Source organism: Amblyomma mixtum, chromosome 9 (assembly GCF_055824585.1).
Source record: "Amblyomma mixtum isolate Tamu chromosome 9, ASM5582458v1, whole genome shotgun sequence".
Taxonomy (NCBI): Eukaryota; Metazoa; Arthropoda; class Arachnida; order Ixodida; family Ixodidae; genus Amblyomma; species Amblyomma mixtum.
In genome coordinates, this window is record NC_143020.1 from 16,130,409 (window position 1) to 16,202,497 (window position 72,089).

The 72,089-nt window shown below is 47.5% G+C and overlaps 1 protein-coding gene and 1 pseudogene across 1 annotated transcript; one reads left to right on the top strand and one right to left on the bottom strand.

The window, feature by feature from the left end:
- The first annotated feature begins 29,636 nt into the window (after positions 1-29,636).
- LOC149328387 (uncharacterized) lies at positions 29,637-32,243 on the top strand. Its single transcript, XM_089558983.1, has 3 exons — positions 29,637-29,726; positions 30,651-31,220; positions 31,353-32,243. Exons 1-3 carry the CDS (start codon positions 29,637-29,639, stop codon positions 32,241-32,243), a joined length of 1,551 nt encoding a protein of 516 aa, XP_089415109.1.
- A 1,187-nt stretch (positions 32,244-33,430) lies between these two features.
- LOC149328388 (uncharacterized) lies at positions 33,431-35,268 on the bottom strand (annotated as a pseudogene).
- Between the last annotated feature and the right edge of the window lie 36,821 nt (positions 35,269-72,089).

A 72,089-nucleotide genomic window follows, 5' to 3' on the forward strand; every position in this document is an offset into this window, starting at 1 on the left:
TGTTAAATTCCAGCTGCATTAGTTCTTTGAAAAGCGAATTTATTAAACTAAGCACAGATATGGACCTGTAACTGTTCGAATCACTGGGGTCACCTGTCGTCTAGACAAGAAAAACTTTCGCAATCTTCAAATTTGTTGGATACTTGCAGCTAATTATCGCGTGGTTAAATATGTCGCATAAGGGGACTCAAAGAGCGTCAAAGCATTCTCTCTTAATACCTACGTTACTATTTCGTTATAACCGGAAACTTTGTTTTCTCGCAGACCTTTAATTACTGACCTCAATTCTTTTTTGGTTATCTCTTGAAAAGCAATGCTATTATTCGTTACTGTAGGTGGACATAACTGAGGTGTTTTTGGAGGGAATCCATGTGATGTGCACACCAGACTGTCGAGGGATTTTTGGAACGCGGCGTGTCGGCAGTGGTGCGTCGGGCAGCGGAGCGCCGTGCGTGCCAGCCCCGCAGTACGCGTGTGCGCGTGCGAATGGTGTGCGCGAGGCAGGCGCGAGGAGCGGAGAGCTGACATGTCAGCAAACCGAGGTGCAGAGGAAGACACCGCGCCACAAGTCCGGTCATTCAAGCGTGGAGGTGGCAGCCGTCAGACTTCGGGTCTGCGCTGCCCTGGACTTCCCTTGAAACAACGACGCAGGCCTACTGCGTCCATGTCGAGGTCGGAAGAGGCAGCAGAAGGATTGAGGGTCCTTGCTGCCAAGGCTTCCTTGGATAGGCTGCACAAGCCTACGGTGTTTTGGAACGCCGTTGACAGGACCTGGCTACGGTTTTCCTGCTGCAGCTGCCCCATTCTTGGGGGCGGCTGACAGGAGTTCGTCAGCGTCTCCCGTGTCCATCTCCGTTCCTCACCTCCTAGTGCTCTACCACCGCTTCCCTGAACGCAACGCCAGCGACGCACTGCTAGTCGACAACCCGCGTCTGTGCTGCCTGCAAGGCATTCCCGCTCCACCTGCGACGCTTTGTAACCGGTGAACTCTCTCCTTTTTATCTGTAGTGTTTTACGCGTGTCTAGTGTGTGTTTTTCTTGGTGTTTTCGGTCTCTTTATTGGCTCCTTTCCTTTGAAGTATAAACACAGCTTCGTTTTGTTTTGTTTCATTCGTTTGTTTTCTTCTTCGAACCTGCACGCGAAAGCGTCCCCCTTCAGCCGTCGAGGACGGGTCACCCCAATTCGCGACAATCCATTGATAGAGTTCCTTCCGCAATCTGCGAAATCATTATTGAAAATATGAGCGATCTCCTGTGTGATTATGCCAGGAAAGATGCGTTTTTTCTCTCTTAATCAAACAACATCACCTGAAAGTCTGAGGAAAGTTCACTCATTCCCGACGGAGAGTGCCTAACCTTGATCATGTTGAGTTTTGCCCCCTCAACTCTGCTTGAGGGGGCATCCGAACGGGGCATCGCTCCGAAAAGAAGCGATCTGAGTTTTCTGGAAGCCACTCTACGCCCAACCAGTGATGCGTGCCTCGGCGAGAGGCGGAGACGGCTCTCCACCTCACACTCGTGTGTTAGTGCAGTTCGTTGCACCGTATTTCGATGTATTGCACCCTCTCTATTGTGTTACTTTGCATGTGTGGCATTGTGTTGTGGAATCACTTTGCGTGTGCTATTAACAGGGATTTTAAATTACTCAGTATCGTCTCCTTCCTGTATAAATATCGCCTTTGATTCTGACCGACTTTTTGGCTTGCAATCGGTGAAAGTTGGGCACCAGGCGACCACCCGTCTTCTTACTAGGTCGCTCGTTTTTGCATTGCTAGCCGCGCCTAGTCGAGGGCATCTCCTTAGAGAGAGCAGTTGCCCCCACACGATCTAAGGGTGTCTGGAAGGGCATGCCACAAATCACGCATTGGTTACAGCTGGCAAAATCCATACTCCTTTTCAAGCGTTTTGGTAGGAGTCCTTCATGGTCTAAAATGCACTTGGATGAGAGCAAAACGCGAGCAATTTTTCAAATTATTTCCAAAAAAAGCCAGATAAATTTCTTTCTAACATTCAGAAATGATGCTTCAGGGCATGCCTAATTGCGTGCTTAAAAGTATGCTGCATTATATATTTTGTATTACCAGACTTACAGAATACCAAAAATGACCTTGGCGGGATAGCTGCTAAGAAAGAGGAGCGGATTAGGAGGGTAGGGTACCAACTTGAAACGACGAAGTGGTGAGGGTCTGTAAATCGATTTTGAGATGGCAAGTTTTCAATAATATTGGCGGCTACATAGACTTGTTGTTTAATTATCTCCTCCTAAGCTTCGCGCTCAGTTGCTAAAACTGCCGCGCTCGTCTTCTGTAAATCCAACGCTCGCTTCCTTTGAGGGTGCAGATCCGGACAGAGATGGCAAGCTGAAATCCTCGGCCCTTATCGAGCGGCCGAGGCTTGGTCTAAAAAACGACGAGTAAATGCACTCAGTTACCCAGATGTGTCGGGGAGTGGCGCGGAGTGCCTTAAAAACAGCAACTCTTGCTGTTTCCCTCCTGCAACTTGAAGGGACGAGTAGCGAAGCCATTGGCTCTGAGAGTATGAGCATTGCTTTCATGCGATTCCCCTGTCGCAGCCAGCTTCCCGTGAGAGCAGCCGTCCACGGCTCACCAGCGTCTCTTGCTTTCGTTTGCTGCTATGTCTAAGGAGTATAGTCAAAAGCGCATGTGCGGCCCAGATTATTTATTTATTTATTTATTTATTTATTTATTTATTTATTTATTTACCCTCAGGGCCGTTAGGCGTTACAGAGGGGAGTGGGAATAATATGCAAGTGCAAAAAAGAAAACAGCAGCTAGAAAAATTGAATTAGTTACAGCACACTTTGGTATAAAATCAATAACAGAATTAATTTGAGGAGACACAAAAAACTAATTTCGTATCAGAGGAAATTTCGCACCATCCATAATCTGGAAACAGTTTTTTTGAAAAGACGTGTGCCTGAAGAGTGTTATCCAGTAGGTAAAGTCTACTTTGTATGCTAACACTTTTCTTCGCTTTAAGGAGTTGACCACGGAATCACCGCAGTCATCTGGACCGCAGGAAACTGTTGTTCGTCAAATATTTAGGGGAATCCCCTAAGGTGGAGTGGAGTATATTGCTACTGTGCCGGGCTGTGTTGTGCGGTGCTATATTTCTGCTGATAAACCCAAATTGATTACCTTAAACCAGAGAATTTTAGCGCCTCACTCCTCTACCCTGTCTGCTCAGAAGGGCTGTGAAAGCTGTACGTTTTCCGGGTAAAGATTTTGACAAGGTCCACTGGAAAACGAAGTGAATATAGAGTAAATGTTGCGCTAAAGCTTCTGTAGAGATTTTGATTTCTTAGTGTGGTTTATTAACACCACATCAGCTTCAAAATTTAGTCCTTAGTGAAGTGACAGTTCTTGCTGCCTCACTTATTGAAAAAAAAAAACGGCATGAAGCTGCAAATACAAGTGGATATTCAAGTGAAAACTATTATATTGATGCTTGGGCCTCTTTAAAGTGAAAGTGAAGTTTGTCCCTACCCACTGGCCACATATCGTAGTTCTAGGTTGAAACCTCACCCTTCTAATTCTTTAATCTAGTGATGGCAGAAAACTCGCTGACAGGGTCACATTCGCTAATCTATCAGTCAAGAATAACAAAAATAATGCAACATATTTTATGTATACGATTGGGCATGTGCAGAGGCATCATTTTTGACAGAAATAAACTGGAGGTGTCCCTTCTTAAAAAAAAAAGAATTTCTAATTGTGGCAATGCACATGTTTTCCTCGAAATCGAGTGCGTTTTCAAATATGAAGGAGTCCTACCGGGCACTTCAAAATTAGTGTGGATGCTGCCAAGAGAATAAATAATCGTATCTCAAAGTTTAAGAATTATAAATTGAAATTTCTGGACATATACATCGCTATATTTTAAACATGCTTAAAAATGTGCCGTGTTTAGCATTTTTTTTACTCAACACATATAATAGAAGACAAAATCACAAACATCGCCTCATTATGTTGCGCTTGGAGTTTCGTCAGAAAAACATTTGGACAGCTCGGTGCAAACAATCTCTTTTTATAGCACTCCAAAGTTTAGGTTTCGTGAACTGCGGAAAACCGGCCCATCCGCAATGTTCGTTTTCCGATTATTTTCCGTAAATGGGTTATTCTTTTTCAGAGAGCAAGTTCAAAGGCGTTCTTGCAGGTGCACTTCAATTATATATATATATATATATATATATATATATATATATGTGGTTTGGTTTATGGTTTATGGGGCTTTAACGTCCCAAAGCAACTGAGGCTATGAGAGACGCCGTAGTGGAGGGCTCCGGAAATTTCGACCACCTGGGGTTCTTTAACGTGCACTGACATCGCACACTACACGGGCCTCGAATTTCTCCTCCAAAGAAATTCAGCCGCCGCGGCCAGGATCGACCCCGCGTCTTTCGGGCCAGCAGCCGAGCACCATAGCCACTGAGCCACCGCGGCGGCGCATATATATATGTGTGTGTGTGTGTGTGTGTGTGTGTGTGTGTGTGTGTGTGTGTGTGTGTGTGTGTGTGTGTGTGTGTAAAAACGTAGACCAACGTTTCAAACGTTGATCTACGTTTTTACTACCACATACCGTGCCGAGATTTCTTCTTTTTTTGCTGGATATATATATATATATATATATTGTAGCGGATGAAATATGGGTTTTATACAGGTGGAGGCTGGACGGAACACAGCTGGCCGCAAACAGCTCAGAGCCCAGATCAGTCCGCGCGCGCCTCCCTGTTCTTCCTACAGCTCCTCAGTAAGCCGCTACGCGGCGTAACAATTTCCCCGGGGGCAGACGATTCTCGTCCTCGAGAAAGTCAGGTAGATCGACGCTGGCAGCACTTCAAGCGGGCCACATGAACGACTTGTGTCTTGCGGGAACGGCGTTTATCCGTCCTCACCTTGGCGATGACGTAATTCACGTCATTCAATCGGTCAAACACGACGAAGGGGCCATCGTACTTATACAGAAACCTCTGATACAATCTTCGCCTGCGGGTTGGCGTCCAAAGCCAGACAAAGTCTCCAGGAGAGTAAGTGGCTGCACGATGATGTAAGTCGTAGTATTCTTTTGAGCGTCGTTGAGAGGCTAGGGTACGTAAACGGGCTATACGACGGGCTTCTTCGGCACGGCAGAGTATCTGGACCACGGACGCGTTGTCGTTGAGCGAAAACGGGAAGATGGTATCGAGGAAAACGCAGGGAGTTTGGGCATATATCAAATAGAAGAGAGAATACCCGGTGACCTCATGATTGGCCGTGTTATAAACGTACGTCAGATATGGGAACACGGCGTTGCAGTTGCGGCGGTCAGACGAAACGTACACGGACAACATAGTTGTCAGGGTGCGGTTGGTGCGTTCGGTAAGACCGTTGGTCTGCGGGTGGTACGGTGTAGAGTGCCGGTAGTCTGATCCACAGAGCTCGAGCATTTCTTCCACGACATCAGCAGTAAATTGCCGTCCACGATCACTTATTATAACACGGGGTGCGCCGTGGCCGAAGAATAACAGAGTGGAGAAGAAACGACGAAACATCATCAGCCTTGGCGGTAGCGAGAGCACGGGTTTCGGCGTATCGGGTAAGATAGTCCACGCAGACAATCACCCAACGGCGTCCCTCTAAAGACATTGGGAAAGGACGAAGCAGGTCAATTCCAATCTTTTCAAAAGGGGAAGAGGGTGGTTTGACAGGCTGCCAAGGACCGGCCGTCGTGGTGGTCCGTGCCTTAAGGCGTTGCCATTGTTCATATCTCGCAACGTACCGCTTGGTGGTCTCATAAACTTGCGGCCAATAAAAACGCTGCCGAATTCGATGGAGGGTACGAGAGAAGCCTAGATGACCAGATGTGATGTCATCGTGCATAGCGTGCAAGACTTGTGACTTAGGACCTTTCGGGACGACCAAAAGCAGGGCAGCACCATCGACAGAGTAGTTCTTCTTGAACAAAATTCCATCTTTGATAATAAATAGGGTTGAATCCACTCCTCCTTCTGCTGCTTCTATAAGGGGCTGCAGTGAAAGGTGTCTACGTTGCTCGCGGTTAAAGGTCGCCATACTGGGGAACGTCGGCTCGCACGAGGCTAAACACTCCTCGAAACCGTCTCCATCATTGACTGAGGTTGGCAACGGGTGGCGTGACAAGCAGTCTGCATCACTATGGCGACGCCCACTTTTGCAGCAAACAGCAAAGTTATATTCTTGTAGGCGCAATGCCCAGCGCGCCAGATGACCAGATGCATCGCGAAGTCCGATGAGGCAGCAGAGAGAACGATGGCCCGTAACAATGGTGAAGTGGCGTCCATACAGATACGGTCGGAACTTGTGCACAGCGAATACAACGGCGAGGCACTCTAATTCGGTGACAGTGTAGTAGCGCCCACATTTTGTTAAGGTGCAACTGGCATAGGCAATAACGTATTCAGCCCCAGCGTGCAGCTGGACAAGCACCGCCCCAGGACCGACGCCGCTGGCGTTAGTGTGGATCTCCGTCCGAGCAGAAGGGTCGAAGTGCCGCAAGAGGGGTGCTGACGTGAGAGAACATTTTAGCTGATGAAAGGAGGAGTCGCACTCGGGGGTCCACACAAACTGCGAATCTTTATGCAGAAGAGAAGTGAGCGGGTGGGCAATCTGCGCAAAGTCAGCAATGAAGAGACGAAAATATGAAGAGAGTCCGAGGAAGCTCCGAAGGCTTTTCAGGGTGCGTGGAGGCTCGAAATCTCGTACTGCAGCGACCTTCTGCGGATCCGGCCTGATACCATCCTGGTTGACAAGGAAGCCAAGAACTAGAGTTTGCCGGTCCCCAAAATGGCACTTCTGCTACTTAGTCCCGGCGATCCGATGCATTCGAAAACATTATGGAGTATTTCATTGTGCTTTTGGAAGGTCTTGCCGAAAATGATGACATCATCCAGGTAACTCATGCAGATTTCCCATTTTAAGCCACGAAGGATCGTGTCTATAAATCGCTCGAACGTTGCGGGGACGTTGCATAATCCAAATGGCATTACATTAAATTCGTACAAACCATCTGGGGTTACGAAGGCTGTCTTCTCACATAACCAGATCGCAAATCAACAGAGGAGAAATATGACGCCGAATAGAGACAATCCACTTCGTCGTCAATGCGAGGTAAGTTCTATACGTCTTTCTTTGTTACCGCATTTAGACGACGGTAGTCAACGCAGAATCGCCAAGAAATGTCTTTTTTTCGCACTATGATCACAGGGGTGGCCCACGGACTGGAAGATTCGCGGATGACTCCTTTCTGCAGCATTTCGTCGACCTGTTCTTGAGTGATCTTGCGCTCTGCCGGGGAGACTTTGTAAGGTTTCTGGCGAATAGAGGGTGCGTTTCCTGTGTTAATTTTATGCTGTATTCGAGAGGCTGTGAAATCACTACCCGATCCCTTAGAGGCAAAGTCGAACACTTGAGCTTGACGCACCAAGAGTTCTTGCCGCGTATGGCGTTCACTAGTCGGGAGTGATTTGTTGACCATGCACTCAAGCTCAGCAGAAAAGTCAGACTTCCGGGGCGCCGCTCTGCTGACATCAGAAATAGTTTTGTAGCGCCCGGCGACGCTATAACGCGCTGGCGCTGAGATCGGCGTTCCCGCGCTAGAGGAAAATAAAGATGGACAGCGCGTGCTGGGCGCGCACGCTCGGCACGGGCAGTCCGGAACTAAAAGCTGCCACGCTGGTCGTCTCTCTCTGGTGCTCCGCTGCGACCCCGCAAATCCTCAACAGTGGTGACCTGGCGAACCGTGCCTTCTATCTCTGCGGCGTTCCAGCATGGCGTACTGGCAGCACCCAAGTTTCGACCCGCCGCTCCCGGCGTTCCGGTCTGCAGGCGTCGGCGGGTGGTTCGCCCAACTGGAGGCTGCGATGTACCTGAATGGCATCACCATCCAGCCGTTCAAACACGCAGTCCTTTGCGACATCCTCCCGGCCGACCTCCTGCGTCGGCTCACCTACTCTGCTTTCGGCGGCCGGCCATACGATGAGCTGCGTGCGGCCGTCTTGGCGGACTTCGGCGCCTACTACGTTCCGCCGCCGCTCTACGACGCAGCGGACCCGTTTTCGCCGCCGCCAGCCTCTGGCCCTGCACCGTCCTCGCTCGCGTCCACGCAGCCTTCATCAGAATCCGGCCCGACTCAGCAGCCCCTCGCCGCATCGCCGCCAATCCAGTCCAGCGTCTCCGGCCCGGCTTTAGCACTGACCGCACCAGACGCTGCCGCATCGCTTCCGACAGCACATCCTGCTACTCCGGACAGGCTATCAGCACTGTGCGACGACTCCACGGCCCCAAGTCCGCAGTCATTCCCTCAGCAGCTCGGTGAGGTGCCTGGCCCACCGCGGTTTGCCACGTCAGCGAACTCGGCGACTGATGCGCCTCGCGCCACCCTGTTCAGCGCCCCGGTCATACCACCTCCAATAAGGACAATACAGCGTCTTCGGCACAGCCCGGTGGGCAACGTCTCTCATCTCCAATAGTGCTGCCGTCAGTCGAGCTCTTCCTCGACGAGTGCCCCATTCCGCCAACTTCTGTAACCTACTGCGTAGCATCGCTGCCAGCCCAAAGCTCACCTGCCGCCTCCTCGCTCATTCCGGCAAAGCCGTCAGTCACTGACCTGAGCGATCGTGCTAAAGGCGAAGTGAGATTGCCGCCGCCGCAGCATATGCCACGCACCAGCCCCACTACCCCGGCGGCCGCATCGCCTGCCCAAGAGGCCCCACCCGAAGCTCTTAGTACTCTCATCCACTTCTCGAAGTCTGACCCTGGCAGCTCGACACTGCCGCAGCAAGCGTCTTTCGTGCCTGACTTGAGCCACCTTCGGCAACGAATGGTCGAGCTTCACCCACCGAGTAGTTTGGTTTGGTTTATGAGGTTTAACGTCCCAAAGCGACTAAGGCTATGAGAGACGCCGTAGTGGAGGGCTCCGGAAATTCCGACCACCTGGGGTTCTTTAACGTGCACTGACATCGCACAGTACACGGGCCTCTAGAATTTCTCCTCCAAAGAAATTCCAGCCGCCGCGGCCGGGATCGAACCCGCGTCTTTCGGGTCAGCAGCCGAGCACCATAACCGCTGAGCCACCGCGTCGGCCCACCGAGTAGTGTGGCAACTCTCCATCCAAAAGCTGTCTCTCTTTCTGTCAGCCAGCCGTCTGACGTAGCAATCTCAGCTATACGGCTGCAGCTACCCACAGCCGACCATGCCCACCCGCGAATCAGCACTGGCCAGTCGCTCCGGACTGTCACTCCCGCTTTGCCCAAGCACCTGGAATTGAGCACAGCAACTTCCTCCCGCATCGTCCCCGCTGTCACCGTTGTGTCGACGGTCACACCACAGCTGCTGTCAGTCCATGGAGCCGTTTCATCCGCTCCTGTGCTTCTGATCGTGTACTCGGCGCGTCAGATTCCCATCGGCATCAGCTGCAACGCTCCGACACTGATGACACTTGTGCCAGCGGGCAGCACTACAGTCGGTGACGGCCCAATCATGGCCTCCCCTGCCCCCATGTCCATTGTCAGCTCGGCACCCTGCATCATTCGCCCATTGCGCAGCAGCCAGGCTCGTCCACCTGAGCCCGCGCACTCCACCCGAGAGCTCTTCCCGGCCCCTGACATGAACTTACTGGAACCTCATACTCTCCTTTCTTTTACCGAGCGCACATCTCGACGTTCCGTCTAGGCGGGGGGCCCTGTAGCGCCCGGCGACGCTATAACGCGCTGGCGCTGAGATCGGCGTTCCCGCGCTAGAGGAAAATAAAGATGGACAGCGCGTGCTGGGCGCGCACGCCCGGCACGGGCAGTCCGGAACTAGAAGCTGCCACGCTGGTCGTCTCTCTCTGGTGCTCCGCTGCGACCCCGCAAATCCTCAACAGTTTCAATGGCGTGGGTCACAAGGTTCTGAAATCTTGCGAGTGCTAAACCAGAAGGAAGACGAACAGGCTCCTCTGACACATTCACAGTCCAGATGTGTGCGCCGCCATCCACGGCCTCGACGACAGAGCATGGCACAAAATATTTTTTTTTCGCCCCGTTCGAGACATTTGGCTCGACGACTAATGAGTTCGTGCCCACGAAATGTTGGGATCATTTCACAGGCACAAATTTTGCCGTCATCGCCGGCAGCAGCACATCATCCTGCAGGGAGAGAACTCCTTGATGAAGCTGGGACATGTTATCCACTAATACGGGGATAATGTTTGGCTTCAAAGAAATTTCACTGGCACTGAATTCTAGTTTTGCAGCACACTCGCGCACAAAGTCAACACCTAAGATCACGTCATGCGTGGCACATATCAGCACAACGAATTCTGTTCGGTAGCACTCGTCACCAAGCACAACTGAAGCATAGCACAGGCCAACCGGAACTAGTTTCGCCCCCACTCCACAAAGCGTGCAAATTCTGTCCCACACAAACATAATTTTCTGTAGAAGGTGGTTTTTAAATGAAAAGCTCATAACGGACACAGCGGCACCAGTGTCAACTAAAGCATCCGTTTCAACATTGTCTACAGTCACTGACACTTTGTACTTGAGCATGATTATAAGCAGAGGTATCCGCGATGTTGACTGTCCGGCGACCTTACCTCCATCGGTCGCACAGCCTAGTTTTCGAGCGGTGGAGAAACAAAGAGGCGACGTGGCGATGGTGAACGGCCTTGCCGCTGCGGCGGCGGAGGGATGCTGCGATCGGAGACAGGGGAGTCATTGCGTGCACCGCGTTGGGGAGAAGGAGACCGATAGAAGGTAGCGGGTGGCTCCTCCCACTGGGCGTCATTCCTGAAGCGTGGTGCGCGTTGCACAGGGGTCGAGAAAATTGGCGACGCGGGCAAAAGCGGGAGATGTGTCCGCTGAACCCGCAGCCGTAACATATCCGTGGCTGGCGGCTTTGGTAGCTCACAGCAGGAGCTCTTAAAGGCCGAGGAGAGGCGACGGACGCACGACGAGACGCACCACGAGGTACTTCATCAGGACAGGATGGAAGCTGCTGGAAGTACGGGTGCGACGTCGATTGTTGGCTCTGCTCAATACCGGAGTTGTAAAATGGGTCGTTGTCATATGGTGCAGTCGATGGCGTACGCTGCTCCCATGATGGCATGGGCCTCGAAGCCTGTTGGTAAAGTTCATCAAAATTTGTACGTCGCCGCTGAGCAGCCAACTCCTCACGTACAATCCTCCTGACTATAGAAGCGACGCCTTCTGGCTTGGGGATGTCGATGCTGACGACGGTTGTCACATTGGAGAGGCGGCCGAATTTGGGTGCTATCCGGCGTGCTTTAAGCGCCTCAAATGCAAGGCATTGCTTTATGACATCCGCAACTGTAGCAAGGGTGTCTCGGGAAATCAGGAAGTTGTGCACGTCCTCAGCAATCCCCTTCAGAAGGTGCCCTACCTTAACTTCTTCTAGCATTTTCCGGTTGACCATATGACAAAGTTTCAATACTTCCTTGATGTATTTCGTGCATGTTTCACCGGGTAGTTGAGGTCTTTGGGAAATTAGATGCTCAGCGCATTCCTTCCTCGCAAGATTATCCCCGAAGGTATTGTGATTTCTTCGACAAACCGGCTTCAGGTCTTAAGATTTTCCTCGTGGTTGTTGAACCAAGTCAGAGCCGTCCCAGCAAGGAAGAAGACAACGTTGTACAGGCGGGTGGTAGCGTCCCAACGGTTGTATTTGCTGCACCTTTCGTAAAGACGGAGCCATTCTTCAGCGCGTCCTCTTCGGTCTCGCTTGGAATGTGCGCCGATCTCGGAGATGGGTCAAGGTCGTCTCCTCTTCAGCTCGCAGTCACTGGGTCTGCGTCGCTTGCGTGGTAGCCATTGAAACGAACTCCTCAGGCGATATGGGTGGCAAACCTGCTACACGGCGGCTGCGACGGGGTACTGGTGAATCCAGGACGTGTTTAGCCAGCCCCTCCACCAAATGTAGCGGATGAAATGGGTTTTATACAGGTGAAGGCTGAACGGAACACAGCTGGCCTTCAACAGCTCAGAGCCCAGAGCAGTCTACGCGCGCCTCCGTCTTCTTCCTCCAAGTCCTCAGTAAGCCGCTACGCGGCGTAACAATATATTGTGGTGGAGTGCTCTGGGTACATCGCCCTGGAATATATCGCACACCCCTCCTAACACCGAGGACCCCAGACCTCTCCCTATCGACACGCCAGTGCATCGGGTCAGTCGCGGCAATCTAGGACTGCCCCCTGAGCATGGGCTGTTGGAGACTACCTCGGCACCTGGCCGGCTGCCTCCTGAGCTCAGGCCATTTGACACTACCTCGGCGCCTGCCCCTCAACCAGTCATGCAAGGCGCCGCGTACTACACCCTCCAATACCCACGGCTACCAAAATCCTTTCACGGGACTCAGCTGGAGTACGTGGAAGATTGGCTCCTCCAGTTTGAACGTGTCGCCGCATTTAACCAGTGCGATGACGCCGCCAAACTGAGGAACGTTTTCTTCAGCTTGGAGGACGGTGCTCGGACGTGGTACGAAAACCGTGAAGACGCTCTTTTGTCATGGCATGAGTGACGTCAATTGCTCGCCACGTATGTCAGCGCTGATCGTCGGGAGCGAGCTGATCGCGCCCTGCAGTCCCGCATGCAGATGCCCAATGAAACGGTTACCATGTACGTCGAAGACATGACGAGTCTCTTCCGGCGGGCTCACCCAGCCATGTCGGAAGCCAAAAAAGCGGCGCCACCTAATGCGTGGTGTGAAAGAACAGCTTTTCGCCGGCCTCGTGCGCAGCCCCCCAAGCACTGTTGCCGAGTTTCTAGCAGAGGCTGTCACGATGGAGCAGGTTCTCCGGCAGCGTTCCACCGCGTACGACCGGCCAGTCCTTGCTGCTTCTGTTACGGAGCCTCTCCCGGCGTTCAACACCAATACCGACTTCCTCCGTGACATGATCCGCACTGTCGTCCGTGAGGAGCTGCAGAAGATCTGTGGTACGTCGCAGACCACGGCCAGCTCCTTTATGGGCGTTATCCGCGACGAGGTGCAGCAGGCTGTCAGGCCAAAGTTACTACACGGCGAACCACAGCCAGTACAGCCAGATTACTACCGCCCGACGTACGCTGAAGCTCTGCGACGCCCTGCCCCGAATCCAGCGGAATTTACACAGCCTATCCAGACGGACTACTGCTGCCCGACGTAGGCTGACGCTTTACGACGCCCTGCCCCAAATGCAACGGCGTTTGTTCAAGCCCACCACGACGTCCCGCTACCCTCCGTGCAGCCAGTGCAGCACATGCCGAGTGATCGACGATCCCTGCGCAGAGCGGACGTCTGGCGTGGCCCAGACCGACGACGTTTGTGTTTCCATTGTGCGGAGCCCGGTCACCTGTTCCGGCGGTGCCCATATCGTGAACTTGTCCTGCAGGGTTTTTCCCCCGATGCGCCAAGACCCCGATAATGCCGCCAGGTGTCCCCGGGCGACGCCGAAAGGACGAAGAAGTGAGGAACTCGCGTGCTCTCGGAGCTGGGACTCTGCTTCTCTGTTTGCGGCCTGCGCCTAGTCTGTGTGATTAAGGACCCATCTGTGACAATATATATATATATATATATATATATATATATAGATATATATATATATATATATATATATATATATATATATATATTTCTTAAGCTAATTATCTGGGCCTGACACGCGTGCTTGATATATCGTGCAGAGCACTAGGTGGAGATTTTAACTCATAACGCGAGGCGCTGCCACTTAAACCCCTGTGCGAGAGAGGCAGAGTATATGGCCGAATAGTGTAAGCCACCGGAAAACCGGGCTTCTCGTTCAGCACAACCGCTGCTTCAAATCAATCAATGGCTATAGTATGATGCCTTTTTTACCTCGATGATATTCGTTAGGAAGCTGTGTTTGAGATGCTTCAGATACATTCTGATTTATGTTCCTCTTTATGTTCGACCTCATTTCTGCTTCAGCTTCTTCGCGGGTTCCTGGCACATGGACTATGAAAAGAGCGCAAGGAACAGTTGCGGATTAATTCCAATGCCCTGTGTTTCATTAAAGCACGCTGAAATCGCTCAGCACGAGGGAGTTTCAAGTTTTAATGCGATAGCATTAAAGGTCCCATTCGCCCGAAAATCTGGTAACGGTTTTGTGAGCGACAAATCACGCGCATGGCTCTGGCAGGTGCTGCCCAGAGAGCAACCAGGGGGGCAGGTGGGCCAACTATGTCACGTGACCTTGCGGCGTCATCAAAACTTGCTCACCGGATAGTGAGCAAATTGTTCACTGTGGCATGTGGAAGTTTAATTATTTGTCGCTCGGCAAGAACAATATGAGTCGCTCAAGAGCCACCGCTGTGAGTACCTACCATCGTAGGTATGGCAGTGGCGCATCGCTTGACCACAGTACCACTATGCCAGGAGTGGTGTGAAGACTTCCAGGAATCTATGAATGTAGAGAACGGCTTCCTGCATATATGGAATTAATCCATTAGGCTATCGGGTCGCACTCTTAAGGCGGAGCTTGTGTTCCCTCCGACTCTTTGCATTTCGCATCCGTCGCAATTCCAGTGTTTTCTTGCTCAGCAGACGAACGCCGCACCTTCTTAGCTGCCATATTAAATCACCGATAAAACTACTGGCCAGCTATATTCTCGTCAGCTATATTCGGGTTAATTGGAGAGACATGGGTGAGGCCTTTGCACTGCAGTGGGTGTAGTCATGCTGATGATGATGATGATGGTATTCTCGTTGCTGCATGCCTAGAAGAACAATTTGAAATGTCAAGCCAGCTTTCCAAACGCTTTTCTTATGATATTCAACTCCCCCGCAAACCTTCACGTTGTCGCAGTTGGTTTCGAATTTTGTAAAGCGTTCGAGCGGATTCCTCATCTCCGGCTTCATCGGAGCCCACGACCGCCGAATTTCGTGTTCGGGGCTCTACCATCTCAGCTACAGCGACGGCTGTCCTATGTACTGCTTTCGGGGGTGTTTTCCTGTAGTGTAAGCGACCCTTGAGAGTGTTCACCACCATCACCCTCGTCCCAGCGGCGGAAATTTGGATGTCATGGGTTCAGATCCCACCGGCGGCACGTGGTTGTTTTTCTTCGGCTTTTATTATTCTCCAGTTGATAACAACTACAAAAATTAAAAAGAAAAGACATTGCTTATGCTCTTTAGTTTCGAGTGCTGTTGGCTTCCGTCATTTGTCATAACGAAGACTTCGTTCCTTTCCTAATGTTTTCTGAATATTTCTTCTTAACTAGTTTTTGAAAGAAGCATGAATAAGGCTTTAGGTTTCCATTACACTGAACAAATGTCAAGCCCCGGCAAGCGAGGCGCTGCAAGTTCGAAACTGTGGTCTGTCTGCCTGGGTCAGAGCTTGGGAACGAGGTGAACGCAGTGGCTCACCCTGGCCACACTCGGTAAGTTGGCCATGGCGGTTCTGTGATCGGGTCCAAAAGCTCGTCCTAAGGCCACGTGCACTCTTTTCCATCTGAGATTGTGAGAATAGTTCTAAATCTTTTTGAGAAACGCTTGCTATAGTAATGGCTGACTGGAAATTTTAGCATTTTTACTTTTAAAGCCTATATCAAGCCTACATATGCAGAGGTACAGTCTTTGTCAAAAATATATAGGGTTGTTCATTTTCGGGTATTATATTTTTTTCAATCTCCAGGGGTAAAAATCGGGATATTTGTGGAAAAACTCCGAAATTTGGGTCTTATCGGGTTAAATTAGCACACTAATAATTTATTCAATTTGCTGTAACCGGTGGGTAACAATTAGGGCTATATTTTGGGTTGCTTCCAAGAAATTATTGCAAAATTTGGCATTTCATTGGCAATTAATTTTTACTCGCAGTGAGAGGCAGCGGTCAGTTTTGAGAAAAAAAAAACATTTTATTCAAGAGGGCTTGTCATCGACGTTCTACACGTCCTTATTAACATACATAGCCATCTGCATGCGCAACATCTGTTTCCATCCGAGACCTGTCAGGTCTGTGCAGGTACCTTAGCTGAGAGAACGTTCGCTCAATGTCACAGCTCCCATTCGCTAGGCACAACAATGACAACGCTGCATTTGCTAGCCTTGGGTAACGCACTGTTGCGTCGTTCCAATAGTCCATCGCTTCAACACATTCATTTCTGGGGCTTTCTTCCAGCAGGTACTGGTTAAACTCCTCGCGAAGCGAGTCTGCATCGTCCATCACGGAAATAAAAAGAGGTCGGTATTCATCAAACGACTGACTCAGCAGCCGCTTCTAGAACGGATCGAGTACGGCTCCCAGTTGCCACAATGTCAACTGGTTTTCTTCTTTGTCTGAGCCGTTCCGTTTCAAAGTGCAGTCACATCTTGTGGATACTTTGGTGCAAAACTCTTCACAACAAGTTTTTACTAACATGGCACTGCTTTTAGGCAGCATAGACAAAACACATTTCGCCCGATCACTCTTACCGATCATCGTGGAAAGCTGGTTGACAGTCTGCTGTAGCTTGACGTTTACGAGGTGATCGAAGCTTGGCATGAGGAGTTTTCCGCTTTCAAGCGTTTTCTGGACATCTAAAACAGGCTCGAGTGCATCTCTCATTGACTGCCTTTGCATAAAGAATCTCTTTTTCAGAAAGTATCTCTCGAATAGCTTCCGCTTTGGGGCTATCGTGCGAGCTTTCAACAAGTTCTGTTAATGAGCTCCACATTTCTATGACGACAACAAGCATTTGTAGAAGCCTTGCCATCTATTCGGAACTACAGAAGGAGGCTTCTTTGCATCAGCGCCAAGCAGGCTATTAGAGGCACGTATCTCGATGTACTTTTGGTGCAGCTTCTTAGTGTGCTTAAATAATGCTCCAAACTTGATCACTGCGGATCGCACACCAGGCACGCAAGGTGACGAAATCGCATGGTCAACGCTCACATGAATGAAATGGGTCAAGTCCTTTACATGCAAGATGTGGATCGCTTCTGCTTCACAGATCTCACGTACCATTTTTCGCATGTACTCTGCGGAATCTGTGGCTACGGCTGCAACATCATTCCACGTCTTGCCCACAGCAAGGCGAGCCTTGCCGACTACCCGGGCCACTGTATAGCTGTTCGAAGCATTAACTCTGTCGACGTCGACTAAACAAACCTGCTTCTTTTTTGCTTTTTGACTATAATAGCACAGCCCAGTGTTAATGGTAGGCACTCCGGTTATGTCAGGGGATTCGTCGACGATAACACTGACTTTAACGGCTTTCATATCATCACGGATTTTCGCCACGTCCTTGTCAAAAGCCTCTTTCAGGTATTTAATCCGAAGTCGCTGTCTAGTCGGCATAGGTTTAGTGGCCTTGCAGTATTTGAGTACGAAATCCCCCAGAAGTCAGTACACCTGATGCATGCTGATTCCACTGTACGCCAGGGCACGAACGAAGTCTTGAATCACGCCATCCGCTTCATTTTCATTCGCACGCTGCCTACAGGAAACATCGAAGAGCGTTGGCTGAGATGTTCCCGCCTTTCAGCTTCTTGGACCGCCATCTTCAACTTCTTATGACGGGATGACGCGCGATGCTCGCGAATTCGGTCGTAGGGCTTCTCCGCTGGATCGGTGATCATCTCGGTGTTGCAGTACTTGCACACCAGCGCGCGGCTGCCTTCGGAGTCTTTTGTTGTAGTCTGTAAATCCTTGTGTTCTTTGCGCCAGTCATCAAATGTATTTCGTTTTCTTCCCATCTTGAACGCTAGTTAGCAGTGCAGCGAATGTACGACGTGTAAATATCGCCGCTGCGCGTGCTCAAGCTGCAGGCGGCTGTGTTCGGGGGCTCCGAAGTTTAGATGGCGCCACGGGGCCTGCAGTCAACGACTGTCTGTCTGTCGCATAGAGTTAATGTAACCAACTCTGTCGGCCGCCTTGGCCGCGTCTCGCCTGCGCGCCAACTGGAGGCACAGCAATTCCGTAGGCACAATTGTTCCAGAAATCGCGAAAAACCGGGTTTTACCCGATAATTTAGGAACACGTTCGGGGTGCAAAAATCGGGTAGAATCAGGTTTTACCCGAAAACGAGCAACCCTAAAAATGTACAGCCCAAGGGGTAGGCCTCTAAACCTCGTACCGGGGTTCTGTAGCATTAATGCTTGTCCAAAGGCTCACAAAACGGCGAACGAGTGCTCGTCTCCCCTTCTTGAAATTTGGAACGCTGGCGGTGCGCAACGAGCCACATAGGACGGCCCAGATAAATATTCTTGGGCTGTATAGTTTTGCCAAAGACTGTCAAAGTATATAACGTAAAAGTGCCCGCAACAACACTGAACGGGATACCCGCCGCATAGCCTGTCACGACATCTAGAACAAGGACATCCCTAGGTCAACGCTCGGAAGTCCAAGTGGGGATAGGCATATGCGGCTATGATTAGGATACCACATGGATGTGTGTTTCCATTGTGTTACCACTAATACCGAATCTTTGGAAGCTCTACTGAGCGATTTCTCTTATCATACTATTTGCTCTTCACAAGCGTAAAAGCTCTACTGACTATACAATGCGCTCGTTTTGCACTTTTGCTCATGTTTACCGCCCCAGGCCGACTCCTCTCTGCAAAACGGCCATACCCTCGACCAGCTTTACCGTGCTCGCTCCACTAGATAGAACAAGTTTTTTTTTATTTTCCTGTGCCGCATGACGCGCCATCTTTTAGAGAGAAATCTTCCTCTTGCGTTTAAGCCTTGTCTTTTTTACGGTAGAGGGCGACACTTTGGCGCTGAATGTAATCTAGAGCATGCAGATCTAGTGCCACTGGAAGATGTTTCTCTTATTCTCGCTTAAAGTAGAGTTACTGCATAGATACCCAGAGTTCCACATTTGTTTTGTTGTTTTTTTACGCCAAACGCGTCTTTTTTCTGGCCAAACGTCAGCATATGGTTGAAAAAGCATCCAAGCATAGCCGAGATGCAATCTCCCACGCATCGCTCAGCTCCGGACTGGCATTGATACTCCATTGGAAAACCTCCTCTTCGCGTGCTTTGCGGCTGTTGATTTTGTGCTAGCGCTCATGCTCGTCGAGAGCAATCAATTCTTATGAAAAATACGTACATTTATGGCAAAAGTTCACCTGCTAAAACAAAACGCTTCTAACTTCTCGGATTTCGGAAAGATGGCGCCACCTATCCAAGTGACAAGTACTTTCTTGGTGCTCATTCAAATATATCTTTGTGCAGCCGACGCAGTAAAAGCAAGCTTTGACGTTCATTGCGACTTGTATTTTCAGTAGATTAAGATAAGTTAGGAAGGCTAAAACAGCCGGATTCAGCCTGTACTCGCTCCAACCATTGCACCAAGTCCGCTTCCTAAATGCAAGAGTTCCGTCTTTATTCGTACACCGTGGTAATATTCCCTCATCATTTGTACGCTTGTAGAGCGTTATAGTGGAACTACGCCCAACTTTGGGAACTTATCCAGTAGTGCTAGCTTATGTACTCGTTGGAAACATTTTTACAGCACTGCTATGCTCCGCTTCCGCCACCGGATTTGGAACCTTCATGGTTGCCCCTGACTGACGTTACAAGCTCTCAAATCGCATCTATGGTTCCCTCTGCATTCGCCTTATCAACGTCGCTATTATAAGTAATTATTAACTTTCTTTGTAGTTCGCATTCCTGTTATTCTGAGATAGCGTGAATGGCCATTAAAGCAAATGGGAAACTATAATTTTTACTTTCTACGATAAAGATTAACACAGCGCTACGAAACGACTACAAGATAGAAGAAACACGAAATACAAGACGGGCGCTGAACAACTCTTTATTGTGTCATATAAACCAACACAATTTATACAATTTTCCTGGACGACGTGACACACTATCAGCCAGTGGACATTGCGAAGGAGCACCTCACATGCTTGGCGATCATTACAAAGTCGAAATGAACTCATAACAAGTGCATGTACTAACAGATATGCAATAGTACTATTTTAATAATTTTAAACCAACCACATGTAAAAGGTGTGCATGAACCAGCTACAGGCTTTAGACGACTTAAGCTCTGAAAAGAGAGAAAAGACTACGGCAAACGAACTAACCTTCAATTGCCGCTGTAAATCACTTAACAGGGAGAAGGCGCAAATGCATGAGAATCGCGCATTAACATCGGCGGTGCCAGGGGAAGTATCGAATAGATGAAACGCTACGATGACAGAGGTTAAAAGGCGAAGAAAAAGGGTGTAAAATCACAGTACGAAAGAAATGAAAACTTTCTAGGCAATAGGCGCGGTAAATAGGCTAAACGAAAACGAAAACATTAACGCCAACAAATGACACGGCAAAAAGTGAAAATCGTATAAAAGAGATACAAAGGAAAACGAACATAAACAAACCACCACCTGCCAAACAATTAAGACGTTAAAAACAACTAAAAGCTTTTAAAAGACAGCATCCACGTAACGCAGAAAGACCCAACTGAAAAAACGACCTCGGCCCTATGTTGGGCCAAAGTCGGTAGCCGGCCTGGCCGACCTTGGCCCTAGCTTGGCAAACTAGGTTGTGCCGAGGCCGGGATTGGTTGTTGGCCTCACACCGGCCGACCTTTGGCTGCCAACATAGGGCTGAGGCCATAAGCCGACCTTGCCGTCGCCAGCCAGTGCTCTGCTTGACTGTGAATCAATGACAAATCGTGGTTACCGTATCTATATATGACGTTTGAAAACTAAATTTTGGCCATGAGGAATCCGACCTGTATGCATAGGCATCTTGAGGAGACACAAACAATGAAGACGAACTTGCAGCAATTATTACAGCAGTTCCACTTGCTGTAAACGCACGCGTACTGTGCAATCTTACAAAATACTGAAAAACACATTTCAGCCATATATCTTTTATTATTGTATTCGCAATCACTTTCAACAGGAATGCTACCGGATGACTGGAAGGTGGGGAGGGTCATTCCGGTCCACAAATCAGGAGTAAAGGACTCTCCACTGAATTATCGCCCCATCTCCTCAACCAGTGTGCCTTGCAAAATCATGGAACATATATATGTCATATATCAATTCCCATGTCGTAAACCTCCTAGATTCTAACAATTTTCTTCATCCGGCTCAGCACGGGTTTCGTAGGGGACTTTCCTGCGAGACCCAATTGGCAATCTTCACTTTCGACCTGCATGCTAACCTCGACCGTAACATACAGACCAATGCATTATTTTTAGATTTCGCGAAGGCTTTTGACAAGGTACCACACCAATGCCTATTACTGAAACTAGCCTTTCTAAATTTGCACCCTAATATTCTAGACTGAATTAAAGAATTCCTAGCTAATCGTTCTCAGCTTGTTTCTATTAACAATCACAACTCAGGCACTCTCCCCCATAACATCCGGTGTTCCGCAGGGATCTGTGCTCGGCCAGCTTTTATTCCTAATATGTATTAACGATCTGGCGCCACAAGTATCGTGTAAAATTTGCATATTCCCCGATGACTGTGTAATTTATTGTACCGTTACTAACATTTCTGAACAAGTGGCTCTTCAAAATGACCTCAACCGCATCCATGAATGGTGTTACCTCTGACTAATAACACTAAACGCTAAAAAATGCAAACTCGTCTCATTTCAGCGTCAACGCAACCCCCTTATTTTTTCCTATACAGTTGCCAACTCATCTATAGAAAGCGTCCAATCATTCAAGTACCTCGGTGTAACACTCTGTACCGATCTTTCTTGGCGAATACACGTTACCACAATCATATCATCTGCCAATAGATCTCTAGGATTCATAAACCATTATCTTCGTCATGCACCGCAGCACGTGAAACTTCTAGCTTACAAAACCCTTATTAGACCTAAACTCGACTACGCCAGTCCCATCTGGAATCCACACCAAATATACCTAACAAATGCCGCCGCGGTGGCTCAGCGGCTATGGTGCTCGGCTGCTGACCCAAAAGACGCGGGTTCGATCCCAGCCGCGGCGGCTAGAATTTCTTTGGAGGAGAAATTCTAGAGGCCCGTGTACTGTGCGATGTCAGTGCACGTTAAAGAACCCCAGGTGGTCGAAATTTCCGGAGCCCTTCACTACGGCGTCTCTCATAGCCTTAGTCGCTTTGGGACGTTAAACCCATAAACCAAACCTAAACCAAACCTAACAAATGCACTCGAATCAGTTAAAAACCGCGCCATTCGTTTCGTTCATTCTGCTTATTCATATACAATCAGCGTTTCATCTCTAAAGAATAATTCCGGTCTCGAAAGCCTTGAAGCTCGCCGTCGCGTCTCCTGCATGTGTTTTGCTCCACAAGTTTTTCCATAGCACTCTGAATCAAACACCTTACATTTCTCATCCGACCCGCATATTTCACCGCACCGCACATCCGTTTCAGATCGCCCGGCTTCTATCGCGTACTGCAACTTTTTCAGGTCTTTTTTCCCCGCACCATTGTTGACTGGAATGCCCTCCCCGCCGATATTCCCCCGTCACGTGCCCACCTTTATTCTTATCCGCTGTAACCATTTGTATCATACTACAATGATTGTTGAATATGATCGTCGCATATTTATGATGGTATAATATAATAACCCACGCCTTATGCAATACCCCCTGAATGGGGTCTTTAAAGTGAAGTGAAGTGAAGTCTTATTCTTCTGTGCCCACTGCCTCCCTTGCTCGAGTCGGCTGGCGCCGCTGGCTGCGGCCACCTTCCCGATCCTGCGCGCCAATCAGCCAGCGCTTTATAACAGCGCTGCTATTCTTCAGGGTAGTGTGCTCTCAGGCAGGCTACGATAAAAGAAGAGAGCAAAAACAAATGCCACCACTTCAGAAAGGCTCAAACCAGCTCAGCAGTGATATTCCAACCAAATAATCCAGTGCTTTGTAGTCCAGACTCGGATATAACAGTACAGCCTATATTCCATAACCGTTGCAATATTCACTTTGAACCCAAAATAACATGCGGCAATGAGGGCAAAATGCAATAAACTAGAATTTCTGTCCTTTGTATATAGCATCCATTATGATATATTTGTGGGCAGTCTTCAATGTCTTCACAACAGTATCATAAATGTTTTAGCTAAAATCAGAGCCTTATATACTGAAAAATTTCGCATTGTATGTACCATTGTAAATAGCACTAAACAATTGCAAGCAGTTTTAGAAATTCATTATTTTTACAATTGCATGAAACCTGATGCAGTATATAGTAGCAATTGTTTTAACAAGTTGCCTTAATGAGGCAATCTAAGCCAATAATAAAACAGCTACCCTGCCGCCAACATGCATATTTACCCTTAAATGACAAAGTAGACTAAATAGAATAGAATCTCGAAGCACTTAAATTTTTTTTTCCTGGGAAAACATTGAGGGGTTTAATGTCCCAGAAGCAACACATGGACTATGAGGGACACCTTAGTGGAGGGCTCCAGGAATTTCCACCACCTGGGACAAATGTATTGCACTGAAGAATATATGGCTGATAAAATGGCCAGCATGTTTAGCACAGCATGACAATTCTTCACCAGTGTGGTGAAGAATTTCCGGCTCTATTACTTGGAACCGAATGCCACATGTCCAATGCACGCAATAAGCCTCTCTGAAGGCCAAAATGAACGCACTCACCACTGCCGAGTTGTTCCAGTGGCATGCTTCGTCGAGTGGACACTAGAACGTACTGTGTCTTCGGAAGATCAGTGAAGTGCGGCCTAAGAATGTCAAGCAGTGAATTAACTACCCCTCTCCTGATATGATACTTCACAGCCCAAGCCCTCAACTGGTTCCTTATCCCCTTTGGACACTCGGCATTGTCGGGAGTATCAACCAAGTCATGTTCATCAGTAACCACAGGACCAGCGTTTTGGCCGTGCAAGTCCCTTACATCTGACTCAGCTTGATGTCCACTTGAACACTGTGCCTCAGCTGCCACGACAGAGGATTCAAAAGTATTCACTGCTGCATATGCTTGCCCTAAGCTGTCCCCGAGCGGTGCAAATCTTATGTCTCAGAGCATGCTGCCGCCTCTGCGTCTTCTGCGACTTGCTGCAAACACCGCACGCTGCCCGCCTTCGCCAGATAAAGCTCTCGGCGACGTTTCGCCCTCAAGAACCGCTCCATGATGAGGTCTTACCTTCCGACGTTTAGATCAGGTGGTGTGGTCATGGTGAAAAGCCAAGACACGGCACTGCAGCAACAACCAATGCTTCAAATCCAAACAAAGCACTATGCCAGCTACGCCGCTGCTACGAGAGCATGAGACTGAAAAGCGCGGGAAGAGCATCGCGTCGCAGAGTCAGTCGTTGTGACTGACACCGCGCTTTCGTAGATGTTCTGTAAAAAAATATGTTCGCGAGGAACAAACAATAAAATAAATGTGTTATTTTTTTCATTTGTTTTAAATTATGCAAGTTAAAATTCACATTGCTTCACTACGTCTAGATAAAACACAATTGCTTGCCAGTTTCAATAAAACAACGAAACCGAAACTTTTGAGTTTCGGTTTCGTTTGATGTCAGAATTACGGGACTTTCCTTTTATCTCACGATGAAACTGCACTCGTCCGACAATTATTTAAATGCTCAGCATTAAAATGAAATTGATGCCGCAGCATTGCACCTTCATATTGCTTACACATTACATTTCACCGATTGATAAATTAGGCTCAACATGCATGCAGTCATGCGCGCAGTGTATTCGTAAAAAAAATATTGGGATAATATGAAAAGTACGCCGATTGAGCGTTTCGTCCGCAATTTCCACGCGCCTACTGCGCGTGCGTCTCGCATATACGTCACCGGCCAAGCCAGTGGGTAGCCAACCATGGCCCTCCGATGGTCCCCGTGTGGTTGCCCGAGCGTTGGGTGCCGACTAATTCCCTATCATTTGCCGGTAGTTGGCTGAACGTTTTTGGCCAACTATTAACCAGCCCAATTGGCAGCCAACCACGGCCCGACTAGGGGCCGCCATTGGTTGGCCGAGGATACCGGCTGCCGAGCACTGTCCAATTGCTTACCGATGGTCGGCCGTCAGCCAATTTCACTTGGGGAGCTAATAAGTGCCTAAAAGAAAAGTCTTGACATCTAAAATATGTTTCATCTGAGCAGTTTTTTAGACTTGGACGTTTACTAACCCTCTATTAGCTTTTCTAGCGCTACGCTTGTATATGATTTGAAAAGATCTGATGTAAAACTTTTCATGATCTTTTTTAGACGTTTCTTGTTTATTTAGAAATGGGTGCCTTGATTATTTTGCACATTTTAAGACTGATTTAGTGCTCCCTTTAAGCCCTCTCAAGCATTAGAAATGTTAGAGTTCATTTTTCTGAAATAACCCACCCAAAAGAGAACTAAAAGCTGATTTGCAATTATCAGAACAATGAGCCCACATTACAAGGATATATAGTTGTAGTAATGAGCCTTAAATGCGTGTGAGAAATTAGGAATGGGGACACACATTTCAGTCACTGCGTTACTCACTATTGCATCCAGTGCACACACCCACCCCAAAAAACGCAAACGACAAAGAAATTAATGCTAGTAGCCACGGAGAGGGTAGGCTCATTGGTTGAGCTGACATTAAAACGGTAAGTAGTTGGATGGCGGGAAATTGTCGAGCAGCAACCAATTGTTACGACAAACATTGGCTCGGCCCCGTGCCTTCTTCACAATGGATGCGTTTTTGAGCAAGTTGCTGTAATGTGGATGGCAGTGAAGAGCTCAATAGGTGTTCCAAAAATCGCTTTTCTTGTAACGAGGATGGCAACTAGACGGTTGTCACCCACACTTCGCGCACTTCTAAGCGTGAAGCTCCCAGACACCCTTAGAGCGTGGGGGGGGGGGGGGGGGTAGCGGCCTTGGACTCAAAGGAGATGGCCTCGACTCAGCGTGGCAAGCTCAGCGGAGTCCAGCCACCAAGTGACATGAGGTTTTTGATCGTTTGGTGCCCAGCTTTCGCCGGTCGCAAGCCAGAGAATGGGTCGGGGCCAAAGGTCTACAAAACAAAACAATGTTTATACAGCGATGAGACGATACAGAGGATTTCACAATCACTAGTACAACCACATACAAAGTGATTGACCAAACAATGCACTTCGTGCAAAGTTAAACTCGAGAGAGAATACAATACAAAGGCAATATTGCACCTAAAGTGCACTTAATACAAGAGAGAGGAAAACAAAAAAAATACAATTTGTTCACCGGGCATTGCGACAGTCCGACGACCAGAGTTCCACGACGATGCCGTCCCGCAGACTGGCGAACGTTGCCTCGTTGGTCCGATGCTGGCCGAGTGGTGTTTTCCCGGAAGTCCGACGGGCGCGCTTCGATGAAGCTTAAACGGCAGTCCGGACTAATTTGACGGCGGTCAACGTCCTTCTTTTATAGGCTCGCTCTCACGTCTTTTCTTCTACGCGCCAAAGTAGGCGCGCACAAACACGCAGCATCTCCTGTGTAGTTACCCTCCCTTTCTCTCGCCGGCCGCGCGTCCTCATTGGTCAAAGTCAGGAGACGTTTCGCGAAGCTTCGGGCTAGTTCTGGCGTGGCGTCGCCGCCGACGGGCGAGGGGGACGTGTCTTAGTGCACGCAAGGCTACGCCCTTTTCCCCCGGTCAGCAGTAGAAGCGACTCGGATATTCGAGAGAAATCTTCGGCATGGATGACTCATTCCTTCGGCGCACGCCATGTCGGTGAGCGCTGGTGGAGGGGAGAGAGAGCCACGCGCTGAGCGGGGGTTTTCCTTCTCCCCCGTTCGGCTCACGTCCGCGAGACGCCGTGCACGCGGCGCTGTATTTGTTTCTTTGTTTCCAGAAATGAGCCGTATTTTGTGACAACGGTAAGCTAGGGAAGTCAAATCCAGCTATGTTCGGGAGCCTGTAGAAGTATAAAGTATTAGGTGAACCAAAAGCATAATGAGTTAGGTGCACGTCGAATGGCCAACGAGCAGTCGGAAGCAAGTAAGACCAGGCAATGGCAAAGAGTGACAGCATAGGCAAGAAAATGAGCTAACTAAAAACATAGATGCATTGGATGTTGTGAGCGACTTTTGAGCAGAGTGCTACGGCTCACCATAAGCTCAGGAAGTCATTCGCTGTGGACGTCTTTAGCAGAAGTAAAAATCAAACTGCCTGCATGGACACAGAAATCCAAGCAGTCAGTAGCAAGCTCTAGCTCGATCAGACACAATGTACAGCCCAGGAAAACAAATTGGACCTATTGGATCTTTCTTCCTGTTCGACGCGTGGACGAAGGCACAATTTTGAGACAACAAAAATGGCGATATACTCAGGATCAGAGCCTTGTCGAAGCCGGTTGTTGTGACTTCAGTCCGCGGCACGCATAACCGCTGAATAAGTGCGCTGAATATGACGGCCTTCATAGCCGCGACGTCGGAGGCATGCGCGTTGACGGAGAGTTCATTTCTTTATGGCTAGTGTTACCGCAGGAACAGTCGCCGTGTCTCCGCACATTTGCCAAATCCGATACGCTGCGATGGAGCAGCCGGAGAGAGAGGCCTGACCCTTTTCCCAGGGGACAGCGTTAGGAGCCTTTCAATGGCGCCTTTACAAGCGACGGACGGATCGTATATCGTACCAAACACGCAGCCGCATATTGCTACGCCCGCCAAATGAACAGCGCACAAGAAGACGACAACAGTTGCCAGTAACGCTGTTCGCACGAAGTGCATGCTTACTGAGGGTAGTTATTCCTCTCCTGTATGCTTCTCGTGAAATAGTGTGTATCTTGTCACGATCTTGTCACCTCGAGACCACACCCCATGACATAACGCAAACGTTTTCTCCATCGACACCAGCGCCACCACTCTCTCTGCCGGTAAACGCCATTAAGGAGTCCACCATCACTTTGGCGGTAGTGACAACGCCTCTGCTGAAACACAAGCGAACTCCTAAGCGATCATTCAATACCATCACCAAAGTAATAGCATCACAGTGGGTGCGAATCACCAGAGCGCCCGCGTTTACTTTGCCACCAATATGCTCCCGGGATATATTCGCGCCTACCTAAGCACCTGCCATTACCAGCACTGACACTTGCAGGTCTTTCTAGAATGCGTCCCCGGACACCAGGAACTAGAAGAGAATGAATGGTCATATACCCCCTAGTTCGCGACACGTCTCCGAGCAACTCTCCGCTTCGGCTGAGCGATTGCAACCCCAAAGATAAACGGGCTATGCACTTCAGATGCCGAAGAAACAGACTGAAAGAACTGCAGCTCACCAGTCGCCTCCGTGCTCCTCCTTCTCGGCTCTTCACTTGCCGTGAATGGGCTGACTACCTGAAAACGCTAATTCTCTTATGTAGACATGTAGAGCCAGGGCACACAGAAGTTCACTGGCCAGCCTCGCTGTCAACTGTGTGGCAGCTACCGTGACAATGAACCATCGAAGCACTTCTCAGTCCCCACTCTACCTCCAAAGCTAATTCCTACCTCCCCCCTCCGCGCCTTTTACCGTATTATTAGAAGACCATGGGCCGCTTCGCTACACTCAGCACTGCAGCCGCTGACGTTGCCCGTATCACCCGCCTATCGGGTAACAAACACCCTTTCCCAGCTTCCGGCCTTGACTCATGGACTTGAGACGCGAACGGGATTTGGGCCGTGCGAGAAACATTTTCTTTCTCTGCCATGCCTGCTTTTCCACGACTGTATCACACGCATCAGAGAGTGAGTCGCATTATTATAGCTATCAAACAACGGTTATATTCTTGCCATAAAAGCACTACCTTCACCTTGAGAGTTTTTCGTCTCCTCTACATGATTCTTACCAGCAACCAATGAAAGGGGAGAATGTACAATTTGAAGGTTTTGAAAGTTTATGAAAACGAATATAATCAATTCGAAGCGGAAAAATGGTAGCACAATAGGAGACCCCGAAGTGTAAATGTCCGGTGACCTACCATGAGAAATACATGTAGAGGCACAGAAGTTATGCAGATGAGCTGTAGAAACAATTAAGCAAAAAGTAAATTTATTAGCAGAATTCGGGGCAGTCAGTAAGTTGTACAATATTTAATGATTGCAGCTTCGAAAAGGGTAGTCCTGGTATCGCTCAAACGCCCTTGTCAAATGGCAGGCGAGTTGAACTGTGACCTAATATTGTCGTTTTTGCACATTCCAGACCGACTTTCACTCGCACTTCTTTAAGCCCTGACTGAGGACTCTTTGAAGCATCTTGTCAAACTTTAGGCTGGGTTCGCCGATTTCATCACAGTTAGGTAGTGAAGTATAACCGGCATTGAAAGTGGCTTTGGCTTTAAAACATGCGTTTCAAGCGCTAAATAGGGGGGTTTAACGTGACGTCATCCGCTAGGAGTGCTAGTGGCTAGCGGGCCGTCCGCCATGACCGTGGTCGTTGCTGCCGTGTTGTTACAGACACCGCAATAGTTTGTGACTGTGACCAGCGATGCTGCTACTGTTTTGCACGTCTCGCCGTAAATAACGTGTGTGCAACAATGCGACTCAGTGTTTACGCCCGTGATCTGCGCGGAGCAGAGAAGAACCGATACCTTGAAAAGGTTCGGCTGTGCGGAAACGCCGATCCGTACGACTACGGAGACTCCGACGTGGTGCAGGACGTGGGACTGCTACCGCGTGTAGAATTCACGGACATAAAGGACTATCTTGTGCACGGAACAAGTTTTGTGACGAGAGATGAATTCAAAGCGTACAAATCTATGGAAGCCCACAATTTCCTCACGAGCGGCTGGGTTCAAGAGCCGTGCGTGAGAGTGCTTGCCGACGGCCGACGCGTCGTTGTTGTAAAGGTGAGTGACCTGCAGCGAGACTGCTCACGTAGCTAGCTTAAATATTGCCATTCTGATCTACTCGTAAGCGACGGGCTACAGCTTGGTCCAGCGGAATCGCTGCGCATTAGTGTTGCGGCGAAAAACTGCTCTACACGGGACACACGGGGATGGACGACGCTGGTGGGGAAGCGCCGTTCCCACCCGCCATCGTTTCGTTCAAAAGCGCAGTTTTTTGCCGATAGATTATGCACCAACCAGCCCCACTTTACACTTTGTTAAAGTGTCAGTACTGCTTCACCAAAGCTCGATTCCGCGTCGTGTGCATTAGTAGCACAGTATACGCAGCACTGATGGGAACGGCAAAGCGTTCTCGTTCAGTTTACCATTCGTTCTGCTAGCAAGTGACAGCTGTTTTTCGACCGTTTTACAGCTGCTGAAATACTGCAGCACAAGTGCTTTATTGTTACGTGCTCGACCAGCGTCGGTAAAGCTTGTCCAGCTAGCCTACTGCAGCTACAAAATGCGTTGCTGCAGTCGGGCGCATTTTGTAACTGGGCTGTTATTTCATGTGCCGTTTCGTCATGTTGCGTGAACGAAAAATTGAGTGAACTGGTTGTAGTACGTGCAGGAATGTTGGTAGCGCTACAGACGAGGACCACAAAACACCCCACAAGCGCTTGTGGCGTCTGCTTTCCTTTCCCTGACCAGTCTGTTGAGCGCCCCACACCTCAGTGTGTTTATGCTGCGACTTGCACAGCTCTCGTTGTACACGCAAAACTAATACTTATGCTGGTGTGCAGTGTGCTATGCAACCAGAAATTTTACATGATGTGGCGGTACAATTTTCGAGAATCATGCTGCAAACGCGTTTTTTTTTTTTGCCGCTGCAAAGTCGGCCACAGATGGTCAGTCAGTGATCACTGTTTGTTGTTTGTTATTCAGGTGCGCCATTTCCAATCATTTAATGAAAAGATGCTGGAACCATGGCTTCTAGTGAAAGAAGACGGCGAAGTGCTGGCAGGGTACTGCACTTGCAAAGCAGGCCTAGGGGAAGCTTGCTCACACATTGGAGCAGTTCTTTTTTTCATTGAGGCTGCAGTAAGGAGAAGAGAATCAACAGTCTGTACAGACAGGGAAAATGCATGGCTGCCTCCTAAAGTTCGGTTCCTAGAAGGAAAGCGTGCTGCAGAAGTTGATTTTGCTTCTGCACAAGTCAAGCAGCGGCGGCTTGATGGAGGAGGCACAAGCCGCTTAGAGAAGCGCCAGAGAAAACCTACTGAGGAAACGACAGAAGAAGAGTGGAGCACATTTTTAGCTGCATGCTGTGAAAGTGGCACCAGGTCAGCCCTTCTTTCTCTACAAGAAAATTATGCTACTGATTTTGTGCCGGTTGCAGCTAAGTTCCCAATGGTGATGCTTACAAACCTGTACAAAGATGACACTCCTCAAAGTTGGGCAGCAATATTGGACCACTGCCAAAAGGTGATGAAGAACCTGGCAATTGAACCGAAGGTACATTCACCATATTGTGGTACTGTTTTTGAATTACTGTGTGCTGCACAAAACCAGAAATAAACTTTTCTATACTTCTCGTGCCTTTATGTGTGGGTAGACACTAATTTAACAAACTTTTCTTGGCTGTAGGTTGCTGCCTTGGTGGAGGAGGAGACAAGGGCCCAGGCGAAATCCTCCAAGTGGTTCACTTTCCGGACTGGGCGCATTACAGCCTCAAATGCTAAAGCAGTGTGCCGCACTTCATTGACTAATCCTTCACTCTCATTGCTGAATAAGATTTGCCATCCTGAAGATGTGCAGTTTTGGTCGCCTCATACAGCATGGGGTGAAGAGCATGAATCTAAAGCCAGAGACGCATACCTTGCAGTCTCCACTAACGTTCATGTAGACTTCAGGTGTGCAGCATCAGGGCTTCTAATATCTGCAGACCAACCATTTCTAGCAGCGACACCCGATGGTCTAGTCAGCTGCGCTTGCTGTGGTGAGGGCGTGCTTGAGATTAAGTGTCCATACAATGGCCGCGATAGCACTGTGAGGGCACTAGCAGCATCCAAGACAGCTTGCATCTTTTTAGATGGAGAGAACATCAAGCTTCACACTGACCATGCTTACTACTATCAGATACAATTGCAAATGTTTGTTTCCAAAAGAAAGTACTGCGATTTTGTATTGTGTACAACAAAAGACTTTGTAACAGTGAGGATTTATAATGATGTACAATTTTGCACGAAGATGGCAGAGCGCTGCAAACACTACTTTGAGCTTGTTTTGCTCCCTGAGCTTTGTTTTCACCACTGTAGTGGCAAAGCCAGCTGCAGCGAAGTAGCTGAAACAGAAGGATCTGATACGCCTGACGAATTGTACTGCCACTGCCGCAAGGCCGAGTCGGGTGATATGATAATGTGCGACAATGGAACATGTCAGTATAAGTGGTTCCACTTCAAGTGTGTCGGCATAAAGACGGCACCGAAAGGCAAATGGTACTGTCCGGCATGTTGCAAGGTACTCGCAAAAGGGTGAAATTTCATTTCATTTTCATTTCCTTACAGAACCCCATCTGAGAGTATTACATAACGGATGGGGTTAACATAAGTGCATAAACATATTTTCATGATGACAAGTGCGATGTGACTTCGACTAGGAAGGTGGATGGGCAGGTGATGGCTGCAATTTTGTGGGGAAGGTCGTTCCAGTGACTTGCTGCGTGGAGGAAAAATGACTTCGAAAATGTAGTCGTGCGGGATGGAGGTGCACAGATGTATGGTTCCTGATTGAGATGAAAGTAATAAAATATGTGAAACAGGCACAGGCTAGAAACGTGGAGACGGATGGAAAGGTTTGGTAATTGGGACTGCTCGTTGAGAGATGAGACGCTGAGAGCTCATGAGTATCAGCGATGAATGAAATGAATAGCTCTGTTTTGTATGGCTTCTAAAGATTCGATGAGGTATGCTTGCTGTGGGTTCCAAATGGCGGGTGCGTGCTCAAGTTTCGACCGGATTAATGATTTGTGAGCAACCAACTTTGTAAGCAACTAGCTGGAACGCCTGCTGTGATTGGTATACGGTTAGGTTGGTATATACCTGATGTATATACCCCATAAACCATGTACTGTAAATATGAAATAAACTTGATTTCATTTCATAAAGGACTGTGAGCGATGTGTAAGCAGTTCGTTTATCCATGAAATAATGTCTGGGTGCAAGTTAGATCGGGAATCTGTATGAGTAGGCACTTATGAGGAACTTTATCGAATGCTTTAGCGAAGTCTAAGAAGATTGCACCAGTTTGTTTGTTAGGATCGAGATTAGAATGAAGATCATGAAGGAATATAGCAGGCTGCATCTCGTCTGAATGACCCTTTCAAAATGTTCGGATGGGAGAAAAAATTGGCGACTGACTGAGAAAATTACAAGCACAAAAATTTAGAACAAATGTCTTTGGTGTTCTTAAGAAACTTTGCAGTAATTTCATCCGCTCCAGCTGATGATGAATTTTTTAATTTATCGATTATGCACGAAATGCCTCTTGGAAGCAAACTTGCGGTTGGTATCACAAGCTCGGTAGCAGAAGGTAGTTTTGGAATATGTCCCCAACTCGCCCATTTGGCTTGGCCGTGTTGAACACAAATAAAGTCGTCATTTCAAACACAAAAGATCTCAAACTTTACTCAGCATAAGATGGAAGCATTACGTACACTAAAACAAAGGCCTTTAGAAACATTTCAACCAAATGGTACTACAGAGCTCCCCAAGTTGGTGAGGGCTGCACACACAAAAACTATCTTGTCGAGCACAGTAGGGCCATCATGCTCTGCTGCCAACACTTCAGTTGGTAGCGTGTATTTCAAAATGCGGTACCTGTTGCGCATCAAACCAATTACCCGCTCTACATGTATCCTCACGTTGGCCAGCTTACGTGTCTTTTCTATTTCATGAGCCGACAGTTGTGGCTTGCCCTTTGTGAATGCTGGGACGACGAGCTTAGCACAATGTAAGCCCACAGACTGAGATGGTGAAGCCCCTATCTGCTAAAACTGCGTCACCTGGCAAGAGATTGTTCAACACACCGCACTTTTCAGCGATTACTTTGTCACTGATCCGTCCACACCAGCCACGTGAAATAAATGTGATTGCACCCTGGGGTGCGATGCCAATAAGGTACTTGATTGTGTTGTGGTGTTTATAGGTTGACCATGTGTGCGCTCGTGGCAGCATTGACGTTGGTCGCTCTAAAAACAGCTCGAAACAGTCAATTATCACGCCTACTTGGTTGCCGAAGGATCTCCGGAAGGCCATTGGCATTGTCATGTGCAACACATGACGTTCTGGCCGTCTAACAGCACGTAACAGCCGCACAGAAGCCACATCAAGCCACTTGTTCACAGCCCTCGATACAGTTGCCTTCGACACGTGAAACCTGCAAATTTCAAGACTGGTTTTAGCAACAATGAGGTATCAAAAAGAAAAACAAATGTGCAATTTGGTTTTAGCAACAATTATGTGTCAAAAAGAAAAACAAATGCAGTACAGCGGGTACCTGTAGGCCAAATCTTGGAGAGGCGTATTCAGACGGAGGCGAACAAGGAATACAATCATTTCCTGGAACTTGGTCAATGAGTTTCGGGTCGTGTGTGACAAGCCTGATTCCAGCAAGCGAAAAAGTGCAATCAGCAGGGCAAAGTTTGGCAGCCCTGTATAGAACTGCACCATTTCTTGGCTATCTTTGATGCACTGCTCTGTGAGCATATGTGCATCTAGGCTTCTTTTCACCTCCCCAAGCTCGGAAAGGAGATGTCTGTTCTCATCTTCAAGTAGCTCAATTTGAGTCATTGTTAAATCTGTGGTTTGTGCAAAATCTGCCTTGTCTGAAAAGATGCACGGAAGAAAAACATGGCTTATCATTCTTCATGCAAAATTTTGTGGCACACTAGTCGTGATATTTTATAGCATGAACATTATCACTTTTATGACAATTCACCATGAAGTGTGCATGTTTATTTGGTTTAATGTGCTAAAGATGACTTGCAGGGAAAACGATTGTAAGGAGTGCATGCAAGTGGAGCTAAACAGAAGATGCTCAGATTTTTACTGAACTTTTTAGCCAAAGCAGCTTTTTGCAGTTGTATTAGCAAGCTGAACCCATGAAAGACGTGCAGCTGTATGCCATCATATCAAGTTCCTCAAGCACATGGAACCACACATCATTCTAGTCTCTGAAATTTGGAGGAAAAGTACCTGCTTACAGTTGCATTAGCAAGCTAGACCTATGCAAGATGTGCAGTCATGAGATCACATCAAGTTTCTCAAGCACATGCAAGCATGGTTTGCTGTATCCTAGTCTTCAACAGCACCTCTGAATACATACCAACAGTACAGCACTCTTCTGTAGAAGCTTCTACCTCGCTACATGTCTCTTCCCCTTTGGAAGTAGGAGCTTCATCCTGAGCCTCTTCTTCAGCAGGAGATGCATCTCGAGTCGGTGGTGCATCAGGATCATTAGTGTCGGACACTCTCACCCGTGGCTTTTTGAATGTGTCTTGCATTTTCTGTGACCGCCTCAACTTTCTTTTGTACCTGTGAAGAAAGTTCTTTTTCGTTCAAGTCTAGGGTGGCATAAAAAATCAGGTAAAATATGCCTGAAACTGCAGACTGTAAGCAACAAGCGGGTCTTTCGCCCGACTATATATTTTCATACACTGCTTAGACACAAGGACCTGATCATCGTTCACTGCTCGATTTCATTAAATCAGCGAACCTTTACTCATTTATTTCGGCATCCTCATCTATCATTACATATCGTTGTATGCCCTGAGGCAACCAACATCGCATTAAAAAAAAAACAAAAAAACAAGCAAGCATACTTACCGGGACGCCAAAACGTCGCTGTTCGCTTCTCTTCCGTGCCCTAGATGCAGAGATGGTGCCCAGTCTGGGTCTGCTTCTGCCATCATGTAAGCAGGGCGTCCTGCAAAAAGTAACCGATAATTTTGTGACCACAACTTCGCTTCCGCTCAAAGACGGCTTTAATGCGTAGCCCGTGCACCTGTCGCACTGTGTGTTGAGTGTTAACGCCATCGCAAGTGTTGCACAAAACACGGCTGCCTGGATCGGACGCGCGGCGCGCATTCGAGTCGTACGTCCGATCCAGGCGGCCGTGGTTGTACAAGGTCGCGCGTTTTCCCGTTATGCCAATGTTTTCAAAGCAAGAGTGACGGCGCTGCTCAATGCCTGACGTTACCGCATAAAATTATCCTTTTTCTGTTTTGAAAGCGTTGGAAGTACTCACCTGAAATAAAGTGTTTGCCGCATACTCTGTAGTGGGTTGCCGCGGGGTCCAAGCCTTTGCGATTGATGCGCCGAAGCCATTCCGCTCTCCGTCTTGCTGTAAGCTCTTCAGTCTTTTTGCACTGGTTATAAACTACTTTGGAAATGCAAAAAAAACCGTGCTGAGCAGCGTTCTGCTCCCCGGGCCTTTTTTTTTGAGTGATTACTACACCCGAACACAACACAGTTCACCATCGCTGTCGCACTACAGCCGCTCTGGACAACGCGGCGCTAAGCACTAAACTTCCGCAGCACAGACAACTCCACGAGCGACGATTCACGCGGACACATTTAACACCGTGCAGTAACCTTGCTGATCGCTTTGGACAGTGCCTTTTCCCCACGGCGAACTTCAGAAGGCACGCGGGCGTTACGGACGTGCGATCAACAATGACCTCAAAATGGCCCGCTAGCCTGCACAACGCTAGCGCCGCCTGGGAGCGCAGCTTCAGTGAAACCCCCCTATAGCGTAGAAAGGTTTCCAAGAGCGGGAGAGAACTCTGGTGAGAACAAGCGTAATCGCTCTGAAAAAGAGCCGTTTTCTGTCCTGCGCCAACCATATACGTACCAAAGTAAACAGTTGGCTTTTGTGCTGAATGCGCCAGGTCTGTCTTACACTTCAGACCTAGGGTTAAGACGGCGTAAAAACATTGGATTACTGCATTTTTCATCAGCGCATGTAAGACGAAACGATGGGTGCGTGGTCTTGGGCACCTTTTGCAGCACGTGATTAAGCCCGCTGTATAGCCTGATCTCTTTTAAACGCTTGGACTGAAGCTAAGCTGGATTTGAAAAACAACTCTAAATCTAGAGAACAATGACTTGAATGAAAAAAAAAAGAAAATATAATCGCTGAGTGGACTGCACGGCAAACTCAGTGGTTCATCACTCATTTCTTGCTAGCATAAATCGACTTCATTCTCGCATTCTCGAGTATGTGCGGAGACTATTTTGTCTCGGCTCTCTGTGTGGCATTTATTTTTAGAAATGACGAAATAGATCATTCATCAAGACAAAGGCGGTAAAAATGACGTACCATCGGCCTTCTGGATTCCACTTTTCGAAACAAAAAAAAAAACCGCACTGGATTCGGAACGGCATTTCCATTTCCTTTGTATTGTTTAGTAACTGCATTTCTCGTCATTTATATAGGGCTAGTCAAAATTTTCTCTCACGCTCGACTACATCAGCCTGATAGTTCCTGCCCGGTTTTCTGAGTGAGTTAGCGAGAGAAAAGAAGCAAACGGTAAGCTTATGCCAAACACCAGAATAAATAAATTGGAAAATGATGATAAAGTGATATTTGCCTGCGTGGAGGCGAGCTGTTCCTGACTGCTATTGATTGTCTGGCTTGACCAGCTGACTGCTACAGTAAGTGAAATAGCGAGTACATTTGCATAAGGTAACTATCGATCGAATCACTGGTGAAAATGGGCATTTTGTTATCTCTACCGCTTTGTTAGGAGCGAACTTGCACTCTTGCGGCTTTTTTTTTTTTCCTTATTCTTCGCATTCACTTTTCACGCAGGCACCAGGCCAGTCTTTCGATCTTGCCGACATTGCCAGCGCATGTCTTGGATCGTTTTCCGGTCCTCTCGGCGGAATTCAGTTTGTTTTCTTTGGAAACAGCCTTAATGGAGTTCCCATATTCTCAGAATGATATTACGTTTTTCCCGCGAACCAAAAAAAGATGTTCGTGGCAAGACAGACTGTGACCTAGCATATCAAAAAATTTTAAGGCAGTGAGACGCCTCAATATGAATATGATTTCCTCCCTGTTATTTAATTCTCCTATTCTAATTATCACTTATTCTTGCCTTGTTCCTTTAATTACTTTGGACTGACGGCGCAGTGTACATCATAACAGCTGAGTTCAAGACACTGATTTCCAAGCAAAGAAGACACAAATCAACTAGTAGAAAGTGTACCTTCGAGGTTCAGGTATATTATGATATATTAAATTTAACGTCCAAAAGCGGCCATTATGAGGGATGCTGCAGCGAGTGAAACATTCCTGCCTTGACGATTTTATAATGGTGCGTTGTCAGGCTGTGATCAGTAAAGGTTGCCCTTATTGACTAAATCCCAGAAGGCAGAGAATAACGCAAATTCATTACTTATTTATTTATTAGTACCTCACACACCCACTAGGAGCATTACATGAGGGGTGGGCTAGCATATAATTTGGAACAAGGAAAGGGTTGCCTTAAGCATGGTACTGGTTCAAAGAAAGTGAATAAAGGATGGTATTCAAAAGCGGAGAAATCAAGGAGCATGATGGAGTGCTGTGTAGGTCGAATGACGAATCCAATTGAGATTAAACACCTTTTCATGCTAAAATCATTCGTTTGTACTTCTGGCGTTTAGAGACCATTTTAAAACAAGATTCCCGTTGAGATATAGTTGACGCTCTCTATATCATCGAACGACGTGAAACTATAATCCGCGCTCATGTACGCATTGTTTCGAGAATTAACAACTGAGGTGCATAAAAAATGCGAGCAGTTTCCACATTAGAACGAACAGGGATGTACCAAACAAAAAAAAATCCAGAAATTGGGACAGAGAACCGCTGTTAGAAATATTTCGTTGCTCAAGCACGATGCCTGTACAAGGAATGAAGTAATTGTGCAATGAAGACTGATGTGCAAGTATATTAACTCGTTTTTGTAGGGGCGCTTTAATTGTACATAAAGTTACACGGCGCGTCTGGTTATGTAAGCCCTTTCGTGGTTTAATTTTTACAAGTCATGAAATTAAATGTCATTATAGGTGCTTTTAGTAAGGAACGGCTGACCTAAACAGGAATAAGTGCGCCTATTGTAATCCACAAATATATAATCAAGATTGTCTTGTTTGGACTCCGCATTAGGTGCACATATTGAATGATTGAAAAAAGTTTATTCTCTTTAGTAAGCCGGGGCGGGGCCTCTGCTGCATACATGTGTGAATTTTTTCAAACTATTTTGCATGCAACTTTCCAAAATAGACAAAGCCAGGGATACGTAATAGTTTCTTCCACAATCTCGCCCTACTTAGCATGCAGAGATATTCGTGTGATCGAATTTCAGCCTGTGCCCTAACCGCAGAATTCCTTTAGGGCCGCTTAATTATGCGCTCCGCGTCGCCATTCTCCATGCTTCCTTTATTACTTGTCTGTTGGCCGGTTATTGTAGGTTCCGTCATTTGCATAGCGGCGTGGCCTAAAGTGGGTACAGCTCAGGATGGTATCACACCCGTATGTTATTTTAGTACCGCTCGACAATTTTCCAGAACTGCTGTAATGTAATCAACCTACCGGCCGATATGCAATGAACTGTGTTAAATTAAACCGCTTTTTCACAAACCGTTTCGTAGGAAGCTGAAGTGAAAATTCATGTAAATGAATGTTATAACACAATTGCCACTAAGGTAATGAAATGAAATAAAATAAACCGAGAATGATGTTCCTAATCATCTATCGAGAGGTCTGATTACTTTTCGTCGCTTACTTTGGTCTTGTTGCTCAGCGCTGGACGTGTTAATAATTTTAATCGCGCTGCCGTGGTGACTCGGTGGTTATGACCATCGGCTGCTGACCACAAAGACGCGGGTTCGATCCATTTGATAGAGGCGCAATTCTAGAGACCCGCGTTCTGTGCGATGTCAATACACGTTAATGAACCCCAGGTGGTCGAAATTTCTGAAGCCCTTCACCAGGCCGTTCCTCAAAGCCTAAGTCACCTGGGTAAGTTAAACCTCCATAAAACAAACCAAACTTTGAATGGCACATAATGAACGGTGTGAATTGCTATCCACGCAAAGGCCGTGTTAATCCAATAGCGTACTTGTTCAGTGCACTGTCGCCGTATGTAAACAGCGAAAAAGTTATGTTACCTATGCAGTTTTCACAGCCACAATGCTGCTTTATCTTACTCTGGTTATTGGGAGCTGAGTCGAATTTTATGAAAGCATGCCTGCTGTTCGGCACTTCTTTCGATCTTTAGGTGGAAGAACTTTGTTCTTTGACTGCAAGGGTATTTAAAATGATTTCCTCTCACAACAGCGTTCATATTAACACACTGATTGAACATTTTCTTTTCAAATGTACACGACGGAGTTCCCCCGATAGTAATTGTGCGGACACAACCAAAAACACGCGCTTAGCTGGAGAGGCTAGAGCTTGCAGCAACCGTACCTATGCCATAGGGTAACTAGAAACTGACCGCACTTCTATACTAAGCGGGAAGACTAAAATTGGAAAAATAAAAGAGTTGGCGCACATGCTCCCACTAAATTTGGGTAAGATCTAGGCGAATCATTTTTCATTAAATTAATAAACTACATGATTGAAGAAATGGGTTAATTAGAGGAAGCAGAGTGCTGCAATGTGTTTACCCAATAGAATGCAGTTTTTGATAGCTCTGCGCTGGCTAAGCGGTTATAGCGCTCGTCTGGGTTGCATCGTGGGTTGCACCGGGCAGCGCCAGTCGCATTTAGATAGAGGCCAAATGCCAGAGGCCCGTGCGCTGTGAGATGTCAGTGCAATTAATGAACCCCAGATGGTCACAGTCACCCGGAGTCCTCCATTACGGCGTCCCTCACAGCCTGATTGCTGCTGTGGGAAGGAGAACCTCATGAACCAAACCAAACCCGGCAGTTGTTGTTTGCTAGAACGTACGCAGCAGGTGCTTGAAGCTACAAATTCGTGGTGCCCTATAAAGTGACATGTTTCCGGAGCCAGAATATATACCTGCATTTCAGGAGGCCAGCTTGAACTATCGGACACGTACGAGAGGGAGGAGCACTGAAAGTTGCAGTGTCTTGCCTACTTTTGTACGCCACCCTTGTTCCATCGTTCAAAGGGATCTACGGAAATTAAACGTGGTACCCGAGGAGAAAAAACGAGGACTTGGTGGCAAAGGCCAATAGTGGACAATAAATCTGGAAAACTGGCCTGTAACGTAAGCTACCACCACAGCCGTTCATACAACCTTGCCCAACCGGTTAGAAACCAGAGATCGGTTTCTACAAGTACGCAGGAGGATAAATGTTGCAGCCATACAGGTCTGCCCACTTTACTGCGCTTGGTCATAATCACGATGTATCTCCTACAAGCTGTTGAAGGCCCGCAATCTAGTTCGGTTATAAGTGAACACATCTACAAGCTGTTGAAGGCCCACAATCTAGTCCGGTTATAAGTGAGCAAAGTGTGGCCAGAAAAGTAGTTGGGCTGTACCTTCGCAACGTTTACCCTTATCGAAGGCAATTGGCAATCATGTAGGAAATGCCAGAGGATTTTTCGGAGCTGAAAAAAGCAGCTAACCTGGGCTATAGCCTTCATTGAATAAAAAAGTGTGTAGGCTTGGATAAGAATCCATTCCGGCCCAATTTATCTTAGTCGCACTGTCGGCAAGCGAGGGGGGGGAATCTGACTGTGCAGCCTGCTCGTGCCCCCCCCCCGCCACCGAATACGGGCCGGTGTAGTTTCGGCTACTAGGCTTTGTTTCGGTGCAATGCCAGCAGTGCGGATGGGATGGCCGGGACCCATCCTCTGGGGATGCAAACCCCCAATGGGAGTGGCAGCGACTCCCAGACGACTGTGAGGGCCAGTCGTGCACGTGAGGTCCGATGCCTGAGCGGAGGCAGGCCTGGGTTTATACTCAGGTTGGACCCACGAAATCCGGCCCGGAAGGCATGTCAAAACGCCAAAAGGTTTTCGAATACATGCTACCTTCCTTCCTCTGCGCGCGGGGGCGTGCAAGTCTGGCTACCGACGCGTCGGTTTCTGGTTACGGAGAAACCAGGTCCGCGCGGGGGTTCATAGTGGCCAGGCTCTGAGGACCGCCGCCCCGGGGAAGCGGCCTTACGGCCGGCCGCAGGCTTCACCGCCTGCGGGATGCCGGGGGATGAGGGCTTAGTGCTGCCTCGTAAGAGTCTGGCGAAAACCGAAGATGTGTGGAGTACCGGTGGAGTAGGCCCGGGTCATCTCATCCTAAGCCACGTTCTTGGTTAGTGGCCCGGTCGCCCAGCCTTGAACACTCTCTCCTCAGTAGGAGAAGAGTAAGCTAGGAGAGGAAATAAGTGCATGGATGGTTGGAGGAAGCACAGATGGACCCCCCGGAGTCTGACCAGTTCTGAGGCCGCGAGGCCGTTGACGTTCTGGACCTCCACTGGCCGGGATTATCACACATACTTCCGGTGTCCGAAAAACCGCGAAAAACCTTCGACGGCTAGTAGCCGGCAGGTGGGAAAAGCCTTCTAGTGAGCGATGAGGAGCCCCAGGTAGCTACTGACCCCGTGTTAGGTTTTCCTGTCTCCGACGGTCGGAGCCCGTTGCGTATGGTGGGTGGTCGGGCATCCCGTGAGTGGGGCCGCACCATTGGGCAATCTCGATGCTCTCCCTGCCCTGGCCAGGCGGGCCAGTAATGGAGTCGAGATAAATTAAGGATCAGAGCAAAAAACTCGCTGTCCCCATTCCCTTCCCACGTCCCATTTCCCTTTCCGCTACTTCCCAGGGGAGGTCAGGGGAGCCTCCCCGGGCCCGCTCTCTCGGCTGTGGGTCGCTAATGTAGCATTTTCCCTATTATTTTATTTTTCCACCCACGGGTGGTCAAATTACAACTTGCCTACGGGCCTCCTCTTTTATTTTTCAATTGGGTTAAGCCTGTTGTGTGTAAACGGTGCAGGCAGGGGCCTATTATTTTTATTTCCTTTTCGGTTGCCCCAACCTATTCAATGTCGGCAAGCGATTCTGGGGAAAAAATTCTTTCACTTGACAAACGCTGAGCTGCTTGAAAGACTGCATGCAAGGATGCATTCGGAGTTAAGATATTTCACATTTTTTCAACGCAGTCGCACGCGTGAGCCGTGCAAGCGAGAAATTAGGGCCTAACTCCGTTCTGGCCGCGCCTATTCATCATGGGTCACAAGTAACCTATGGATGCCGCACGCATATCCAATCTAGGCTTGCACTTTCAGGCTTCTTAAGCTACAAATTAGATGGGCCAGGAAGTAAACGTTGAGGTTTGAAGTAGCATTTTGCTTTGTGACGGATTTATGAAGCTTGGTGCAGACGTCAACACCGCGTTGAACCAGTTTACTGCAAGTACGGCAGGATAGAAAGAAACAGCGCGTACGCAGGACGTTTGAACTATGCATTCAAGCATTGGCTATCAAGTAAAGTTTATTAGGTGCACACAAAATATGCAGTCTTGAGGCAACTTATCATTTGGGTCAACAACAGGGGCGATTTAAAGAGCCCCATAAATGCGATGAAACTGAATGAAATTCGATTGTTTGAATCTGTGGGGTGAGTAACAGCTGTAACAAACATCTACAAAGCGCAAGGCGACTGATGGGCGGCTAATGCTTATGCTAGAACTGCGGTGAGAAGGTTAACCAAATGCGGGTAACAGAGGATGCAACGGTAATGTAAAAACTGCTTGATGGGAGGCATGATGACTACTCTGCCACATATGGTGCCTCTTTTGTAAGTAGTTCAAAGGACGGGCTGCTGACGCATGCGGCACCCTTCCGAGGAATGCGAGTCCACCAGCCCCTGTTCAAGACGTTCAGACAGAAGAGACCCTACTCTTCCGATACAAGCTAAGAAATGCTTAGCCTGGACCCAAAGTCCTGCATCAAGCCACACTTAGACAAAACCGAACTCATGAGCCTTCCCGAAGAAAAGGTCATAATTGGAAGCAGACAACAGCAAACTGCTCTTACACCAACGCACCGTCGCGCTGCACAATGCGCCGCGCACCAGTGGAGTAATCAAGACTACCAACGTTGTATCTACGCTGCGATAAAGTGACTCAAAACTTCGGCTCTTAGAGAAAGAAGGAAGGTTCTTCATAGCTTTCAACGGAATTAATTCCGAAACGCCAAGGAGGCTGTACGAGATAATTTTGAACTTAAGGGAATTAGAGATCATAAAAAGAAAAAACGCAGAAGCCGAAGCACTGTGCTAAAAAGTATGCTTTGAAAATGAGGCTTCTAAAAACAAGAACAGCTAACGCCTAACCTCGAAGGCCTTCTTCTCTGCAAAGACCCAGAAAGAAGGTTTTCCATTCCGAATTATCGCACCCTAATAAGGAACCTGACAGCATCTGCTAGGCGCCTATTTTCAGAAGTCAATGCGCTGGTTGATTCCTGTACACATTTTAATATTTCCGAAAAAGAAAGTATATTGCAGAACAGCAAACGTCCTCGTAATACCCGCTTAACATGGAAGATTTCTATGACGCGAAATATAATTTTACTTCGCTCTCACGCAATGCTGATAGAGAGATTAAATTATTTGGTACTTGATGCAATGAAGCAAGGAAGAGTTTTTACATTGAGAAATGTGAGGTTCGTTTTCTTTTCATGGTTCAGCATCGTACATGTATTTACCATAAATTTCATCATAGCGCCTACCTGAAAAAATAGATCGCGCAATATTGCGGCATTATTCTTTTTAAACTAAAACAAAAACATTACTATCACTTGTCTTGATTCTGTCGTCTTTCATGTCATTGTTCATAGGATTTTTTTTATAAAAAATTAGAAGTTAAACATGCAAAAACGCCCATTTTTCCAAATGCCTGGAAACAGTAATTGAGCAGCAAGAGTATCTTAGCTGGAGAAACATTGAGAGCAGCATGATCATCTGCATATGCACGTCACCTGCAGGAAAAAGCCGTCTTCCGTACCAAACTAGTCTGTCCTGTGCCAGCTGCGGCCCAGTTTTTCTCCAAAAAATATGATGCTCATCTGTTTACCTGACTCCCGACGCCCCGCTATGATTACTGTCTCTGGTAATTAAATTCGTTACCTGTCCATCAGTTATTTTGCTTTCGCATTACATGCCAGGCCCATAGCCATTACTTCTTAATTTCGACTGTGCTATAGTTAACTGGCCCTTCTTTCTTAGCACATTCTGCTCTCGCCCTGTCTCTGAACGTTACATTTATCCCTTTCCTTTCAATAGCTTGCGCCGTTTTCTTCATTTTAAGTTCAACCCATTTAGATAGTCTACAGTTTTTTTTCTCCGCTATGAGCCGCCGCGATGGATCAGTGGTTACGGCACTCGGCTGCTGACCCGAAAGACGCGAGTTCGATCCCGGTCGCGGCGGTAGAATTTCGATGGAGTGGAAATTCTAGAGGCCCGTGTACTGTGCGCTGCCATTGCACGTTAATGAACCCCAGGTGGTCGAAATTTCCGGAGCCCTCCACTACGGCGTCCCTCATAGCCTGAGTCTCTTTGGGACGTTAAACCTTCATAAACCAAACCAAAATTTCTCCCTGTTACTACCTGTGATATACAACTGTTATATACTTTTCTCTTGGAGGATATTCGTAAGATATCATTCATTACCTGAGTGCGTCTGCCAAATACCTTCCACCCCCTTCTTAATCTGCTTGCTATTCATGGTTCATATCAGCAGTCACTACCTGCCCTAAGCAGATCGGTTGCTGTACCCCTTCCAGTCCCTCGCAGCCTATAATAAAGTGTTCTCCTGTTGATGAATATAGAACAATTGTTTAGATTTCTTAAAATTAATTTTTAGACCCACAGTTCTGGTTGCCTATCTAAGCCTTTGGTAATGCTTTGCTGTTCAGCCCCAGATTTACTTAGCAATGGAATTCCTCAGGAAATACGAGATTTTTCTTAGGTCTTGTCCAGCTTGTTACAGCAACTGTCCTCGGCCTTCTTCTCTGAATAGCTCTCGTAAAGACGCTGTGAATAGTACCGACGAGATCGTGTCTCCTTGCCTGAAATCGTTCCCGAGCGATGTTTTATCGCTTCCTGTATGGTTCCTGAGCAGCGGCTATAGATATTTTCAAGTATATTTACACAGCCCTCTTCTACAACCTGGCTAACCAATTCTTGCAAGATGCTGAGGTTTCCACTCAGTCAAATGTTTCTAGCATTCTATGAAGGCCACATATAGAGGCTGCTAATAATCTGCGCGTTTTTCCATCTCCTTATTCAAAATATCCTTCCTACCCTTCCTTCCCGATATTTGAATGCGGCGCACTTTCGAGTTGGCCTTACGAATGCCAGCCTGGTCCTTTGGTTGTCTGAAGTTATTGATTGCTTAATTTTATTAGCAATCACCAAAGTAGATTACCTCGTAGACAACGAACGGTAAGCAGAATGGTCTGTAATTGCTGAAGTTCTTGATGCTCCCTGTCTAACGGATGAGAGCATATATGCTATGTAAAAAAAAACCATTGACAATTAAAGAATCCGCCACGATACGCAAACGTTCTCTATATTATTGGATAAAAGACAATCTCTATGAATGCCGACATTGCTTTTGCGCTGGATTATTGAGTATGTGTGAGGAATTAAGACTGCAGGTGGAATTTACGCATTAAAATTCATGAGTTAAAGGAAAGAAATAAACAAGGTGGCATTTGAAGGAAAGGAAACTCTAATTTCGGTGTTGAAACAAAGAGAGGAAAGAGACACGAGGAGGAAACAACAAGATAGAAAACAAACTGGAAAACTGAACAAAGCCCTCCCGAAAAGTAGAGAGAGTAGTCAAAGAGGCAAGGCACACTTGTCTCTTACACAAGCGTCGAGCGAGGAGGAGTGACTGGGCGTCGGGCAGTCTGTAGGCAGTCTTTGGGCGTCCCAGTGTCGACGCACCGTTGCCGGCGTTGTCCACTGCGGCCTCAACGCTGCCGTAGAAAATAGTCGGCGTCTCTGTGCTCCGGGCACGGCCCCCAGGTAAGGTAGCCCGGGTACGCCACGGAGATGCCAGAGGCGGCCAGTGTCGAGAAGCTGTCGGCTGGGCGGGGAGAGAGGCACCTGGATCTGATGGCTGAGGCTCCCGACGACGGCTGTCCGGGTCTGGTCACCCGGACGTCTGCGGCTGAGGGCCAAGCCTGGGAACTCGGGGAGCCAGCAGAAAACGTCCACCTCTGTCACCGACCACCGCCTCCCTCCTCTCCCCCGCATGTTCTCTCTGCCACGTATCACTTTTCTTTTTTCTCTTCTTCGTCCACCACCCCGTGCGTCTTATGCAGGCGCAGTGTGGCGCTGGCTCCTTACAGTATGATCATCAATTGGTTTCATAAGTATTAACTCTTTTCTGTTATCACATTTTATATAGCAAAGACAGCATTATTTTAGGCTTTTACTGTTTCCTCTAGTCGGATAAATTTGTTATCGAATTCTCGGAAATTATAATGACTTAGACTCTCAGTCGCTGCTACTCTGTTACATTAATATTTTCATATCTAAAGCGTCATCACAACTAAGACAAAAAAAGCCCACTCAGAACAGGTGTCCGAGGTCTGATTACTTAGATACGTCATCTTTCGTGCAAAACATATGTTTTCAAATGATCTGGCATGCATTATAGAAGCGAACTTTGTTACGTACGCCTATGCCTCACATTTTCTCGAACACGCGGCCTGTGGGCACGAATAGCCCTGACCCATTTCTTTCTGAGTGTTCTTCTATTTCTCCCGAAGCTCCATTTCTCAAGATGAAGGGCTGCCTGACAACCTAGGGGGAGAGTCCATTCATTCTTTCTTATTCTACGTGCACCCACACCGCTGTCGTATCGCGGTTCGTCTCGCCCTCGCATATCCCCCGCCGAGCACCTACCACGCGCCGTCTCACGTCCCCACTATGGGCCCTGGTCACGCCACGCCGCTTTTCGATTCCTAACGAGCAAGGGTGAATGGCGCATCAAAGAAGAACCTTCTGCCACGATGCTGGCGGCTCTGTACAAGATATTTCATTCATTTCATTTATTTTTCCCTTAAAGGCCCGAGGGCATTACATAAGGGGGGAGCAAACTCAAGATTTGTACGAACAAGACAAGAACACTACAAAGAAAGAAAAAAAAATAACATTGCAAAGGAATATATCGCGCATGCACATCGATGAGCATATAAAAGTTGCTGTGTTGGGCCAAACTCATTTCTTTTCAAATCCAATCAGCGGAATGCGTGTTCCCATGAGGTGCACCTCTTTTGCGTTCGGAGAACGAGAAGTCATTAGCAAAACGATAAAAAAAAACAGCCTGCATTCGGCTGCAAAACAAGCCCGCAGAATTTCATATATTTCACTTTTATGAGGGAGAACGGGGGGAGGGGCATTGCATAATGAATGACAACCTCACTGCATGTTGCAACCTAAAGCGCGAAAATAAGGCATATTGAAAGCATTCCTACAAACTATCTTAGTGGTCTCCTTCAGAAAGGGAATTTTTACTAGCAGGAAAACATAGGACGAGAACGGGAAATGAAGATGTGAAGTTTATGATGGAAGAGCAAAAACAAATAATCTGCGCACTCCACTGTATTTTCATATCTTGATTGTATTTTGAAAAAAAAAAATATGTTCATAGCGATAACTATGATTCACTCAAAGCAAGCCCACACACAGATACCCCCCCCCCCCCCCCCCCGCCAAATAAAAAGAGAAACAGTGAAAAGGAAGGCTTTAGTTACAAAGCAACAGAAGGGCTGCTTAAGAAAACACCATACCCAGCGATATGAACTGACGACTTATTTGAGGTGCTTGGGTTTCACGCGAGGTTTGTGGTGTTTGTGCATGAAACATGGCTCCATTCAATGGGCGCATGAAATAACACAAGAACTTCAAATATGCTGTAGACGATCAGTGTCACCAGTGATCAGTGTCGTACTCATGGCAGCGACCAAAATGAACTGCACCGGAGAATCAGGGCCGAGAAAAGTGCTGCGAAACTTCTCGCGATGCTCTAAATAGCCAGACAGAGGCGACTGCAAGAGAGCTGCATCCAGGTTTGCAACCGACACAGGACAACGCCTCCTGTTCCCCAGACGCAACCACCTCTAAGCCTGTCGACTCCGCGTGGAGTACTTGGACATTGCTGGGCTGGCTTCGATTCTGTAAGCCAGCCTAAGGTCAACAAATCTCCAGGCCTCGAACGGACGGCGCCCTTCTACTTTCCCCCTCTGCGCCCAAGTCCTCGCATACAGAGCAGGGTTTAGCCACAATGTGGGATGCAGAAGTTAGTGTCCGTAATGAACAAAAAATTTATGGGGCACGCAACTACATCACGTGCGGATAATGTGATTGCATTAGAAACAGTGAATTTTAGGACAGTACACACCACTTGATGGCAGCGGGGGAGAACGAGGGGGGGGGGGGGGGGGGAGGCCATGTGGGAGGTGGCTCGTGTCGTGGCCTGATGACTTCATAACTGTCCGGACCAATCAGCGATTGTCATGACAGACCTGAATGCCTACTTGAGTACTCCGCGAATTTTATGACAGACCATCGGATCTTGCCGTGATGAGGCTTCCGTTTGCTGCGATGGAGGTGGAAAGAGGGGGGGGGGGGGAAGAGGTGGCAAATGGCACGTCGCGTGACTGGATGACGTGCAGCTGTCCAAACCATTCCACGAATCATATGCCTGGCCACCATTACGGTTTTTTTCCGCATTTTGTAACGGACCGCAGCGCCGGGTTTCCATCGTTAAGATTGGTAGGTCTTGCTTGGTTTATGTGGTTCACGGTTTCAAAACGACTCAGGCTTTTCGAGCACGCAGTAATGGAGGGCTGCGAGTAATTTCAGCCACCTGGGGTTCTTTAACATGCAATGTCATAGCACACCACACGGGCGTCTAGAATTCCGCCTCCATCGAAAAGCAACCGCCGCGGCCGAGATCCAACCCGCGTCTTTTGGGTCAGCAGCAGAGCACCATAACCACTGAGCCACTGCTGCGGCCTTTTCCCGTGGTGAGGCTTCTAGTCCGGTCGCCTTAATAGTCATAGCAACCGATATGGCATCGCGAATGTCGGTGGGCTTGCGCCGCGCAACTTTTGGGCGTCATCACCACACTCGGGGTATTAGACAGCCGTCATAAGCGCATGCCGGCCACATACGACCCTGGCCTCACACGCGTTGCACGCACTGACTGCCTACACACATTCTTCCTGGTTAGCATTTTTCTTTCCGCAGCGTCCTCGCAAGACCAAGGGCGGCGACCTAAAGGACCGGCACGCAAGCGCTATAGCTAGATCTCGAAAGGAACGCGAGGAGATATCGCGGGAGCGACAGGCAGAGGAGAAGGGCTGACTTTCATCATCATTATCACCAGCAGCAGCCTGACAATAGTCGCTGCAAGACAAAGGCCCATCCCTTATCTTTCCAGTTAACGTTGCCATGTGCCAGCTGCGGGCACCATATCCCCGGAGATTTCAGCCTCTCATCCGCCCTCCTAACTTCCTCCACCCTCTGCTACGCTTTCCTTCCCTTGGAAGGCAGTCGCCCTTAAGGACCAGCAGTTATCCTGCCTTCGCATTACATGCCCTGCCCAAGCCCATTTCTTCCTCTTGATTTCAACTAGGATGTCATTAACCCGCGTTTTACACCTGACTCACTCCTGCCACCTAACGTTACACCTATGACTTTTCTTTCTGTAGCTCTCCGAGCTGTCCTTAAGTTGAATCCTTTTCGTTAGCCTCCACATATCTGTCCTATAGATAAGTAAAGGTAACATACATCTGTTGTATACTTTTTTCATGGGGGATATTGGTAAACTGCCATTCATGATCTAAGAGAACCGGGCTCTCCACCTCATTCTTATTCGTCCAGTTACTTCGCTCTCGTGATTCAGATCTGCGGTCACCACCTGACCTGAGTAGAGGTATCACCATACCACTTGCTGCACCTCGCTGCCAATTCTAAACTGCTATTCTTTTCCGAGACTTTTGAACATTACTTTCGCTGTGTGCATATTAATTTTCGTAATGACTTTCAACGGAACATTTGTTTCTTCGAGCGAGGGGAAAATCGAGAAATGCGACAAAGGAAATAACTGCAAAATAGCTGAGAAAAAACAAAAGGGCGGGGGGTGCGCATAAGCTCCTCCTTAGGAAATGAAGAGATTGCGTTAATGTTTCCCCTCAGTGCCCTGCATGGGGTCCTGTTTGCGCACTAGTTCGCAGACAAGGTCATTTTCCACTTCACATTCGTAGATCGCGGGGAGAGCTCATGCCCCCTCTGGCGCAGTGGTGCAGTGCTTGAGTGATTCTCCACAGCCCCGGCAGATGTCTGTTTGAAACACAGCCATAGGTGGGGCTTGTGAGAGCAACGTTGTCCTTCGCGAGCAACCTGTCCCAAACAGTCACTAATTTAAATGTCATCTTGGCACGACGGCTAATTTGCTCATATGTGAGTAGGTTGCCACCTGCCACAATAGCCATGCTTTGTGACGTAACTCAGGTCACGTGACCTAATAGGTTGCAGATGGACCCCTGCCTTTTCGCTCACAACTCCGACGCCGGATTTGCTACAAAACGGGAGCCTTAACGCAATAACGTTAAAATTTTGAGACGCTGAAGTCACATTAAGAGTGGAATGCGATAGCAGTAGATATCGCATTTATTGTGGCTTCAGTTGCAACTTGTGTAGGCGTTTTCGTCGCAACACCAAACGGAACATTAGCATGATTAGGGGATGCAGCTACGGATGCAACCAGACCAAGCCTATACCCCATCTCTAGTGACGCATTCTCACTGCTAGCTGCAGAAGCAGGTATCCGCTATGCTGTGACGGTGCCAACGTTGACATATTGACATACGTAACATTGTTTTTTTTTCTAACTAGGCTCCTGTCTAGGCAGTAGGTTGCTCACGACCCGTCAGGTTTTGATGATGTCGCAAGTTCACGCGAACTTTATAGACTATACAACAAATGAATTGCCGCCTGCCACAGTATGCAGGTTGTGGTGACGTCACAATATCACGTGACCACTCTATACCAATAAGCAAAATTCGTGTCGCACATTGGCGCGGCTTTAGTGTGACGGCAACAGTGATGTTTACGTGTCCGAAACAATAAAATTGGAAGACACACATAAGCTTCGCCTTAAAGGTGTGACGCAGTAGTGTAATGAGTTAGTTCCCATAATGCAGAAGGTCATTCTCTATGTTACATTCCTTGATACCTGGCAGTCCTCTGCTTAACCGCTGCACCACAGCGCCATGAGGGATCCTGGCGCAGTGGTGCAGCGGTTAAGCGGTGCGCCACTGCCCTGCGATGGCAGGTGCTCCAGCGGCCGGCCTCTTGCGGATAAGGTTGTTCTTCCCGAGCGACCAATGATTAACTTAATTGTCACCTGTCACGGTAGGCGCTTTGCTCCAGCTTCCTAGGTTGCTCTCTGGGCACCACCTGCCAGAGTGATTCGCCTGATTTTTTGCACACAATGTGAACAACACCCACGCCAAATTTTCTGGGTAAGGGGGCCTTTAACGCGACGGGGTTAAAGACCCCGTTACCATTTACCGTTGTTTAACGCGGTAGCTTTGAAAAAATCTATCGCGAGTAGTACGTCTCCTCAAAGGCCTGCGAGGAGAAAACCTTGCCTAATCAATGCACCCTTAGGAAACATGAAAGGCGCAGGAGCGAAAAGGGCAAAGCGGATCGAGACCGAAAGCGAATGCACTCCAAGCAGCAGAGTTTAGGAAGAGCAAAGACCGGAGGGAAAACCGAGGTTAAGCCTGTTTTGTTGTAATCCCATACGTGAAGGGCGAGGAAGGAGGTGGACATGAGGCCGGAAAAGAATTTCAAAGAAATGAACATATAACCGTGGAAAGACCAACACCGAAAATCTACACTCCTAGAGTGGCAACAACTGCCCCGTATAGGTACTTCAACAACAAAATTGATCGGGAGACTTGAGCTTCAATTAAAGGGTTTGGATAGCGTTAGTGTGTTTATGCCCCTATATGCAGAATCGGTCTTTCTCTAATCTACATTCGTAAAGACCTGGGAGTCCTCATACCCCTCCTCGCTCGGTGATGACACGGTTAAGCGATGCGCCACTGCCCTGGGATGGCTTTAACTGACACCGGTGGAGCGCTTGTGCCGCCTATTTTGCTGTTCCCAAGCAACCCCCCCCCCCCCCCCCCCCCCGCGACCAATCATTATTTAGCTGTCATCAAAAATGGTGGACAATTTGCTCAAAGGTTGTGGTGACACCACAACTGTCACGTGACCGATAGGTGACCCACCTAGGTTGCTTCGTCGGGGATTTTTCTGTCAGAAAGTAGGAGGACGCTTAAGTTCCACCTTAAGACTAGAGGCGACAGCGGCTTCCAAAATCGGAAGTATCAATTACCAATCGTAAAGGGCATTTATCTACCAAGTACCAATCTGAATTATCGATTACAATATTCTTTCACCAATCACTAACTACCAATCACTATCACCAGATACCAATCCACAATAACAGTAACGATCACGGCCATCGGTTACAATCACAATTACTGACAACATTAACAGAACCCCAGGCGGTCGAAATTTCCGGAGCCCTCTACTACGGCGTCTCTCATAGCCTCAGACGCTTTGGGACGTTAAACCCCATAAACCAAACAAAACCATTACCAATCATAACTATCGGTTGTAAATGACCGATCAGAAGTCGCTATCTAGGCTACACTGCACGATATACTACGCCTTTACGTACTCATACACACCATTTCATGCGATAAAGTAAGGATCCCGTTGCGCTCAAAACACGGCTTCGCCGGGTTCTTCAAATTTTCTGAAATTAGAGTAAGGAAAAAGAAAACAGCCGGCTGTGGGGTTCTAAATCAGGCCCTCCGTGTGCTAGCCGGGCGCGCAATGCATAGGCCACGAAGGGTCGATGTATAAGCTCATTAGAGGGTGACCTAGTGAGCGCATGGTGGTGTGTACGGCTACAAGACGTGTGTTTGAGATATGTACTAACTTTATAATAGAGAGTTTTAGCTGAGCGGGTTTACTGTCCGCTCCGCTCGCAGTTCCCAGCGGAGCCACAGCGGAGCGTCGCGCAAGAGTAGAGCTTTAGCGCTGCGTCTTCCCCGTCCGCTCAAGCGAGGCGACTCGTTGCGCCTCCTAGTGGTGGTAACTGGACTTGCCAGAAAATGGTTATAAGTAAGCCTCTCTGATATATTCGTGAATCAATAAATAATAGCTGTTTACGTTTGCTGTACGCCTTCTGGTAACAACAGTGATTTGGTTTTAGCAGTGAAGCTTCCGTATTACAAAAAAAATTTAAATGTCTGCCACTGCGAGAGCGAAGTCAAGACCACGCAAGTCACCCCTCGCAGCGTGCGCGTGTACGCATTTGTAGCGTTGTCTAGCGTGTGCATTCATCCTCTACGCGTGCGATCGTCGATCGTGATCGAGTTACGTTCGCAAGTTATCCGACACTGCCTGCAATCTGTTCGCCATGCCAAAAAGTATCCGGCAAGACCCGCGCTGGCGGCCGCCATGTTGAATCTTTACGTTTGGTTCGGCTAGCGCGAGCCCAGAAGGCTTTGCGCGAGGCCCGCTCGTCGGGCCGCTCCGGACTCCGCTTGGCTTGCGCGGGAGCGGGGCCGAGGAGCCGTTCCGCTCGCGAGCGCAAAAAACCCGCTCAGCTAAAACTCTGGTAATTAAAAAACATTAATGTACTCATTAGGCATCAGAAATTGCACGAAGTGAAAAGGCGGTGTTGTGGTGCTTCACCGTAATGAAACCAAGGGTGTGTATTTGTACCAGTAGGTATGTTGTGGCGTGGCATGTGGGGAAGCATAACCTAGCTAGTGACAGGTTATAGATAATTGTGACTAGTGATTGATGATCGGTAATTGTGTTTTTAATGAATGACCGTGATCGGGAGTGTGATTGTGGATTGGTAATCAGTGAGAAATGAGAAAGAAAAGGAATAAAAATGGAAAAAAGGGAGGAGAATATGCTATCACGGCCACTCTTAAGCCGGAGCTTATGCGACCTCCTGATTTTTGTTCAGTACAATGAAGTACCATAACATCGCCCGTTCCATCCGCGTGATTTCTGGTGCCTCCACGGTGGAAACTTCGGCAAGTCGGTAATGATCCATAACATAAGAGTAGCGCAAAACCAGGACGGCGGAAAAAAGGGGAGAGAACACACACCCACAACAAAAGCGATATGTGTTGTGGGTGTGTGTTTCCTCCCCTTTCGTCCGTCGTCCTGGTTTCGCGCTACTCTTATGTTCTTGTGCCTAATATGCAAATTTATATAAGGCGTTATTTTTTTAATTACTATGATATCAATACACATCCCAAACACACCTTAATAAGTCATATACATCACAACGCGTTCACGAAAGACGGTGGAGTCAAAGAGCGTTTGTCCCCTATGCATTGCATGCCCACCCTGCGCAGAGAGACCATGAGTCCGAACCCCAATGCCACCTCATACCTTTTATTTAAGTTCTTCTATATTTTGATATATTTTCATTAGAGGAACCTCCTTGCCAAGTCTGGCGTCCTCCAGAACCTCTCCCAAATCGTTAGCTTCATTTCAAACTTCTGGGATTCTTTCCTACTGACGCAGAACGACTGGCGACGCCGGGTTTTCAGCAGAACGAGCTCGTTACGCTATCGCGATTGCGTAAAACTCACTCAAGACGCGAACAGAAGAAGAGAAAAACCTATGTTCGGTAACCATCATCGTTAGCACAAAGGTACGCCTCTTCTCATCCAGTCACGGCGATCAAAGGGACTCTTTTAATTCTGAAGGCTTTTATTTTCAACCTTGAGTATTCGGTCTTATTCTTAAGGCGATCGAACTTAAGCTCGGTGGAGAGCTTCTTTACCCTGTGCTTCAATGAAGGAAACAGTGAAGAAATGGTAGCCCCGATTCACAACAGCAACTCCTCCTGCACTGGTGCCGAAGAAACAACAGATAAAGTTCGGGCCCTCTTAATGAGCAGCGCTGAGCATGGCGCCGGGTGGTTCCACGCTGACCTGCCAAGGATCCTGTTCTTTGAAGCGATCGCCACTGTGCTGCTTCGTGAGACGCTGTCGGCAGCGTCTGCAGCAGTAGTCGCGGCCAAGCGCGTGTACAGGGCCGGTTGAGCGAGGAAAGAGGCAGGAGATCCTCTGGTGAACATCCTGTGGCATAAGTGGGACCGTCCATGGGTAGGGTCGAACAGAGCGGTGATGCAAAGAAGGTGTTCGTACCGTAAGTCGCGTTTAGATGGTTCTTATTTTGTCATTTTAATGTAGTCGTCATCGATGTGTGTTCTGGAATCGGCTGCACCCCGGACGGGACACATAACGTATGGCTGGGGCAGGGTACAAATTTTTGACTCGCCCTTACCCCCAACCCCTGCCCTCCCTCACCTTCAGCTTAACAAATTTTTCTGCGCTAATCGTCCGTCACCCCCACCATATCGACTGAATTCTTTATTATGTGAGGGTGAAAACGCCTTCATGAGGGCCTATTCCCTCGTGAGAATGCCCATGCCTGGTCTTGTCAAGATCAATCACGTTAAGTAGGGCGTGGAACGAACCTCCTAAATCTATTACTGCGGAAAGTGAGGCAACTAGTCACTGCTATACCGCGGAGCTAAAGCGGCCGATGACAGAAAAAGATAGATCAAACAATAGCTGGATAATTGGTTCAGTTGCCATTAGGAGCTGAAATGACGAACGTGGGCTTTTGTGCACTATTCCTGATCAGCAGATAACTGTTTAGATTACTGGCTGCGTACGTTTGATTTGTGTTCAGTTGTTAACATGCTGATATATTACAGTGGATTAAAAACAACCAAGCTGTTCAGAAAGATTTTGAAGTCTAAATTGCTTCTCATAGCATGTTGTGAGACGTTAAGACCGAAAGTTTATCATCGAAAATTTGTCCGCAGTCACGCTCAGTGCTTCTTTATATTCATTATAACATTCAGTACTGTTATAGAGACCGTGAAGAGAAAGGACAAAAAAAAACAAAAACGTCCACAGAGGGCGTTGAAACAGCCACATATTACTACCCATATAGTCGGTTACTGGAAACCAAAAGCCTGCAGGGTGCGCTTTTGATTTCATAAACTGGCGGTCATATGAATGCGAATCCAACTACGAAAAGACGATTGGCGTCTTTGCACTTGTCTTGCGTGGCATCATTAGCCACGACCCCCGAAGGACAAGTGGAAAATTAAGTCAAGGATCGTTGAGAGAAGCGCCGAAATTCACCCAAAATTACTACTTGTGCGCAAGCATTCACAACAGCCTCGCCGGAATGCGACTTGCTTTCTTTGAAAGCTCGGAATTCAAATCGAAATATGCATAAACTCTGCCGTTTCAAAATTCAAAGTAGAAGCGTCAGAATGCTCACGCCCATGCAAAATTGAAGCTCTCCGTAGAGAGAGGACAATAGAGAGTCGACACGTGCTTTTACAAAAACGCCATGCTGCCTATAGATTATTACTTCGAAAGTTTAAATTCTGTGTTGCTCTTATTTTCGGCAGTCGAAAAACAGCTCTGAAGCATCGTACTCTTCAACATCCCAAGGGAAGACAATGGTCTGCCCCGCGTTCTTTTCTAGGGCGGGTTCCTGACGTTGTTTAGGCAGGGCAGATGATTCTCCGACGCTGGTGGCGACAGCAAGAAAAAATGCCAGCGCTACCCGAGCGAGCCATCAAAATCCCATCAGGCCACCCTAGGCGCACCAAGAGAGAGAGGCCGCGCGGCCTAGCCTGCACGAAGCCGACCTCAGGCTCAATGCGAGCTTTCGTTCATAATGAGCTTCGAGTTGAGTGCATCGGGGCTTATTTGTATGCAAAACTTCTACTCAAGAGATATTCATGAAGAGTTGCAAGCAGTTTTATTCTTAGCAAACAAATTCCAAGCAGCTCATACTCGTGGGCAGTAGAAGGGGAAGGAACAAAAGGGAATCTTGTCAGATGCCTTATTTGGAAAGCGACAACACACATTCTAAGGCTCAAAGAACTGGGCGTTTGCATACCTCGCTTCAGATCACATTCGCTTGAATGAAAGTGCAGTATAGAAAATTAACTTGAATGAAAGGCACAAGCAATGCGAAAGTTGACCGAAATATATGACGCAGAAATTACTCTGCAGATAAATGAGCTTTTTATTTGGCGGTGTTTTGCTCTAGCTTTGGATCTTTTTCTTTTTATGTGTTGTGTTTTAAATTGCTTTTGTTTATTCACACAACCTGTCCAGTAATGTCCTTTGTCACCGTTCCGCGTCAGCTCTGCTGTCTACAAAATAAATGTCCACTTAAAAGTATGCGGTCTTCCTCATCTCTCACTATATCTTTGGTCGCACGCGCTGTATCTCTTCCCTTCCTACGCAATTCAGCCCTACAACAAAAGCCAGGGCTAATCTTAGCTCTTGTTCTACTCGTGATGCAAATCTGCGCAAACAAAAATGGAAACTTATCAGAAACCGCGTCGTTAAAGGTCTTTTATTCTGGTAATCTTCGGCAGAGTACCTAAACAAACGGAACATCCACAATGTTCAGCAAAGTGGTAGTTAGCGCTTGTTGGTGAGACATTCCAAAAGCATTAATCGCACAAACAGACGTGGCCGTAGAAATAACATGTTGCACTCAAGAGCGCTAACTTCCAACAAATTTATTGCGAACCGCGAATCGGAATAAAACGAACCGTTGCCGGACATTACGCAGGCACGGCCGGTGAACCAGTCAGTGGCGAAGCAAGTATTGCAGTTCCTTTGATGATCCTTTGACATTGTGATACAAACTGTGCGGAGGCTTTCCGGAGAAATGGCGCAGCGCGCTTCCTGTTAACAACGCAGACTGGAAGCTACAGTGGAAGATAGCCGGAAAGCTGTGGCGCCTCTAGCCCACGTTTATACTCGCTCTCCACCAGCTTTCGACGCTCCCCGAGCTGCGTTTTTTCCTATTTAGAACGTAATTGGTCGTGGACGGTGAAATAGAGTTGCAGCAGAAAGTGATCAACTAATTTTTCTGGTCGAAGAGTCCACATAACCAGGCGCCTTTGCAGAAATGTGCCGGGGGTGTCACCACGTGCCATGTGCTTCGACTTATTTTCTTGTTTATGAGAGGTCTACTTTCTATAAAATAGGCATATTTTCATTCACGTGCCGCCAAACTACCAGTGCAGCTTGAAAAAATACCCCCTACAGTGTCCTTTCAAAGGGCGCCTGGAGGTGCTCGTGAAAGTGAAGCTGTAAAACTGTGTTAACCTGTCTAAAACGCAAATGCAAATAGTCGCAGCGAAAACCGGATATGCCAGTTAAAACTGGATATCTTATAATGTCGTTCTTACTTTCTAAACCTTCTTAAAAGAAGTGTGTACCCAATGCATTCTGTTGAGCCTATCTGCTTTTTTATTCGAAGCCTGTTTTTGCTTTCATTTTACTTCTTATAAGATTGGCGCCACAATATTGCGTATTATTGAGGCAGTGCCTTTACCAGGAAAGTACCTATGTTGGCCTAAAATATCTGCGCATTTAAACTCAACGAGAGCTACACGTCAATAAGGTCGCGAGCACCATAATAAAACCAGCGCCACAAAAGGAAGGTCACTGGAAAGGATATTTGTGTCAAGCAGTGCATCCTTTAGCTTTACCACTGCAAAGTAATCACAAAGAAAAGCAGCAGAAACTAGCACCACGAATACCGGCTTACCCCGTCAATGCGAAACTATTCAGAACATCGTGAGGGCAAACAGTGTAGCAGGGAACGGACCAGATGGTCTTAAACTGGACATAACGTTTTGTTTACACCACAGCCTAACGCAGAGGCTTCAAAGCAAAGCTCAGCATGGAAAAACAGCCGCTCTCTCGAACTTAGCTTTTCAGCTTTTTAGTGAACACCAGTACATCTCGTACGCGGCCAGCCCGAATTGCCGCCTCGCTAGAACAAGCCTTCAGGGCCGCGTAGTATTCCTTTGTCTGAGGGAGGGCGTTTTTGTTTTGTTCTGCAGTTCTAAAGGAGAACGCCAAACCCGCTGGCGCCTTTACTCCGGTTGCCGCCTCCTCTCCTCCGGGACTGTGCACAGGCGGTAGAGTGTTTGTCGAAGCGCCAATTGTCATGAGACCGACCCGTGAAACGGAATCCGAGCTCTAGCAGGCAGCTGTGTTTCCCCCTGCTGTCGTTCTGCTTCGTTTGTAGGCCCGCGATGCAGACAGCCTCCAGCGACCCGTGCTTCCCTTGTTCCCTCAAGAGCCTTCTCTCGCAGTCAGCTGTCGTAGCTTGTCTCGGAAAGTTGTTCCTACTAGCCGACTGAAACGTGAAACCCTGCTTTCTACTTTTTATTTATATTTCGTGCTTGGAAGCCATTGTCATTGTCTCGATGCAGCGGGGCTATCTATTTCTTTCGTGTTGTTGCTCAGCGAAGGGCGACGCAGAGGAAACTGAGACCGGCGAAACAAAATCCTGCAAATGGTTAAAAAGGGTTTCAGCGCCTTCAATTCTAACTTCTCCACGTGTCCTTGAAGAACTTTAAAAAGTCGGCGCTTTCACTGTAGGTTTCTATCGTTGGGAAAATTTAATAAGTAAAGAAAAATATACAAAAGAGAACTCTTCATTCTTTGTGGTATAAATAAATTTGGTTTTGTTCCCTCATCTATGTACGTGTTTTTCTTTGTGCTGTACTTGTAAAGTGAGGGCTCATGATTCTGTTTAGCTAAAACAAAGCACAGAGCAGACTCTCTTGCTGAGTGCTCAGAAAAAAAAAATCACTTTAAATTCTGTGCACGTCGTAGACTGCCTTCAAGTCTCAAATTTCACTCATCTGTGGCCGCTGTTCCGAACCATTGTTTTAACCGCTTTTCGAGGAGTGATATTTGTTTTGACACTCTTCTGTTAGATATTTCCGTAAGAAGTGCAGCGTTGTTTTTTACACGGATTAAAACTGCTCTACTGATCACGTTAAAATTTTGAAAGGAGTTGCCTGCCACCAGTTCCCGCATTTAGCCGTGCATTGTTGCTGTCCGCTAAAGCGCCTAGGCCTAGCTGTATCTAAGGAGCAATTAAATGTAATGAATGGTAAGATGCCTTTCATTAGCCTGTTTCCGGCTACCGGCTCTGCTCAGTGTTGATAGCATTTTTTTGCTGCTGTTCTTGTGCAACGAATCCAGCATTATTACTTAAAATCGCTACGGGAAAGCGAAATACAGTGCAGCTAAATCAGCAAAATATGTTGGTAAAACAGCCGAAATCGAGTTCTTTCGTCCAATTGCGGCTATAATATGCGGCATTACCCATCAACTACGCTGAGCATTCAGTAACCAATGCATCCACCGAGCGGCTGGACGCACTGCAGCAATGAGGCGGCTTAACCGTCTGCCTGTAGATAGTCTGCGTGCATAGAGACAAAGGAGAATGGAGAAGCTCCTACAGAAAATGAGGGAAAAAAGGCAGAGAAGAGCCAAGCGAGCTGATTAGGTTTCATTTGCAGGAAAAGTGGATGGGGCATGCTGATTGGGTTTCATCGGTTGTATGCATGCACGGCCCGGCCCCAGCGCTAGTCCCCAGTCGATCACCATCGACCCCCATTGCGGCCTCATCATGGGTTGGATGCTTAATGAGTGTCGCGCCTCGCCAGGCTTGTCTTAAGGGGGCACGAGATGCGAGGATATGCCTGGCTCGCTATTTCGGTTTCTGATTACGTGTCTGCTCTTCGTTAATGCTGCAATGCATGATAATGAGCGGAAAGAAGCTTTTGTGGGATTTACTACGCTTTTTTTTTCATGCTACGGCGCTACGTAACTCTTCGGTACACTGAGTGCAAACACAAATGTTTGCAAAAATGCGGCATTACAAATGTTTAAAATTTTGACATTATAAATGTCAGGAAGAGAGGTTATCCAAGTGTTTTCTTTAGAGTCGAGAAAAACAATAAGCAGTGCAGGACGGGCTGATGTGTGATCTACACAACTTTTATTGGAATTGAAAACCTCCCCTTCGTTGAAGACACCGTCCGTTATATTGAGCACAATGTGACGCAGCCGTACGCTGCAATATTTCAATAAGCACCAACAAATCCACCAGGCAACGAAAATATGCGGATAGGTACAAGCGTAGAACTTAGGCGGATTATCCCGTGGGACGAAAAAAATGGCATACAAAGTATCGAACCACTCATGTTCTCCGCAACAAAAACCCTGTAACGCGTTTAGCGGTGTCACCTCCAAGCAGCGCTGGCGCTTGGACAAGGTTTCCGCCAGACAAAGTAGTTGGGCGCGGGGTGACCAGTACGCAGGACTATCCGTGATTAGGGCTGATCTCAGAACGGACGCCAGCGACCGCCATCAGGACGACATCCGGATGAAGCGAAGGACCCTCGTCTACAGGAGGATTACTTGCCGGACGGGAAGCTGAACCGTTTTGTTGCGCAGGGACAGAATATATGGCCGGCGCGGAAACAGCGACGGGGCAATGGGTGCATTAGTAGAGTTCTCAAGGAATCCTTATTGGGGTTGGTTTTTTTTGTTTATTTCCTACCGCTTAATTTAATATAATGGTCCCGGAAATCTTTACAAATCTTTACGTTTACAAATGCCCTCGTTTATAGAATGTTCTGAGTGTGAACTGACGTTTTCACTAACTTAGGAAAGGAAACAGACATCCAAATAAGCAGAATTCGTGCTTCGCCTTTTAATCTTGCAATCAGCCAACATAGAATCTCCGTATCTCTACAAGCGCTGCAGACACAACTGTGAAATCGAACCGTCACCTCAGAGAAACAAGTTTCATTGCATTTGTCGGGAAGTTACCGCGCGGCACAAGACAAGTATTTAGGGCTGTCTAACTCAGCACTAAAACATGCTCCTGTGTGGACGATATAGTAGGGTAGTTCGTATTTGTGTCACGGGGTACTTCTAACGCGTTCCAAGACGAAACATGAATGTTAGGACATTTCGCCTCGTGACTCTACAACAATATGATGAACTTACAACTGGCGCAGCTTTTCAGGCAGCAGCCCCCAGGGAAGTTCAGGGCGGTTACGTTGAAAGCATAAGTTACAGAAAGGATATAAGCACTCACAAGTTAAGTATATGTAGAAAGATGGCACCGTATATACCAGTTCAATGAGTACATTGGCAATTAAAAGAAGTGCCAGGGCATTACAGAGCTGAAAATAAAAATAAGTCGACGCATTTCCAGACGTGTAAAAGCATAAAAAAGTCACAGCTAGACTACTGAGAGTGCGAGTGAAAAGCTGCACATTAGATGGTATGAAAATTTCCATAAATTTTGCTCCCGCATGTAAACTAGGTGGGCCGCCCTGACACGACCACTTTTTTCCACAAGACCCTCTGCTCAGGGGTGTACGCTGCGAACAACCTTACTTGGAAATGTGACGCAAGAGTAGCGACTAAAAGCGGCTAGGAGGAACCTAAGCATTCCTCACACGCTCCTTCTTATGTGTACATGTATTGCATTATTTTTCTGTTCCACGTGTTCAGCCCAATGCAATTTTAGGATTAGCTGGAACTGAGCCTGTTTATTAATGTATGATAGGTGCCAACATGCTTTAAAGGACAGCTCTTAGGCGCCTGCTCCGGGCCACACAGGTCACCCTTTCACGTCTCAGGTTGCAGATAGTAGCAGAGCGAAACGCAGTATGAGACGGGAATTATCTTAAATATTTCTAGCCCTTCACCGCTACTTCTCTATTGTTCATGGTTTTGTAGTCTTTTTAGAGCCTTATCTTGAACCTTATTAGTCAGCTTTAAACTGAACGCGGCCGAGAGTGGTCGGAATTATTTCATAGACAACAACCCCCAAGGTTTGCTCCTATCGCCAGAACGAGTTTAGTTTCTTCTCGGCGCAAATTATCCAAACGAAGAGTTTGAACTCATCGCAATTCTACTCGACCATTGTCCACGGCGTTTCCCCCACCACATCATATTTGGTGGAGCTGCTGGACTTTCAACCATCTTTCATCCTGGAGAAAGCCATCCACAGATTTTTGGGGCAGTGGGCTTATCACAGTCGGTTTGTAAATACCTTTTCCCGCGTCGCCCCTCTTCTGGTCGAACTGACAAATGCATACGTGCCATTGAAATGAGAAGCGCTGCAAGCAATGCCTTCGATGAAGTTCAGCGTCTCTTATAGTCCACACCAGTCGTTCGGCACTTTTGTGAAGACGCCGAAACCAAAATTCATACCGACGGTAACCGCTTCAGCCTACGTGCCAAACATGATCGCGTGTGATGCTTCTCCGCAGACCCTCCACTGTAGCTCTGTGATGAAGGAAACATCGCCATGTTTGCCGTCAAGTAGAGGTCCTCAAAGGTGTACCTGTTTGTTACACATTGTTCTTGAAAAAAATAGTAACTGATTAATAGTAATCAATTACAGGAAAAAGTAACTGAGATACCTGAAACATTAGGGCTTGAAAAAGTAATCGATTATTGCAAATATTCTAAGAACATGCAACTGATTACAAGTAATAAATCACTTGCAGCGCATTGCGTACAGCTGCGTTACGAACTGGTGAAACGAGTACGATGTCGTTCATGATTTAGTGCTAGCATTCCATTGGGGGCTGGGGCGCCCTGATGCACTGAATGTCCTTCGTCTGAAACCTCTTTACACGTCGTAATGGACACTACTGTTTGCATTTAGTGCATATATTTCGGTTGTCTTATTACGCTCGTTAATGTACCGCCGCCCTTAAACTTAACCCCAATACTCATGCGCTCGGCTTGAACTAACGTCAGCACCGCGGAGAGTTGGTCACTGCGCCCGATACGTATTGCCTCTTCGTTTGCTGCCGCTGACGGTAGTGGATGCCCTGATCGTATTGACCGCTCTTTTGTCTGTGGCTGTTTACAGCCGATAATGAGCGGTCGTGAGAAGCCGTTTCGCCACCTTCGGCATTCGGCTACGGCATCACTGGTGCGGATATTCGCTTAGGGCTTTCTTATCGCGGTAGTCTATTATGGGCGACAGGAGGTTTTGTAGCTCATCTGTATTTAGGTTTTCGCGAACTGGCCCCGTCACAGGCATGCACTCTTCGCAGCGGAAAGCCGCTTGTGGAAGTGCAGTCAAAACGAACAGGGCTGCCGTTGTTGTAAGCGGGAGAAAACAAGCCGTGAAGCATTTTCTCGGACCCAACAGCCAACGCTTCGCGGCGCTGGCGTGAATCTAAGCTACGCGTTCGAGTGTGAGCTAATGGTTTCGTTTTTTTGTTTATTTCGCTTTGAAACATCGGCTTGATGTCTACCTAAGGGAGGGAGGATAACGGCTCGAAACTTCTTACTGATTACTAGCGTATGCTAGAACCGCCAGAATGCAACTTTATCACTTTCTGACGATATATGCAAGCAGACTGCTTAGGAATATTTGTGGCCGTGTGTGGCTACTTTTGCATTGTTTGAGATTGTTTAGGTTTCTTCAGCGCCTGATCTCGAAAGTGCGTAGTCCGCTTTAAACTCAGTCCGGCCCACCGCAAAGAACATTTTTAGATGCCTGCCGAGCAGGTCTGCGGCTATCGCTGCCGCCGTTTCTTTTTCGCTTGTTTGTAGGCATAAGCCAGCCCAATAAGCAGCTTGAATTTCATTCCACTCTGCTCGTCCATTGTTCACGGCGTTGTCAACACGATGTGACAATGTTGGCTTTCAATTCTTTCAAATAAGCATTAAGCAGGGCGAAGCACCGCAAGCCGTTTTAAAAATATACGAGGCTGTGAAAGCTGGTTATATATAATCCACTACCGTGAATTCCGGCTGCTTCTGTAACAAAGCAGGAAATCAGCAGCTCAGCATTGCGGCAGTACATCATGCAGACCACTATAATGAGGTATAGTGATCCAACATTGAAAAAAAAAAAAAACGTTGTAAAACGGGCGAGAAATATCTTGTTTCTGTACAGTTGGGTCTAAGCGCGCAGAAAAATTTCTAATATCAAATACATTCCAGTTTACTAGGGGAAGGAAGAGAGGGGCTCTGTATGGCACACGTAAGGAGCACCGAAGGTAGAGCACCGGACGTGAAATTCAGAGGTCGTGCGTTCGGGTCCCTCCGACACAATGTGGTTGTTTTTTCTTCTGCATTCTTATCCATTATATTTAAAATACTTACCTTATTAATATTTCAGTGATGATCACCCCAAAGTATGTATGCAAAAACCAAGGTCCCCCATGCATCTTGGTTTCGGCGATGGTTGGCTTGGCTTCCGTCATGTATTTCAGTATACTAGTGCTCCTAATGACTTTGGTTGTATTGAATCTAATGTAGCGAGTTGAAGCGATATCTGCCAGCTTCTTAGATGTTTTCAGACGTACTCACACAAGCGCATCCGATAGTGATGGATCATTCCGTGTCAAATATATGGGTTTTAACGCTAAACGTCGTCAGTTTGAGACATAACGCTTACACACTGTGTAATGATTACTGCACATTGCTTGTATCCAAAGTTTCGTGGCGACATGTTCTAAAAGATGTCAAGCAAACAGTGCTTTCTGGTCAAAATGTTTGGTTTGGTTTGGTTTATGGGGTTTAACGTCCCAAAGCGACTAAGGCTATGAGAGACGCCGTAGTGGAGGGCTCCGGAGATTTTCGACCACCTGGGGTTCTTTAACGTGCACTGACATCGCACAGTACACGGGCCTGTAGAATTTCTCCTCCAAAGAAATTCTAGCCGCCGCGGCCGGGATCGAACCCGCGTCTTTCGGGACAGCAGCCGGGCACCATAACCGCTGAGCCACCGCGGCGGCCAAAATGTTTGGCGTCACTGTGTGAATGAACAAAAAAAAGAGAACGAACTCTCGACTTCTAGAGAGCGTTCTACAAATTTCTTTCTGTTTCACCCTTTCACTTTATTTCTTCCTTTCCCGTACAGAAAGCCAGAGCGAAAGCTAAAGGCTGCAGTGCCTAACAAACGCTTTCGCTCCGGATAACGTTCAGTAAGCAGGTAAGGGAAAAGAGCATTTGGTAATATAAAGATTGGCGCTATGCATGAACATTTTAATATTTACAAAACAGGCTAACATAATACTGCTGATTGCTTTGCAATAACGAAACATTTGACTATAATTACATTCAAAGCCTAACCCGCCGTTGTAGGAAATACAGCTAAAGAAAGTCAGTTATACTAAAAACAGATACCCATTTTCATGTAAAACAAAGCAAAAGGAACAGCACAAAATTATACGAATACAAAGTCGTGCTTCAGTAATAGGGTAATTAGAAAATGCTTGGACATGGTTCCTTGTGGTTTATCATTTTTTTGCAACTGCCCTATAGCAAAATCCAGTGTCGTCCCCTAGCGCCTTCCTGCCCGAAACCAATAGTGGAAAACGCTGGAATTCGATTTACCAGGCTGTATCTGCCACTGGTATCTTCATGACAGTAGGAAAAGCGGGCAGCCTCAAGTGTACCGTTATAAATCTCCGCCAGTAAGAAAACTTGGAGGCGAGACATCAGGAAAATAAAAAATATTATGCAGTAAGCGCACTTTCCTTGAAACTCGCCTCGTACCTGAAAAGCAAATGAAGACCATTTGTTATTATTTCGACCGTTTAGGCAGCTGTGTCGATACATTTAAGCCATCGCGATGGACCTAGCGCTTACTATCAGTACAACCTGTGTTGAACAACTTAGATTGAAAAGATAAAAGGAATAATTAGGCTATTATCAGAAACATAAGAACACATTCTTAGTGCCACTGAAATACAGTGGTTACAGCCAAAAATATGTACAACTAGCTTCATCGCCGGCTTCAAACGAGGCAAACGAACTGGGGAGCCTACAGCCGCGGTTAGTTCGCGCCGGCGAAATTAAAACAGCTGCGCGAAAATAATGAGACATGGAAAAGAATAACCTGCCGAGGAATGAACGAGTGCGTAAAAAAAAATGCCCTGTATTGCACAACTTCCTGCGTGTTCCATCACTTTGGCTCTCTTTTTTTCACTACAAATCAACAACCCGTGCCGCTGACCATTAGAGGTTTTGTGATCTGTTTACATAATGCAAGGTTGGAAGTAAAATGTGGTCATCGCTGTTTCATGGGTGGGTTGTGAAACAACGTCACGCATTATGCAGGGAAGTTTTGAAAAGGATCACTGTCGGCAGCGGCAACGACAAAGCAGCCGGTGCAATGAAAACTCATGTGACAAGGTGTTTGCATGCATGCAGTTGGGCGCTTACAGATCTAGGATGTAAGTGGCAAATCCCGAGAGCCAGAAAGAAACCTTAGGAGTGCTTCAGCGCCTCTTCACTGGTAACCGTCAGCTGCCGCAACTTCTTCATTTAACTCCACGAAACCCTGGCGCTGTAATTTAAAGTCAGACTGGACATAGGAAAATTAAAACCGTCGTTTTGAGTTAGCCGTGGTTCAGGGGATAGCATGCTAGGTCGACTGATCGAAGGTGGTGTGCTGAAATCCTGCTGTCGCCTTCTTTTTTTTTGGCTATGTTTTATTTTTGCTCGTTGCACCTTGTTTTCAATGTATGCGAACAATATTGTGCCTTTGAATTGTTTTTAATCCAAGCCTGCTTTTTTTTCAGCATATTGGCAGATTTGTAGACAGTGCATATTTAGCTAAGTGATAAATGTGTCGAGCTAAATATTATAGTTATTTAGTTTTCGTTGCTTCAAGTTCGCAGTGCCTAATAAGAAAGCACGCATCATTAACAAGTGGATTTTACCGCACGACAGAGAGATAAGTTCCTTGAGCGCGGGACGAATCACCTTCCTGACAATGCAAAGGTTGATCGAAAAACTCAAGGCTCTCCTAAAAGAAAGGAAAATGGAAAAATAAACCTGAAAGAAGTCTGGACCAAACGCAGTTATCGCATGCTTCAGCCAATCAAGGAAAAAGGCATCAGGCCCTGAACCTGGATAACGTGGAAAATATGCAGGAAAAGCCAATTTTCATAATAGAATTTGGGGCACAACAAGGCAGGTTCCTAATGAGATATGAAGGGCGACAGAAGGCCCTCAGCAGAAAGTTTTGATGGAAACGATGATAGGGAAGCAAAGATGATGACCGAGTGCTAAGGGCCTTGGTGGCGCTGACAAAAACAATACATAGCGTCGTCGAGGCAAAGATGTCCGACCAGCAAAAAGTATTAGAAAGTGCACTCAAAAACATAAGAAAAAATTCGCTTAATAAAACACGTTGCGACGCTGGGTGGGGACGCATTTTTTTCATGAAATTTAAAAAGTGCGACATTTTTAGACGAATACGTAGTAAGGGACGGGCTCGGGCTGCAACATCATTTATTGACGCATATTTTCGCTGAACATAGAAGAAAGACGACCGTGAGCGCATGCGCATCTATGACTCACCACAGAACGAAAAGTTCAAGAAAATGGGAGGAGAGGGGGGCGGAGGGGAGAGGAAAGTGAGGTCACATTTCTTTTTCTCGTCTCAGGATGGCAGCAAATAAAGCAAAGTAGATTAAGGAGAGCAGACTTCGTCCCCTATTTCTAAGCAATGCGAATTCTTTGATATGCAGGGAGACAGAAGTGCTGACACACATGTCGCCTTGAAAAAAAAAGGCTTCCAATATTTGCCGAGCTAATCTATCTTTGCTCTTCGTCAGAATTTTGTTTTCTCAAGCCGTGGCTCACGATTCTGATCATTTGGATCCTTGGAAGAATGGGCGGATAGATTCTTGCAAGAGTCTGATGCGTTTCCCAACGATCCTTCGTGTTTCCTGGCATGTTAATTAACGCAACACAATGTTCATTAACGCACACCACAAGTCCCGCAATTGCGTCGTCCCCGAGGATGCAGCGGACTGCAGCGCCGGCTTGCCCAGGACCAAAAGTTGCCTTGAGGTCGATCGTGTTTCGCGGTTTCAGCACCACGACGATGTCGTCTTTTTCGCTGCGCGGCGTGTTCTGTGGCCTCCACCGGAGTTGCTTGGAGCTCTTCAAGGCTGCGTTCAGCGCACTCCCGCCCTGCGTATGCGCAGAGCTAGCCGGTGCCTGTTGCTGGGTGGCACCAGCACCAGCGTCCCTCGATGCCGCCGCCACGTTCTCCTTTCCGCGCCAGACGCGGACCATATCTTGTAGGTAGTCGTCCTCGGTTGGTAGAGGATCTTCGCCTTGAGTCGTATCCTCGGATTGATTGGTATCCATTGTTACGATCCGCAAGGACTGCGGGCGGTATCCGGTGACTTGATTTGGAGCCGCCGGAGCCGAGGGGTCCCCCCCCCCCCCCCCCCCCCCGAGGGTCCCCCATCACAGGCCCCGGCGCCGTTGGGCTTAGCACCACCGCGGCGGGACGAAAGCTTCAAATGCCCAAAAAGTAGTCAGAAATTGGCCCCACCTTAACAAATGTGGTGTAGACGGGTGCCGCTGAGGTTCATGGAAGCGATGATGCCAGGCTTACAAACAGAAAATTTGATGAATCGCAATTAATTGCGATCTGTCACGGAGCCGACGCGATATGCGACCGCTCCCGTCAGCGACGCTAGCTCCCCATGGATGGATGGTGTGCGCTTTTTGTAATCGAGGTCGACGGCAGTGCGCTAGAAATAAAAGAAACTGCAGCGATTTAGCTTACTGGGCCGATTTAGCTTACTAGATGTGCGCCAGCACGTCCTGTTTAATTTCGCTTTCGGTTTGATGTTATGGTCTCAAGTTCAGGCTTCAAGCAAATATTGGCGAAATTGGTGACTTTGGACTTTAGTAGCAGCGCACTATAAAATTTTATGACCGCATAACGCACGTTAAAAGGCAATGCGATAGCAGCATGTTCTGGATCTATTGCGCCCTGCTGGAAGTTGATGAAGTCGACGACGTGCAATGCATAGCACGAGAGTCGCAGTTAAACAAGAGGGGTGATCGGTTGCGGCTATAGCACAGTGCTCTCGTGCCTTGGCCATTGAAGCTTATGTGTCCGCGCTTGCCCGTGTTCGAAACCCAGGTGAGACGTTGTTTGTACAAAACACAACTATTGAGTTGATACGGGTGCCGGCTCACTAGGGAAAGCCTGGTAACGAAGTGGCGCACATCAAAGCTCGAGTATTCCTCAGCTGAGTAGGCAGCGCGGTTGATAGTGAGAGTCTCTCGAAGGACGGTCTAGCTTCCTATCATGACATCACTTATCATTCTAAACTAGAAAAAAAAGGTCTTCCCCCCTCCAAAAAAAAAGCTCAAGATAAAGAGCAGGACACCACCTGGAAGTGACTCCAGACGCGATCCTTAATGACTCCGTACTTGTTATCAAAATTCTATCCCGGTGATTACGACCCGGAATATGCACTAGGGGGCGAAATAGCAACTTACGATCACATATTGTAAAACTGTAAAGAGGAGCCGCCGCCTAAATCTCTGATACAAGTTCCTACTCTTGTGCAATGGGAGGGCGTGTTGGTCAGCTCGGACCTGGGTGTTCAAACCCGGGCCATTGAATGGGCTACTCAGGTCGCTGTCAGCCGTGGTCTAATAGCCACCTAACACGCATTCGCTGCATTTTTTCTTCTGACGAAATGAACGTTCTGCAATCCAATTTATTTTTGCAGGTCTGGCTGGCTTAAGAAAACCGTTTTTTTTTTCGGGATTGGAACCCTTTGTGGTCACGCACTAAAAAAATAATGATATAAGGCATTGCACGAACAAGGGCACCATCGCTGCCGGAGTGGAGGCCAAAACTGCCGATTCAGGAAAGCCCCGGTGATAGTGAGAGCGCGGAGGTATGTAGATTTCTTGACGCTTTTCGAAACATTTAGGAGAAGGGGGGGGGGGGGGCATTGGTGTTGTTTCCTACACGCGGAAAATACAAGAAATTTCGTTTTATTACCATAAAGTTTTCAACAATTTGGGGGGAAGTAAACGGGGTACTCTGGAGTCCGTCGTCTATGTTCAAGGCTTAGCAGACCCTGCTGCGCAAGGGTATGACAAAAAACATCAATAAGTGCTCTAATTCTTGACTTGGCTAAACTTGCCTATTGCGTGCTACTTACGTCTGTAACGAAACTATTAAGAAGGTATAACGGGTTGCAGCGGTTGTGTACTGAAAAATGTACCCGTCCCCCGCCCGACGTGAGGGCGGTTCGGTTCCCATTTGGCCTATGAAACATTTTTTCTACTCTCGGCTGCTGTTTTTTGGATGAACCCCTATGTTGCACGCTTGAGACGATCAGCAGCGCTCTAAGGCATGATTCGTAACGCATTAATGGTCGATCTCTCCACATATAGTCTCGAGAGCGAGTAATTGTTAATAAAACACTGTGTATCTGAAAAAGGATCAACTTTTTGCCGAAACGGACGAACACTCTGTTAGAATGTAATCTCGCGTTATGTGCCTGATTGGGCAGGACATTGAAAGAAAGCAGCAGAGCGGAAT

What these genes read in the sequence shown, in the direction of transcription:
- LOC149328387 (XM_089558983.1), top strand. Translation starts at nt 29,637, where the DNA reads ATGGAAGCCCACAATTTCCTCACGAGCGGCTGGGTTCAAGAGCCGTGC. An exon ending in GACGCGTCGTTGTTGTAAAG is followed by an intron (nt 29,727 to 30,650) that starts GTGAGTGACCTG and finishes TTTGTTATTCAG; the next exon opens with GTGCGCCATTTCCAATCATT. An exon ending in ACCTGGCAATTGAACCGAAG is followed by an intron (nt 31,221 to 31,352) that starts GTACATTCACCA and finishes TCTTGGCTGTAG; the next exon opens with GTTGCTGCCTTGGTGGAGGA.